The sequence below is a fragment of the Vespa crabro genome, chromosome 2 (genome assembly GCF_910589235.1).
Source record: "Vespa crabro chromosome 2, iyVesCrab1.2, whole genome shotgun sequence".
Taxonomy (NCBI): Eukaryota; Metazoa; Arthropoda; class Insecta; order Hymenoptera; family Vespidae; genus Vespa; species Vespa crabro.
In genome coordinates, this window is record NC_060956.1 from 9,753,190 (window position 1) to 9,825,278 (window position 72,089).

At 34.9% G+C, this 72,089-nt stretch overlaps 1 protein-coding gene and 1 long non-coding RNA gene across 3 annotated transcripts in view; one reads left to right on the forward strand and one right to left on the reverse strand.

The window, feature by feature from the left end:
- Window positions 1–9,896: 9,896 nt before the first annotated feature.
- LOC124433217 lies at window positions 9,897–11,549 on the reverse strand. Its single transcript, XR_006944448.1, has 3 exons — window positions 11,196–11,549; window positions 10,942–11,097; window positions 9,897–10,818 (listed from the first exon to the last, which is right to left on the reverse strand). It is a non-coding gene; the product is annotated as an uncharacterized LOC124433217 (long non-coding RNA).
- A 29,500-nt stretch (window positions 11,550–41,049) lies between these two features.
- The window catches only part of LOC124421909 (protein O-mannosyl-transferase TMTC2), a 239,902-nt gene continuing 208,862 nt past the window's right edge, over window positions 41,050–72,089 (forward strand). Inside the window, exons 1-2 of one of the 2 annotated variants that reach the window (XM_046957607.1) lie at window positions 41,050–41,558; window positions 41,819–42,290. In XM_046957607.1, the coding sequence (XP_046813563.1) occupies window positions 41,435–41,558; window positions 41,819–42,290 (596 nt within the window). In that variant the 5' untranslated portion in view covers window positions 41,050–41,434. The remainder of the gene's footprint in view (window positions 41,559–41,818; window positions 42,291–72,089) is intronic. The other variant, XM_046957606.1, reaches the window with a different exon arrangement.

Consider the following 72,089-nt stretch of genomic DNA (forward strand, 5'->3'; position numbering starts at 1 on the left):
GTCGTCACGTGGAACAACGACCAACAAAATAGATTTTTTCATTTTTTCTTCTTTTTAGTACGTTCATGTTCATACAAAAAATTTGTACGGAAGAGGGAGAGAGAGATAAAGAGGAAGAAAGAGAAAGAGAGAGGGCGAGAGAAAGAGAAAGAGAGAGAGAAACATCTTCTATACTCATCCTCGATTGTCGCATTTTCAGGACTTTCGAAAGAGGAACCATTTTGCTCACCTTTTCCCCATGAAATTTGCATATTTATGGAATTTAGAGAGAAAATTTATAGCCGATAGTATTTTAACAGTCGACTGTTCTCGTGGAGCTCAATCACTATCGCTTTCATTACTGTATTAATTCTCTTGTTTACGTGCCGACATTACGTACTATGGACAACTCATGTATCCGGCATTTCTCCATCTGATAACACGTAACGATCTCGTTCGTAATATTATAACTTATAAACGCTAACGCTTTTTGTAACGGACTTTTTACTTTAACGACAAAATTTTTTCTTCGATCTAATTCATTCGAATAGTGATATGACTTTGTGTCATTGTTTCAAAAAATTATAAAATATATTTGATAGATATTAATTCACGCGAGACTTTAAAGAAAATCAATCTAATTAGACGAATTGTTGAGAAATTAATTAAATGAATGAATTAAAACCAATGAATTAAGATCTTTAAAAATATTATAAAATATATATATATAAAAAATTAGTTGATCAAATGAAGAATCAAATAAAAAGTATTAAAAATTAATATTTCTATAGAACATTTATATAGATAACGATTATAAAAATAATGTTGTTTCTTTGCAAAATTGTTTAAGAAATTTACATCGTCGTATCGGAAATATTCGCTTTATTTCAATCTTTTTATTTCAAAATCGAAAGAAGAAGAAACACGCATTGGTCGGAGAAAAATGGTTCAATCTAATACTTGGAGATAGAAAAGCGTCAGTTTTAATTACATGCTTGCACCGTATATATCGGGTTATCGAGGCTATTGGGATATCGGAGGCGTATATTCGCCAGCGGGCAGGTTGGTCAGCGCGATATTGGCTATTGCCTTCGTTCTCGTTTGATGCTCTCCGAGCGTTCGTTGCATCCTCCGTTCAGCTAATCTCGAAATATTAGCCTCGCGCGGTACTCTCTCGCGACTCTTTATTCTGTATTTTCTCTATCTATCTCTTTTTCTCTATCCCTTATTTCATCCTCCTTCACGTTTTACCTTTAACCACTCCTCTTTGGTATTTTTTCATTATCCGGGGAATTTAAAGGGCCGGAAATATGGTTAAAGTGGTTTCGCGCGATATAAAGTAGCCACATATAACGCTTCTTTCTTTTTTATTTTCCATTTCCCTCTCCCTCTCTGTCTCTCTCTTTCTCTCTCTCTGTCTTTCTCTCTCTCTCTCTTTCTCCCTCTTTCTCTCTCCCTCTCTCTCCCTCTCTCTCTCTCTCTCTCTCCCCCTCTCTCTCTTTATAGATATCCTTTGAACCGAAATTCTCTTTCTCTCACGACGATCGAAGGTGACGAGAAAAGCATCGATAATCGATATGATTTTAGAAACCAAACGAAAAAGAAAGTATCGTCAAAGATCCTTTGTGATGTTACTCTATGGAAGATTTATTTTTTTTTATCGTCAACCATATTGAATTTATCGTCGTATAGAGTATTGGTTCATTTGATTCGTAAATTTAAAAATTCTTTTCTCGTCCCTTATAATATCAGATTTATTTCTTTCGTTATTTGTCCGTTTAATATTTTTCCTCTAATTTCAATTAGAATAAAAATTTCGTAAGTTGAAGCTTAACATCGAATTGAATTTGGAATAGAGACTCAAGAAACGAATGGAGAGCAGGAGGAAATCATGAATATTAAGTGTATTGGTGAAAAATTGAACAACGTGTAATTGGTTTTTATGGACAGACAATGGTAACGACGACACTGACGAGAACCGTATGCATTCTGGCAAGCAGTGGCAATGCTTCTTTCGCCCTTCTACGACAGGAGGCGTTTAACTACGGGCAAAGGATACGTCCAGTAATTGCGTTTGTGTGTAGCTAGGAAGTTTTATTTCACTGACATTTATTCGGCAACGCGGAGACAGCGGGCTACTTAGTATGAGAGAGAGACAAATGTATTTACGTCGTGAATCTGCCAGGAAGCCCGCATCCACCGTTCAAGCTTTACCCCGTTTATCCTGGGATTCGGGTAAAATTACGAGAGCCGTGCCCGAACCGAAGCGTCCTATTCCTTTTCTTTACCCTTTCTTCTCTCTCTCTCTTTCTCTCTCTCTCTTCCTCTTTCATTTTTTCTCCTCTTCGTTGATGAAAAAATTCAGACGAATCGATTAATTATCTTGACCGTGTTAGTAGCTACGAATCACATTTTTTTTAAGAAGCTTTTTTTTCGAAGAATCTACACTTTATGGATGTACGTACATATCTTAGAAGAGTTAACTGCGTTTACTAAGATTCATCTAATCACGAAAGATAGAGGATCAAAAACCGTAACGCAGTTACTCCTTTACGATAAGACTACCGATAAAGTTGGTCACGCTCGTGCTCATTACTGTTATTCATTTTTATCGACGATAAAGCGGTGAACTCATGGGTCTCGGTTAAAAACATAATGGCTTTAGAGAAAGGCAAATATCGCGTGCGCCGATCTTGTTTCTTTCCGTTCGCGGATAGACGATATTAATTTTGCTACACGCCATATAAGGTCGGAGTTACATTAACATACGTGCGTGTTCCCTCTCTCTCTATGTCTCTCTCTCTCTCTCTCTTTCTCTCTTTCTGTTTCTCTCTCTCTCTCTCTCTTTCTCTCACTCTCACTCTCACTCTCTCTCTTTCTTTCTCTCTCTCTCTCTCTCTCTCTCTCTCCTTCTCTCTTTACTTTAACTCACCGACCGGTTACGTCCATTACGCAACAAAGCTCGACGTACTGTTTCCCTATTCATAATGGCATACAATTTAGCGGAAAATTGGATTTTCACCTTAATCTCGATCCCCGCTACGCGACGTATCGTTAAAACTTGGTAATCTAAAAGCGTGGATCATGAAGAAGATAGAGAGTGAGGGGTGCAGAAAGAGAGAGAGAGAAAGAGAGAGCAAGTACCCTCTCGTTTTCTACTATAACGCGATAGCTAGCTCTGCTAGGGCGCGTAAACGAACGTATACGTGTAAACGCTGCTCCGATAATAGATTCCCGCTTTGGAGTTCGGAGTTCTACGGTGAATCTGTAACTCCGGCGATCAAACTGCTTGCAAAGTTTGTCGCTCGAATCGAATGGGAGTTTGGCTAACTCGTACGTAGAACGCCGTGGCTCTACTCTTCTCTCTTCTATCGTCGCCTATACGTGGATATATGTATCCTGTCATATATACATGTATATATATATATGTTATATGGATGTATACGTGTATATATGCGTAGGATAGGTATATCATATTCGTATATTTCCACACGTGTATTACTTTGTATCTTGCTTCGGTTTTCGATTTTGGGGAAACTTTATTCAACTTTACAGTCACAAGCTCTTCTACTTTTCTTCGTCGTAGTTGTCGTTGTCGTTGTTGTTGCCGATAGTGTACGAAAACTGCCTCGAAGATTTTCTTTATACTTTTTCATCTTTATACTTTTGACTATAAAACGAGGCAAGTCTTGTAATTTTCAACAGAAGAAACGTCTCACGTTGGAAAATTCTTTCCGTGTTATGCCATGCAAGCTTGCGTCGTGCATGAAGCATAGGCGTAAGTATTGATATTTTGTCTCAAGGTATATATATATATATATATATATATATATATATATATATGTAAACATTTCTTATAGATTGATAGGAAATATACAGGATGTATCGAAATTCCTATTACAAACTCTTACGGCTTGTAGAAAGGATTAAACTGATAAAGTTTTAAATAGAAACCTATGTCCGGAATATATTGTGCTACGAGTAAAACAAAAACAGATCAAGTGTTTAAATCTTCCAGTTATGCCGAGTCGAAGAAAATTACTGACATGAATTCCAATTCCAATTAAAAAAATGTCTTCAGTTTTTCCATACCGAAAGGATGTTTTATTCAATGTAATGTCATGTAAGGTCATGAAGCAGGTGTCATTTTTCTTTTGCAGTTCCAGTTATTTGTTCGGCATTGCGTCCTGGTCCACTACAAGAGCTGTACAACGTTGTCGAGCACCAACTTTGTTGCAAATATTGTACGTGCTTAGCATGTTTTGATACACTAAATACCTGTTTCATGACCTCGCATGACATGACATTGGATAAAACATCCTTACCATACAGGACATTATAATCTCTCTCTCTCTCTCTCCCTTTCTCTCTCTCTCTCTCTTTCTTTCTCTCTCTTTCTCTCTCAACGATAGCTAAAATTATTTTGAAGGTTCCGAAGATGATTCTTGAAAATTTATAGCCATTCCGTAAAAAGTACGCGAATATCTGTGACGCATGCCGGAAACCAATGGTGGCGTTTCTCCTCGCGTTCGTAAATCGGCCGGTGCGAATCGATAAATTTTTTGTAAGCCTCCAGAGGCTTAGAGAGGCAATAACCGATGATATAATGGTACGACTTCCTTCGGGCCGATAGCATGAGAGCTCCAGGTTAACCAAGCGTGAAAGTATTTTCGAAAATGTATCTCGAAATGTATCGAGTTCTCGTGCACGAGGGAAGAAAAAGGAGAGAGAGAGAGAGAGAGAGAGAGAGAGAGAGAGAGAGAGAGAGAGAGAGAGAGAGAGAAAGAACGCGTGTACGAATAAAAAAGAATAAGATAGAGAGAAAGATGGAGATGCTGTGTGTCACACGTCCGACGAATATTTCAACGAGTTCCAACGAAAATTTTTATCCTTTTCCAACCAATCCAACCCCAACTCCTCCGCTACATCGTAGTCTCCTGACAGCTTATGTATATAGGAAGGACGAATCGAAGCTTCCTCGTAGATTCAACACTGAAGGGCACTTATCGCTTTCTCGCACTCTCCTCCGATTGCGAGTAAATCGTCTTGCTACGAATCGACCTCGTAGCGTGACCTCCTTCGATACCTTTGTCGAGAATTTTTCGATGCTGACAGATCGGTTCGCGACAGGAACGATCGATTAAAATGGGGTAGGGAGGAGATGAGGAGGAGGCGGAAATTGGACTTTCGACTTGATAACTACTAAGCGAGGTCCATTATCATGCGTTTAAGGATTTATGTAGAACGGATTGTCGATAATCCGGAGAAGGAGAAGAAAAGGAAAAAGAAAAAAAAAAGAAAGAAAGAGAAAGAAAGAAGAAGAAAAGCAAGGGCTTTCTCGAATACAATGTAAGCAGCAGCAGCAGTAATAGCAGCAGCATCAGTAGTAGATACCAAACCAGCTTCGCTGCCTTTACTCGTTCGTTTTCTACTTTTCCATCCTGCACCTTTCTCGCTCATCTCGCTCCTTTGCAAGATTTACTTCATCCTTTCCTTCTTTTTCTTATCCCTTTTACCTTTTTCTTTCTCTTTCTCCCTTTCGCTCTTTCGACTCCAATCTCATTCTACTGGTAAAGGATTCAAAAGAGATTGAAAAAGATTTGGTCGATCTACCGCGAAGGAATCGAGAGAATGAGAGGAAGAAAAAGCATGGGAGAATGAAAAGAGAGAAAGATAGATAGATAGAGAGATAGATAGATAGATAGAGAGATAGAGATAGATAGGTAGAGAGAGAGAGAGAGAGAGAGAGAGAGAGAGGAAGAAAGAGAGAGAAAGAAGAAAGGAGTCAAATAACGGATCGAGAAGAGGACGTAAAGAACAGCCATTTTCCTTACCGATAAAATAACATTAAAACCTCGAGGAATCTAGCTAATTTTGGCACGTTACCTTCTTACAATCGCCATGATTTTCCTTCTCTTTTTTTTCTTTTAAGAAAAAAAAGGAAAATGCTCGTTCAAGACGGTGGGCTCTTTTTTCTTGGTAATGTATATTATAAAGCTGTCGCCCGTATAACAGTGGCCCGGGTGTGTCGCAGGTGCGCCTAAAAATACGTAAATATGCTTGCATTTTATAAAACGCGTAGGTATTCAGGAATGACGGGAACCGGGCCGTTGCCATTTCTCTACAGCGTTTTTCTCTACATATAGATATACCGCGAAACTCTTCCTAGTGGCAATACTTTTTCCGCTGTGTGAGCGGCGCGATTGTATCTCTCTCTTCCTCTCTTTCTATCTCTCTCTCTTTCTCTCTCTTTTCTGCCTACCCATCCCAACGGGTAGATTAGTTTTTTGTCTACGTTGCAACCAGCTCGTCGTTCGATATATATATTTTCCTATTTACGCTTTGCCCGTTCACTCCTTCCACATCGCTTACATTTATATTACATTTTTCTCCATTTTGTAATTCATTTTATCGCCGGCGGAATTTCTCTGGTTATGATCCTCGATAGGATTGGTATCGGTAGACGACAAGCTTATCGGTAGTTTCGATCATTTTATTATCGGCACGGCACTGATGACTGATATTTAAAATGCATACATGTGCATGGCACGATATGCAGAACGAATTAAAATCGTTCTATTTTTTCGTGTATTTTTTCGTGATATTTATAAAACTTATACGATAGCAATGTTATCGCATCGGGTACATTTGGATACGTATCATTGACTTATAGTATTTAACATCGTACCACCTGCATTTAATTTTTCTCGAAACTTTTTTAATCTACAGCTTTGATCTCTGACTAAAGGGAAAGACTTAGCACCTACACCTGATAATATCATCCATATGTACCAACCTATTTGTATACGCTCGGCTCGTCACGCTGGAATTTCTTTACGGAGAAAAGCGATTCGCCGAACATAGATCAATATTCGAAGGTTTCCACTTTCTCGCTTAGATGCAACGGAGTAAAGCCTTTTTCGCGATCACGTCGTGGTTATAACCTCGCGAAAAATGTCAACGTAGGTAGATAGGTATATACTACCTATGTTATATCGATCGAGGAGTATCGAAAAGTCGCCACGTTTACCACACGGTACCTCAATAAATCAGTCGAATTCCCTTCTCGATTCCCTTCTCGTACTACGAAAAGGCTTCGTGAAAATATCAAGGCGTTTTATGCGTTCGTCCTTCCTCGTCCTCGTAAAAGTTCCATGAGTTAGGATCGAGAATTACTAAATTCACTGCGAAGCGACACTGACGGAGGGTAGTAACACCGGCTACGAATTTCGATGGCTTAACCGACCGATAACGATACGATTCGTCGGGGACGACGACGACGACGAGTACGAGAACGATCGAGCTTCGATATTATGCTCGATGTGTAGTCATGAGACTCTCTCTTTCCTCTCTCTCCATCTCTCTCTCTCTCTCTCTCTCTTCTATGTCGATAGTAGGTGTCGTACGCTTTATACGTATGTGCTGTAGCCCTATCGGAGTGAGCGAGCTGTACCATCGAAGCCGGCGAGCAGATTCCAATTTAGATTCGACGTTGGTACGCTCAAGGCGTAGGAGAGCAAGTTCTCTCTCTCTCTCTCTCTCTCTCTCTCTTGTATAGAGTCGATGTTAGTTCGTACCTTCAACAACGTGGATGATGCACGCGCCGTAGAGCGACCAAGTCGTTCGTACAAAATACGCGGGCGAACAGGAAATTAAGGAGCGGGATCGAAGTCACGGAGAAAGTGACGGGCCAACAGTGAAGGTGCAACGCGTTGTCTCTGCTATGTGTATGAGATAGCTATTTTCTATGGTAGTCGTATTTGACTATATTTCGAACGTAATAGTATCTACCTTTTGCGTTATCTAGCTTCGTTTATCGATAGTATATCTATCCAACCTATCTTGTGATTGAATTACTTCGACTAAACGCCATACACATTCGATCTTTCAAACGCAAACTTAGATCGTGCATTGGGAGATCGAGTGGATGCTTTCAAATAAATTCTCAAGGAACTCTCTCTCTCTCTCTCTCTCTCTTTCTCTCTTTCTCCTTCTCTCTCTTTTCTTGTAATAAACGCGCAAAGTCGATCGATCATCGTGCTTGAAGCGATAAGAACGTGAAGGGAAAGGTGGTAAGGAGCAAGAAAGAAGAAAGAGGAAGAGACCCGTTTGAAAAATTTGGAAATCAACAAGCAACGCAAGAAGGATATGTATCATTATGATGTTGACGGTTAGAATAAAAAGAGAAAGAAAGAAAGAGAGAGAGAGAGAGAGAGAGAGAGAGAGAAAGAGAGAGAAAGAGAGTATGTGAGAAAGAGAGAAAGTAAAGTGAACGAAACGTTGAGTAGAAAAGGAGCGAGCGTTAGATGGAAGAATGGACGATAGAATGAACGGGGCGATGTAAAGGAGGAGGAGAATGGTAGAGAAGAAGGGATAGGAGAGGGGTTCGGTCAGGTATAGGGCATACCCACGATATATCGTGGCTGAGCCTTTATTAAAACTGCTTTCGGTATTATTGCTTTCCGGGAACGTCGGGCCTCGAAAATGGCATTTCCGCGAGATAGGCTGGTTTCTCAGTGTGCGTGCGTCTCTGTTGTTTTGTGTGACTGTGTGTGTGTATGTCCGAAAATGTACGTATATATCTACTGATATATACGTTCATGTATACGTATGTATACGTATGTATGTATATATATATATATATATATATATATATATATATATATATATATATATGTATTTGGCTCGGAGCAGGCAACATTGTCCCTGAGGGCACTACCACAAGCCGATGGACCAACGGTAGGTATGGCCAGCAATAAATATGCTCTTCACTTTGTACAAGTCGCTCGTCTACTCTTATATTGTCCTCGCTTCGTTATTGCATCCCGGGAAAAAAGCAATGCCGACCGGTCGGCACTTTCGACTGACGGCACTGGATGATCTTTGAAATCTGCATACGTGGCCGCACGTATTACAACACGGCATTTGACTTCTTTCACAAACAGGATGATCTCGTTTAAATGAAATTTTAGCTATATTCACATAAATTTATAGGTCATTTCGTTATAGCGTCCGATCTTTAATCTTGAACAAACATATCTACGTGAAAGGTCTTTGAAACGTATTTATTCAAAAATCATCAATGCTAAAACAAATTCTAACAAGTAATGTATAAGTTCATTATACGTTTTCATTTTTTGAAAAATTATACATATGTATATGTAATTAGATGATTTTTAATAAATCTAGGGAGATATGTTTTTCGTAAAAGTAACGAATTTAGATATAAAAATTATCATGAAGAAACATTTGTAACAATCAGTTGACTATTAGGTTGTACTATCAAAAAAAAAAAATTAAATTAATTCATTAGATTTAATGAAGAAATTATACAGACATATATTAATACTACGTAGGCTTGGCGTATTTAGTACACAGTTCTTGCCGTTAAGGACCTTTAGAGCATAGTATCCGAAGGAGTTAGCATCCTTGCCAAGACTATCGCCGCAGTTATCGCCAATACGAAGTCGTTCGGCATCAGAAGGCAAAGAGGAAGGACGATAGTAATAAAGGAGTCACGATGGTAATGGATGATATTGACAAGCACTTTCCTTCGTAGCCCGGGTCCAAACCTTCGAAACCTCACCCTCTCTTCATCGCTAGAAGGTGATGGCGCGTTCCTTCCCAAAGCACTAGTGGCGACCAAGCGCTGAATAGTTTCTCTCAGATCGTCCTGAACAATGCAAATTGATGCGGAATCGATACTAAGCTGGTAGGAGTTTCTAATAAGATTCCCTCGCTTCCTTCGTCGTGGCCTTTATATGTATATATATATATATATATATATATATATATATATATATATATATATATATATATATATACACAGTGACTTTAGAGGGGTGTTGAAAATGTATAGTTAATTCTCAGATGAAGGTACTTTTAGTTATTGCATTATCTTATACCAACTGTTCCTCATGCAATTAAATACATTCGATAGATTTCCAACGACGTTAAAGTAAATTGTTTCAAAATATTGATGTTGCCTGTTGCTTACTAATTGATGCTATAATGAAAGATATTCATTAGATCCATATTAGTTACGATTTCTCTTATATGCATAGATTGTACGTATATAAGAATCCAGAAATAATGATTTGACATGTCTATTAACATCATTTTTTATCATAATAGACATATTCATACTAGATTTTGAACATACAAAAATTCTCAGATCTTTCTCGTTTCGATATCATACATATTTGTTGTACGTTCCAAATTTTCTTTTGAGAATTTTTTATCAGCAAAAACGAGAAACGTTTTTCAATACTCTACTTTTATATATTTTTTTTTATTTTGTCTTGTCTTTTTCATTTTTGCAAAAAGTACTATGAGATAATTCGCATTCCTTGAGGATATATATAATGACTTGATCGTGAATAGAATAAAAATCGGACGACGTTCTTCTTTTGAAGGCGGAACACGGTAGTTGATAATTTTTCAGTGGGTTGCGGGATTGATCACGTCCCGGCATGTCCATCCAGTTGATTAACTGCGTATCACCCGTCCATCGTAGGACGCTCAGTACAGTAAAGTCAGGCAGGCAGGCAGACAGGCAGGTAGGCAGGCAGGCAGGCAGACAGGCAGGTCGTTCGGGCACCACGTAGCGTCCTCATTATCCGTAAATTATTTCGCTGCCGTCACGTTGGACCGACTAGGGAATTGGAATTGATTACGCTGAACGTATAGGGTGCAAATTCGTCGATCCGTAATAATGTAGGATACATCGTGTTTCGGCGGTTGCGTTTCGATACAGCACACCGTATGCATTGCCGTTTGCAATTGATTGTCCGGATTCCGACACCGAGAAGGATTCCGCTTAAACTCGAAACATTGCACCTACAGAATAAAGAGAAAAAATCACAAACTCTGACGAGTGCTCGTCAGGCCGATCGAATTATTTCGTTAAATCGACCGGGGCTAAAGTGCACCCTGTAGATACCGAGGGCGTCATCACCACACCTCTCTCTCTCTCTCTTTCTTCCTCTCTTACATGTACACACTCTCACTAGTTTGCTTGTTCTCTTTCACTTTCATTTCGTCGGACCAACCGTCTATGAAATCGTTCCTAAAACTTTGCTGTCGTTTTCTCGATCAAACCATCGAAAGTTCTAATTTCTAAAGAATAAAAGAGGAAAAAAAAACAAATAGTATTAATTCTACAAATTTAATAAAGTTTGATAAAAATTATACTATGTTTTTATGTAGTTACTTACTTGGAAATCTGATATATTCAAATAAGATAAAATTCTTTAAAACGAAATCTCTTGCTGATAGATAACACTGTGCTATTACTTTCACCGAAGGAATAAGGGGAAGAAGATTAAGTTAATCGTCGTGGATACAGAGACAATGGGAGACAGTATTCGGAGACAAGCGGACGAAATGGTGGGGGAAAAAGGAATGAGAAGGGGACAGTGAATAATGTGAACACAATTTGACTGCAACGGCATTAATTATCAAGACGTTGTGAGGATATACCTGTATATGCCTGTACGTGTACCTGTTCATCTAACACTACCTTGATAGCTTGAATTGACGATGGAGCGAGAACCATCTAATTACCCTCGAACTTCACCGAGAGAAAGAGAATACTAGATCGTCAGCATCGTGCGGATGTACCTACTAGATCCATTCTCGTCTCGTTCCCCACCCCCCCTCTCTCTCTCCCTCTTTCTCTTTTTCTCTCTCTCTCTTTCTCTATTCAGCTATATATCTTTCTTCCTCTTTATATAACCTTAGCGTAGTTTGTATTTGCGTATAGAGTCCACATCAAGATAATAGTCGGCATTATATTTTAACCGGTTGAATTGGATTGAAACGAATCGCACGCATCTACTCAAATTCGCTGGGTTCGCGCTTATGTAATTATGCCACTTCCGTTCGCGTCGTACGAAACTAACCGCGCGTACATATGCGTGCATTTATAGTAATCTACGCGAATACGTATATAGATATCTACACGTATGTAACGTGTATCCACGTACAAGTTTACGCGTATACACAATATATTTCGCGTATATCACCGTACCGTATGTTACGATTGCAAATACGTTAAACGTGCATACGTGTGTAGGTACATCGGGTTTCATTGGGCAGACTTATTTCGTGGTCGTCCTAGTCTCATTCGCACGATGATAAATGGGTTAATTAAGCGTTTCGCGTTCGGCCTGGCTCGCGCTTCACCGACGGTCTCCAATCTACCCCGGCTAGCTTTGTTTATCGTATTGTGTAATACCCTGGCTGTACCGAATCAAATTGATTTTCTTTCTTTCATTTTTTTGCTTTTTTTTATTTTTGCTTTTTTCGTCGTTTTTCTTCTCTTTCTTTCTCTTTATTGTCATTTGCTTTCACTAACACATGTGCATGTAACGTTTAAAATTGCTTTTATTAGTTTTTCTTCGTTACTTGTTCGTGTCTATGATTTTATTTTCGTATTGTCTTTTCTCCGAATGCATTTATTTGATCGAAATAGTCGAGTTCGTCATAACAAACTTAATCGTCGTCGATCATATTAAATGGTATTACACGATTTCAATGAAAATCAGATCGAAGAACTCAAAGCGAAATTTCATGACACAGTTTCTTCTCTTTCTATCTCTCTATCTATATCTCTCCGTCTATCCTTTCGTTTCTATCTTCCTTTCGGAGGTCGAATTAAGGCGTTGAGGGTAACCATAATCGCTACGTCTCGGGATCCCGTTGTCGGGTCACGTACCGAGATCCGGGTAGCTAATTAGCCTTCCGCAGCTCGAATGATCCACCCTGGTCAATCAGCGGCGGAGATTCGGTCTTGATTCGATCCTCGGAGTCTCGTTAGCACCATCGTATATATTCTCTACTCTCTGCTCTTCAGGTTTGTATTAGATTTCCGTTGGAATATCCGGAGGACTATTAGTTTGCAACTACACCGTATTTCGCATTACATCTATGTTATTTTTTAATTTACGACATTTTTCTCGCGAATATTTGCTAAGTGCATCGTCCGTGAATATATATATATATATATATATATATATATATATATAACATAATATACTGTATGCAGATATACATATGATGCGAGATACGATGTGGTATAATTTTACTTTAATATTTTAGAAAGGTTTACGCTTCAACTGGTATTATATTCGTTGAAAGAAATGTTGCAAGGAGAGATAGGTCTTTGGTGAATTTGAAAGAACCGGATAAAGTATAACGCAGTACGAAAAGAGAACATTTAAATGTAAGATCTCTAAAGGGTGTTTCTGGCATCAAAGCTACGGACATTTCCTTTTAGGAGCTACCAAAATGTGATTAAACGTAGCAATTCCAGTCATCCGTAGGTAGATACATATGTATGTACGTACCTAACCTATATGAGCTTTTCCCGCTCTTTCCCTTTGACTCGTTCGAAACACTAGATTGGTGCCTTTCTCGATCACAAAGCATTCGCCTAGCGTAGATATTTCTAACCTACATAGAATCGTTCGCGTAATTTCGATTTCAATTTTCATTTTTTAAAGATAAGCCAAATGAGACAAATCTTTCAACAATTGAATCGAGAAAAAAAAGGGTAAAAAAGAAAAAGGAAAAGAAAAAAGACAAAAACAAAACAAGATTTACAATAAAACTTTTCGAAGAGTAAATCTTTCCCGTAGAGAATGAATGATAGAAAGTGGGAGAAAGAAAGAAAGAGAGGGAGAGAGAGAAAGAGAGAGAGAGAGAGAGAGAGAGAGAGAGAGAGAGAGAGAATGAGAGTGAGAAAGAGAGGAAAAGAGAGAGGTAAAAAGAGAAGTAAAGAGAGAAGTTAAAGACAGAGAGGTAAAGATAGAGAGAAAGAGAGGAAGAGAGAGAGAGAGAGAGAGAGAGAGAGAGAGAAAGAGAGGAAACAAACATCACGTGTCTTTCTCGAGTTAACGAGCAATCCATTACTCGAATTAATATCTGAAGCAAATTGCGTTTCTCTCTACGGAAAGGTAGCTAGGGATTCCGTTAACGCGCTGATCCTGCGTCTAGTAGCAGGACCGAGCAAACGGCATGGTGGCCGTTGTCAGCGCGCTATTACTAATTCAGAAGGCAGGCGGTTGCTGTGGTGCAACGTTATACGGCAGACGACGCATTCTGCATAGCGCATTCAACGGCACAATGGGCCGTGGATGCGAGTTTTGAAATATGAATATGAATACGGGCGCAAGTGCACGCTCCGTCGAATCGAGCCAACGAAGACAGGAGGCTACCGATCGATGATTCGCTTTCTCTACCTTTTCCATCTCTCTCTCTCTCTCTTTCTCTATCTCTCTCTCTCTCTTTATCTCTCTCTCTCTCTCTCTCTCTCTCTTTTTCTCTCACTCGCTCGCTCGCTTTTACTCTATTTCCTTCTTTCTCTTTTTCACTCGTCCATCTCCACATCTCTCTCTCTCTCTCTCTCTCTCTCTCTCTCTCTCTCTCTCTTTCTCTTTCTCTTTTGCACCTATGCACAGAGTATATTCTCACCGGTATATATCTACCTCTCGCGATAAAGCCGTGGATGATTTATTGGATTGTTAAACGGGAGAGATCGCCTGTGTCCTCTCGATCCTCTCTATAAGAGTGAGCGAGATAGTGAGAGGAAGGGAGTGAGAGAGAGAAAACGGAAGGACGAGCATTTCTCCACGTTCTCAACGTGACTTGGCCTACGAAGCTGCAACGTTCACAAATCATTCATCGATACCGTTCTAGAATGGCGAGGATTTATTTATCGAGAGTGTTAATAAACCTTAAAATTTGTGATGATTCTAGCGCTTTTGAACTTAGCCAGGTCAGTTGGGACTGACCCTAAGCCAGAGTGCCATCGAATTTTCCCTAAGCACGATAATCCCTGACTGATAAATCTTCGTCCAGCGTGACTAAAACTGCACGACGCTAATCCGTGTGGAATCGCGTTGCTTAAATAATTGTGTCGCGCTATCCTTTGTCTCGTCGGTAAGTATATTTGCTTCGAATGATTATGCATAGAATACCTGAGCAAGCGTATAACGATAATACACTTAGCATACATTTCTCCGTGTAATTTTGGAGTCTAGTATCTTTCTTGTTTTAAAATTGTGTCAACCTTTTTAACGTTTGTTTCGACTGAAAACCTAATTAAAGAATTAATTGATTCTTTATTATATTATCTAAAGGTATATTTAATATCGTTACACTGAGTTACTCGAAAAATGGAATGATATAGCCAATAAAAATGTCCATTGTTTAACGTACAGTGAAACACACAAAACGAATAGGTATCGAAGTAAACAACAAGCAGTGAACGCCTTTGATTTATCTTTACTGCCATCTCCTATCGACCCTGGCTACGAGTGGAACTCTCGACTTTTTCCAAGATTTATCGAAGAAAATCGTCCGAGAGGGTGGAAAATTCGTTGTTGGCCAGCGCATACGGGAACGATCTCGCGGTTAATTTCACATATATATACTCATACGCATATATGTATTTGTAAAGCGTGGGGAGATCGGTACGCCGATTTGGTGGGACGTGCTGGAAGCTCGGAGCACATATTTACCCTTTAACATGAATCCTTCCCTTGGTCCCTCTTTCCTGCAATCTTTTCCCTCTTCCTCCTCTCTCTCTCTCTCTCTCTCTCTCTCTCTCTCTCTCTCTCTTATATAGAGAACACTCGTGGCGAGAAAGAGCTGGATGAAGGAGACGAGAGACCCTCGGCAAGATGCTGCCGCCGGCAATAACTGGTAACGTATTACCACTTCTGGTCGGTTGAGCGCATTTAGATCGCCTATTTGGCAAGGTACCCGAATAACTTTGCGTTTTACTCCGGCACGAGCACGAATCAAGCGCGAAAGCCGCGCCAACCGGCGAATTACGATGAAGCGAGAAGCCGATATCGCTGTCGATAGTCGCGAAAAGTTTGGAAGGAGAGCTTCTTGTTTGAGAAAAAACCTTTCAACGTAAACCCATTCTTTCGATTGCTTTACTCACCGAAAATGGCCATTTACAGTTTTTACTCATTATCTAATTTAGCTCCTTCCTCACCTTTTTGTTCGCTCAATACATTTGTTTTTAATGACATTGCTATGCAAATGTTTATGATAGAAAATTTTTAAGAATTTGATAAAGCAAATGAATCATTTTATATTATTTTAAAGATACATCTGTTACATTATCTTTCAAGGACATTCTAAGAGAACTAGAAATCTCTTACAAACCAATCACTTTCCACATTTTTGCATAAGGTAGCAGGTATCATCTCGCAATCGGTTAAAATTTAACTTGATTCAATATTAGGATATGGCATATTAATTGAGAAATTTTGATCTAGCTAAGTAATAGTATAAATAAATTAATGCTTTCATTAAATGCTTAAATTAATGTTTTGCATATCGCAAACATAATTGCTGTCATAATTGGCGTATAGTGAGAATTTCCCCGTTTCATTCAATCAAATTTCCATTACTATGTGTCATGTTATTTCCTCAATTTTATTCTACCGTCATACAAGTATCGGTGTACAGTAATTTCTACTTTTATCGAAGATATCGATGAATCAATAATATCAATTTTCTCATCATTAAGATTATTTATAAATAATGAATATTGAAAATAATTTGTATTAAAAATGAGTAACGTTTTTAATTTAGTAATGGACATTAAATATTATATTAAATAGTATTATAAGTAATGGAATGATATAAGTATAATATTTAATATCCATTACTGAATTGAGGAATGAATCGATATATATATCATTGCCTTACCACATATTCATTACATACAAATATTATTGATCTTTTTCGTAATAAAATAAGACTGGAGGAATAGCATAAGATACAGAAAATGAAATTCAGTCGCATAGAGAGGAAACTTTTATCGTGATGAATTAATGTTAAATTCGTTTCTTTTAATAAAGAAAAAGAAGAAGAAAAGAAAAGAATAGTAAATTAAAAAATAAATAATTTTTAAATGTTAATAACTTCGAAAAAGAAAAAAAAATAAATGTTGTCGTTTAGTTGAGTTGAGTGTTTTTGAATGGAGATTTTTCGAAGGATCGAAAAATATTTGTAGCAGAATTATATGTCAAAATAAATTCAACAATGATGGTGTACACTATTCGACTAACGAAAGAAACACTTTAGTTAGAGTTTCAATAAGTGTCGCACTTACGAATTGTTCAGAAATCTTCAGAATTTACAAGTGAGATTTAATTGCTGATATAAATGTGATTGATTATCAGAATGAGACTGCACTGAGACTGTGATTGTACGCGAAATAATGTATTTTTCGACCGAAAAATTTTTGAGACTGATCTCTCATATCTCAATCCGATATGGCCATCGAATAATTTTTAAAAATGAAGAAAAGAAAAAGAGAAGAAGTGTAAGAAGAGTTTCCATAAAAATTGAAGAAAGAGAAGAAGTGATCTTTCATTTGTCCTTTAAATATCTTGGACATATGGTCCCAAATGTAGCTAATAAAATAAAGTACATATTCAAATCATTTTAGATCCCGAGGATTCATTGTCAGGTTTCGATTTACTTCGTGAATTATTTATTTGATAAAAATATTCGAATGAGCGAACAAAATTAAATGGTTTCCACCTTAAGTACGGAACAGAATACTTGTCACATGTTTCGGTACGGAACACATCGAGCTCTTTATGTCTTTTACTAAATGAAAATTCCATTAATCCTACATCCGCACTGCATACGACACGATCGTTATTAACATGTATTAATATTTCTTATTGTAGAATAGAGCTGGTGGGAATAAAATAAAATAATACGGAAAATGAAATTCAACCGAATATGGAAGAAATCAATTGTCGTAAAAGTATTATAGAAATGAATTCTACGTTTTTCTTTGCATATAAATGTATATCATTATTCACAGTAGTTCAATTTTAATCGAACGAGAAGAAGACTCAATAGTTGATAACTGATAGTTGTATATAGTTACGAAGATTCTCAACGATAACCTTCTGCGTGAAACTTAACCGTTCGTCCGTGAATTATTCGTTAGGTAGGTCGTGGAAGCGGCCACGCGAAACGCAATTACGAATTACGCGAAAACGGCTATTGCGATCAAGCTGATATGAGACGAATCAGGCCACGGATCCGATAGGGTTCTCTCTCTCACTATCTCACTATCTCTCTACTCTCTCTCTCTCTCTCTCTCTCTCTCTCTCTCTCTCTCTCTCTCTCTCTCTCTCTCTCATTCTCTTCGTCGATGCAACGCGGTGCATCGCGCCGATAAGCTCCAACAGAGATTCGCGTAAGCCGCGATAATGGCGACGGAGCCTTTGAAAAAATACTGCCAGCACCATGCTTTTGATCCCTCTTTCCGAGATATCGCGAACGAGCGATCGCAGGTGAAATGCCATCCGTACGGACGATAAAGTTCTTGCATGAAACCGTTCGAGAGAATGATTTTGAGATCGAATAAATCCTCTAGCATTTTCATTTTTAGACATTACCACAATTTATGGATATCTAAAACTATCTGAGATATTTAATTTTTTTTTGGATTTTTCATATTAACGTTTCAATGTAAATATATGCGATTGTTTGTTTCCACTTTACTGTTTAAATGGTTTCACAGATTGACTTATTTTTTAGAATTTATACGAAAATTAAAATTATTCGCAAGTGAGGATCCACGAATAATTCTGGCACAATTCGATTTCCGGTTTTAAAATGATGAGAATTTCATGAATTCGAAGATTCATTAAAAAATAGCACATACCAATGGAAAGAATATTAAATTCGCGAGAATATTGAAAATATTCCTTAGGAATATTCAATGTTAAATATTATCTTAAATTGAAGCAATCAAAGATTTTAAAAACGGATAAAAGTTTCAATTGACTGTGGACTTTACGAAAGATCTCTATTTTTGTCTTTAATTTTTCTATCAATAATGTATTTCTATATATGCAGATTTATACATATACGTGTGCGTACAAGCACGTTTCGATTCTGGAGTTTAAATGGTTGAGCGAATTGATTTGAAATTTATACCAAAAATCAAGTTACGCTTCGAAAACCGACGAATAATTTCGTGATCGATTTGACTTCCGTTTTCAAAATAGTACAAAATTTTACGAACTGTGCAGTGTAGTTGATTTTTCTTTGTAAAATGTTCTTTTCTTTTCTATTTTTGCTTTTCCTTTTTTTTGTGTTTCTTTTTTTTCGTCTCTTTTTTTACCACTGCGAATGATCGTGAACGAAATTTACAAAAACCAAATATGTACAGCGATTTATTTTTAAAACGTTTTCACGCTACCCGAAATATCGCATAACATAACGTCTCGTCTGAATTTTACACACAATTTTGCAGTATGAACCCAGGAAAAGCGTGGACGATGCAATGCCGAATTAATAGAAAGTTATTTTATTTAAACATACTCTTGCATAATACAAAATATTGTGGTCGATGGTGCGCGTTAGTAACGGCTTGGAAAATCACTCTTCTCTCGTGTAACGTCCATTCTGGATGACTTCGATGTATAAGTAATAAAATACACAAAGAAAGAAAGAGTAAATATCGAATAATGAACGATAAAAATTTTCAACTCATACCGAAAAAATAATGAATTCGAAAAGACGAAAAGATAAAAATCAACATTGCATTGCATCTGAAATTCATTAAAAAAATTCAGAGAGTAAATTGAAAAGAATACAATCGATGATGATTATACAGTGATTAATAATTTCATCCTTTAGCGTATTACATCTCGTAACAATGGAAATGAGAAAAAGAAAGCAAAGAAAAATCATGATAATCAAAGGATTCCTTTCGAGAGAAGAGTCTCATAATGAGTGCTCACGTACTAATACCGATTTTCCTCATTATGAAACGCGAATGTCCTCGCTTTCGGGAAGCCAGACTCGAGCTTTTCCCATTGATAACATCGGCAAATCCTCTGGTAGTGTAACGAGCGAACGCTCGCGTCGAACGTTACGTGGGATATTTAGAAATGAATTATTTCGGCATCATGATATTGCGTTCCCTCGTTACACGTGTACCGATCAAATCAGGACAGAGTATTCATTATAATATTAATTGACGAGCGCAATACCAAATCCCCAGTTCTCTCTCTCTCTCCCTCTCTCTTTCTGCATACTGGCTGCTGCTTTTGATCGCTTTCAACGATATGAACTATGAGACTCGCGAGTTCGTCGAATCACATTATATTTCCATTTTCCGTCTATGTGCCGGTACGATGAAGGTACATACAATGTGTCGCAGAAATATTCAGACGCTTTTTGATACCAAGAAATTTTCATTAGACTAAATAATATTATTCCGTATTCGTGTTCTATAATGAAGTATGTTAAAACTAAAAAAAAAAGAAAAAAGAAAAGTTAAAATTCATGTCATCGTATAAACTAAAGTGAATGTTGAATATTTGATTTTAAAATTTTTTGAATAAATATCTACTGGATATACATACGTATATTCACATATATGTATATATATATATATATATATATATATATATATATATATATATATATTCAAGTTATAAAACATTTATAAAAAAAACTTTGTTTATCTAATTCTTGATATACTTAATATGGTATAAATGTTTTTACTTATATTTAAAATGAAATAATTATTTAATTTTGAAAATGTCCGAATATTGTATTTTTCCGACTCATTGTCGCGTTAGTGTTACAATTGTTCTGAGTTGGCGCAGACGGTATCATCACCGATGATATGCCGATTCCGGTGGGGTTACTCTGTTGGTGGTGTGTGGTGGGCATTCCCAAAGGGACCGGGAAAAATCCCATTTCAATATTTCACGGCTTACGCCCTATCGCTCCTTGCCTGGTGCGTATCGTTAATACAAAACATGGCCTGTTGGTGCGTCGCGATGCGATTTAGATTTTCACTTCCCTCTCTTTTTCTCTATACCTATCTCTATCTCTATCTCTTTCTCGATAAACTACGTGGATTCCATTTTCAAATGATGCGTCAACAGTAATATAAATTACTTTATGTTGTTTCGCTAGTATGTTTGAGTTTTAATTATTTTACATTTTTTTTTGTCTTCATCATCATTTACCTTATGAGGTAGTAAAAGAGTATTAGACGTCGAAATCGTCAAAGTTTTGATTAGGTAATTAAACGTGACTATGTAAGGTTTTTGTCCCGTTTTAATCGATGTTAAGTATTCAAGTTTTTTTTAACAATCATGAAAGTGTTCATACATTTTTCTTTTATATTTCCTTCTATATTTTAGAAATTTTCGATAATTATCTACATGTTTCATATATTTTCTTCATTATTAACCAATTAATTCGTTAAAACCTAGTATACGATGTCCATTTTGTTTGTCTCTTGTCGTGAACTATTTTTTGACGATCTTGCGAAATACGCTTTACCTCGCTAATATTCAGATAATGTTTTAAGCTATAGGTGAACATTAATAAAAATTTTTGATTTATACTTACCACTATAAGCAATTCGAATTTACTTACATAATCATATAAAGAATAAATTTATAAATAATAAAATAATTCGATTTCGATTTTATTGGTTATAAATAAAACATGAATCGTTTAAATTTATAATATTTTTTGATTGGTAATGCAATAATGGATAGTATCCATAGTTTAAAATAAATTCCTTTATGTAACATATGTGACAAAAAGTACAATCGTATTGGGTATTTTAAATAATACGAAAGATATTTTAAATAGATATTTTAAAGATATATTAAATAATGAAAAAATTAAATTTAAAAGTAATTTCAATAATGAAAAAATCAACGATTTAAAGAAATGCGTTATACATAACTATAAACTATAGTGTGCATTTAACATTATCTTAACTCTCAGAAGATAGCATAGACTACATAATAATAAAATTCTTGTTATCCGTAAATGATTATAGGAAAAGAAGACCCATTATAAGGCCCGAATGCGTTAAACTGTATTATAACATTTGTTTTTGTATATCGTATTGTAAATCTAATATAATCAAACGTTTCGTTCTTTTTTTCTTGGTTATATTTACCAGGAGATACAGGATACAGATATGATACCCATTTTGGTCTTTGTGAATCATACATAAGATAGGAGATAAAATTACACTGAGGGATATTTAAATCAACAGAATTATCAGATTGTCATACCTCATGGGTAAAGTCTATAAACTCAACGTCACCAAGTATAATTACCTTTAAGCTGGTATCCTTATAACGTGGTAATAACATCTTTGTATTTCCATTTAACTAACGTAAGAGATATTCACCCTTGTTCCATATTAAAAGCATATTAATTTTTTACAGACATACACACATATATATATGTATATTATATAGATATAAAACTTTTACAATATCGTGACGGACAAGATTCTCGTTATTTAAGATAACAGTGGAAACTTCGAATGAACGTGTAACGAATTCGAATACACAAAAGAATGAGTTTCTGAAAACTCGCAAGGAATCTGCGTAGAAATATATATATATATACACATATATAGATATACATGCATACATACATATATATATATACATATATATATATATATATATATATATATATATATATATATATGTATATAAAAGAGCTGCGATTTTTCACGCACCGGCTGGCCTGAATGTCGTCGTCGCCGTCGTCGTCGTCGCCATCGTTGTTCGTTTCCCACCGAACGTAGCAAATGGCTCGTGTACTACCAAGGATGCAGGGGGTTAAAAGAGTAGAAGAGAAAGAGAAAGAGAGAGAGAGAGAGAAAGAGATAAAAAGAGAGAGAGAGAGAGGAGAAAAGGGTGGAAGGTCGAGACGCGTCACGTACGTGCTACGTGCGTTGGATACGTTAGTCGTAAACGGTCGAAGAATTGCATTCGGGACAAACCTGGTATAGCTCGCGATCTTCCTCTTTCTCTCTCTCTCTCTCTCTCTCTCTCTCTCTACCCTTCTCTCTCTCTCTCTTTCTTTCTCTTTATCCGTCAAGACGAGAAATAGCACGGATGGACCGTTACTTAAAGCGTACTCCACTCCGAAACCTTCTTTACTCTTTTGCTAAGGTCAAAGAATGCCTTTCTATACGGTGGCTCAAACTAAATCCCGACGATACCTCTTCCATCGACTTCATCCGGCAGCTTTTATGATCGACGGACCAGTTTACTATCGTCTATCTTCTTCCTTTATTCATCAAAGATATACGATCACGTATAGTCGTACCTATGTAGGTATACCTATATGAGCTGTTAAAAAAAAAGTTTGAGAGAGGATTTGGTAGATATATCGTACTCAGTAAATTGCTTAAGAAATATTTACACGGGATAATAACTGGGATTTTTATTATTGAAGTATCTCGGTACATTTATTTGGTAAGTGGTTCACAAGGATTCATAAAATTGTTCGTTTTCGTATTTCTTTCGAGACTTCAAGCTTTAATAATCTGTATACATTTAATAATCTGTGATTTTATAAATTAGGTGAATATTAAATGTTACATCTCTCTATTTCATAGTAAAGGTGAACCTTTGTATATATCATATTGTGTATATTGCAAATTTTTGTTAGGAAGAGAACAAAGGAAAAGCAAACAAAAAATTGAAAAAGTATAGAATGTCGAAGGACGACTGTCGAGGTAGGACAGGAGGTAGGATGATGTATCGTGACAGCTCGAATATTGCACCCGGTATTATCCAAGCACGACAGGCTCATTTGTGCCGAGTGGATCCCTTCCCCTTGGCACTCGATCCCCAGATCGGTATGTATGAACACTAATGGGCCGGAGGATCTCCCAGTCTCTGACATATACTCATTGGCAGCAATAGGTCGTTGTATAGGGATGGACGCGCACGCAATACCGTGCTCTGCTTGGCAAGGAACGTCAAAGGGATGAGAGGAAATGTAGTCGCGAGTTTCTATTCTTATTTGTATCATGCATGGACATGGACAGATTCCTCGTTATTATATACAGTTCAACGATTTTAAATTTAGCTTTCTTTTTTTTCATGATCTTTTGTTCGTGAATCTTTCACAGGTAACAAATGATCGTTAAAAATCTTTTTGTCATATTTCGAATCTTTTATTATTCGAAAGGATATAATCTATGACGTCAACGCTAAAAAAGAGATCTTGCTTAAATTGATATATCCATTCTATAACTTTTTGTTAGATAAAAATAGAAAATAAAGATATAAGATACCTTTTACAATTCTGTTTTTATTGGAAAGTTTGTTTTTAGTTTTACAAATGCCAGAAAAGAAACGTTGAAAATGTTTTAAATAGAATTTAAAATTGAATGCCGATGACTGTCATGGTATTCAACGTGTTTAAAATTTGTGGCAACTTCAACTACGATTCGATTTCAACGAGTACAATAATCTCGAAAAATTCTTTTGTCTCGTACAGGAAGAACTTTTTTACAATGAAATGTCGTCCATGTGATAGATAGCGCGAGAGAAAGGTGTAGGAGGTTTCGCGTGGCAGATGGAGAGAGAGAGAGAGAGATAGAGATAGAGGTAGATTGACAGATTGTTCGATAGATAGATACGTCAGGGCGAAATCGAGCAGGTGTCGCTTTCGAGACAACCGAGTACACTTTATTCGAATGTCCGTGCATCGACCGGGAACAGATGCACGGGAGGTAAATGTACTCTCGTTCGAACGCGTAACTGCGTTAGTATCTTATTCATCGCGTTATTTCGCTCGGATATCTTTTGAAAATTTATCGGGAGACTAGTATGACCAACGGTAACAATTCTGATGTAAAATCGATCTTAATCCTTTTGAAAGATCATATTGTTTTTCCTTTTTTTTTCATGTAAACAATACGATATTTTAACGATTTTGAAACTTATAGTTGATTATTGTTGCATTGTGAGAACGTAACTATGAGTTCATTTTCAGATACACATCTTGTATAGGACTAGCGATGATAATCGATTTGCACGGAGGATTTGTCCCGTTTCTTCCTTGTCGTCAAAGTTATAGAGACCCACCAGTTGTGATGAATAAGGGCGGCGGGTAGGCTAGGATACCGTTGAAGGCCATCAGCAAAATACCGCTCGTCGCGTTCCCGCAAATTAATGGGAGAACGCGCGTTCTTTTAAATGATCCCATGAAGCTCGTGAGGTAGATGCGCGATAATAAATATTGCGCGAATTGAAGTTATCACAGTATTTTTGTTGAAATAAGATACAATTATTGATGTATTTTTGTAATAATGTATAGTTAGTTGTGATGTTGCATTTTAGATTGTGCTGTATACCTCCGATTAAGGCATAACCAATGATATTGATAAAATTTGGCTGTATTACTGGTGAGTGCGAATGCTTTGATGCGACTGTCTGTAGATTTCTCTCGAACTATCCACGAAGACATTAAGAAAAGGGAAATGAAAAGGGAAGAGTTTAAGTAAAAAATGCCAGAAAGGGAAAGCAATATTCTTATTGATCGTGGGCGTGTCAGGATAGTTCGTTGGAATGTTTAAACAATTCCATGTGTGCTCCTTTGTTCTGGTGATGGTGTAAACTAGAGGATGTCAATGGATATTTCAAGATTAGGCGCCAGATAAACCTTGGTTCGGCGCGTCTAGGCGTCTACCTATTTATTTATTGCCCGGCTTGATATATTATTGAAAATTAGGTACTTGACCAAAAATGCCTAAGCTCAGACAAAGGTGGCAATGTGTTTTTTATCTATGTGTTTTCTTAGCGAGTATTCAACGAATTCTCAAGGACAGATATTTCTAATAGTGATGCATGATCCTTAAGAGAAAATACTGTGAACAATTGAGGAACGTACATGTGCATCAATAATAACGTTAAATCGATTACGATCATATAGTATCGGTCATATAGTATCGTTCATATAGTATCTCATTTGATGTATCTAATTTCGCTCATACATTTTTTAAAAATTTCTTCGAAAAAATACGTCGATGGTTGAATATATTTTTTATTTCGATCCCCATGAAAGATCGTTCTCTTACTTTCGTGCAAATATGATATGATACTTCATCAATGTTGAAATTTATGCATGATGATGTTGGATCAATTTCGATGTCAAAAAAAAGAAGAACAAAAAATGAAAAAAAATGAGAAGAGTATAACCGGTTAACGAGTACAACCCTCAAGAGAGCGTAAGTTGAACCGACTTGTGGAATTGTAACCGAATAGCGGATTGAAATGACATCCGCCACTTAGGAGAAACTCGACAAGATCTTAAGAGCCTTGGGGCCACGATGACTCGATGTCCTATGTAAGCTTATAGAGGCAACCGCGTTGGTAGATGTTATGGCTTGACCGACGGTCGTGCAACGTCTATCTATGTAAGTATGTACGCATGTATATACGTATGTATGTAGGTATGTACGCGTAGTAACCTACTGAGAAATGACTTTATTACGGAATATCATGTCACTGGTATGAAATCCCATTGCCCTTTCTCCTCCAGACATTCGATCAAAAAAAAAAAAAAAAAAAAGAAAAAAGAAATGGAGAAAGACGATGGACTACTACTCATAGTGGATCTTGATACTAATCACATTTTTCCTATGATTTTCGAGTTAATAAAACTGAAAAGTGTTTTCTTTTTTCCTTTTTAAATAAAATATCAACAGATACTTCATTGTGACAATCGTAAATATTTTATAAGAAGATGCAAGATTTATGAAAATAGATTAAGATTTAGAAAATAATTTTTTTTTACGTTCATAATCATCTGAATTAAATTGATTTAATCATCCTTTGATAGGTACGTTCTTCATACGTAACTTCAATTGCGCGTGACGATTTCATAATTTTCGTAATCGTTCGAGTGCCATTTAAAATGCATATTGATGATAATACAGCACGTGTCTAATTAAGTATTAAAACGTAATAACGTCGTTGGAACGAGCCTACGTGACATGAAATTTGTGTACTCGTCTAGAAAATCTGATTTAGAGTTTTATCGGATAACGTTGCTAAGGTTTTTGAACGGCTCGCTTGAATAATTCTTTTTCATTAAATATTACTTTTGACGTTTGTAAAAAGACGTATAGAATATTTTCAATTAGCCATTTCCTATTTAATTTAATACCAATTCTATCTTCTTTCTTTTAACGTATGCATATATAGTATTAACGAATGTCGTCAAAGAGGGTTCAAAGGCTAAAAACATATCTAGGATTATCTCGATCATTTGTTCTATTAAAACGGCAACGGTATTTGCAATGTCAGGGGGTGAAGATACGATAATGAAAGGAACGAGTATCGATTCTAGTACCATAACGAACCGGCTCGGGAGATACGTGCTTGCGTTATAAATGTTCGCGAACGAGTAGCGACAAACACGTTCGCCGAACTTTCATCTTACGTAATCGCACGTCCGTGGTTCTACGGAATTAGCGATGTTTACTGCTCGTTAGTAAAAAAAAAAGAAAGAAAAAAAATCAAAAAAGAAAACAAAAAGAGAAAACGAAAAAAAAGGAAATAGCCATAAAATGTTTGAGGTGATGTTGAAAAATTTTTTCGAATATATATATATATATGTATATATGTACAGATTGTATAGATATGTATTTAGTAAATTTTTTAACAAGTAGCATAAACGTTTACGTTGCAGCAAACCAACGTAATATACTTTTTCAAGATATATTTACATTATACATACAAATTAATTGATCGAACAAGAAGTTTTATATTTAATCGCTACGAACCATTACATTTGGATCTTTCTATTATTCTTTCTTCTTCTTTTTCGTATATTTTCAACCTACCAATCATCTAGTGACTGTCCCATCAATTCCTCTATTCTTCTCTTCTATAGAGTCTCCCACAGTGATCCTCGCAATTTAATTCCGACGGGCCGACTACCGAGCCAAAGAACCGAATCATATTTCGTAAAAGTTCGTCTCTCTCTCTCTCTCTCTCTCTCTTTTTCTCTCAATAGAAACGAGTAGAGCGACGATTAGGCGTTTCCCACGTCGATTAGAGGAGTTCACTGTAGAGTTCGAATTTCTTGTCAAAGTGCCGGTCATTGTCAGTGAAACCTCGGTATCATACACGTCGAGAGCTTTTTGTGGGGCTCTCCTCGCAAGTAGGTACTTACCAACCAGGAGGAGTGATGTACTTTTTTCAGATACGAAGTATGAGAGAGAAAGAGAGAGAGAGAGAGAAAGATAAAAAGGATGAAACGGAGAAGGAAAGGTGAAGACAGAACGACAGATGGCGCTCAACAAGTCAAGCCAATGCCCCAGGCTGCTCTCTGTTTCTATCTCTGTTACCCTTCTACATAGTTTGGAACCCTGTTCTTGCGTTCTTGTTCTTCGTTACCCTCACCGTCACCCTCACTTTTATCTTCTCTCTCTCTCTCTCACTCTCCCTCTCTTATTCCTTTCATCGTATTAACCCTCCATCTCGAAGCACGTAATAACTCGGTACTTAGCAGCCAGTGTAATTTACCATCTTCATTGCATAATTCGTTGCCTTCTCAATTAATCGTTCCGTCAGAATGGTACAAACGAGATCCAATGTTCTGGGACGCTTTCCATGCACTACCGTGTCCTTCCAGCATTGTTTGTTGAGTTTAATTAGCACGCTGGCGTGCGACACATACATATATAGCTATGCGACATGCAAATAGACGTTCTCGAATTCTCCCGTGTTTCTCTCATCTTTGTACTTACGTCTAATTATAAATCCTTCGTTATTGTCGTCCTAACGAATATCGTTGTTCTATTCTCTCTCTCTCTCTTTTTTTTATTGTTCCTACTTCATTCATTATTCAATTTAATCGATGTTATTTATTTGATCGGATAATTATCCTCGTCGTTTTATTTCGTTTTTTTATTGTTTAAGAATGATCCTTTAGGAATTGAAAGTTAAATTATTACAAGAAAGAGCTATGTCGGATTAGATAATAATGTTGGATGAATGTATAGAGAAAACGGTTTAAACGAGCACCTTGTTCTTCCTCCTCCTCCACCTCTTCTTCTTCCTTCTTCAACCGATCACAAACCTGTGTATATTGTCCTTTTGACTCATTATCCGTTGGTCGACGAACAATACTCGTGGACGATGGAAACCAAGCTGTCTGTCCTTTCCTTCATATTGGTTCTGCTTGGCTCTATTATCTCTCTCTTTCTCTTTCTCTCTCTCTTTCTCTCTCTCTCCTTCTCTCCCTCTTACTTTCTCACTCCCTCTCGTTTTCCATCGTTTATGCACATACACACACACACACACACACACATACCGACATGGATCAGCTATGGATATTTGTATATAGGTTTCTACGTCTGTGTAGATGCGTATGTGTATACGCAAAGTCCACGGTTTCCCCTTTTGAGTACCACTTTGCCGTTGGAGTTTCGACGGCCCAGCTGTTGTAAAGCCACGAATCGAGAACGAGTGGAAAGAGGTCTCGTGGTGCCTTATAGAATTTTCGGCGATTACTGGAATCGCTTTAGAATGGCTCTATATTGCTCGTTAGAAGTGGGCTGGCCGGAGGTGGCTTAAAGATGGCTATGAGCACCGAGCCGGTTATATCCTGCGGGAGTTTTCGGCATTGTCTTTTCATTGTGCTAAAGAAAATTCACGAACAATGCAAAATCGTTCTGATAAGTTTTTCTTTTTCCTTTTTTTTTTAGAAAGGAATTGATCTTTTCAAATTTCTTTTCTATACAAATTTTCGATCGGAGTATTTGTAATGTTTATTTATTATCAGTGATGGGGTATACGATAGCAGAATTTATTACCTATGCATATATGTTTTCTATTACAATCAATAATTTATTTTATCAATACTCCATTACATTCAATGCTGTCATTATAAAAAAACTGTATTTTCTTATTTAAAGAAAAACAAAGTTGACCTTGAAATGATCTTTAAACGTTCCACTTCATAAAAAGAAGTAAATATCATAATACTTTCCTTCTTGATAGCAGATAACTTTTGTCTGAACAATTTTTTTTTTCAAAAATACTGTACTTAAAATTTTTAACGTTACATTTTGAAAACCCCGATATACTGAATGATATTTTCTCGAAACTTATATCTAATCTGTTAAAAAAATAACAACACATATTATGTTTTCTCTATAAAAATAGTTTTAAAAACATTTTTAGTTATTTTGGAATAATATTTATCAAATAACTAGTATGTACTGTGTACAACGAAGATACGTTCATATCGAGAGATCAGATATAAATGTATATTAGTACTGACAATCTAATCGTTTTCGTGCATCGAGAGCACGTAACGCACATTGTAGCTACACAGCGCTCACGATGATTGCGCGTGGGGCGCCGCGCGAGAAATAAATCTGGCTCGTTAAATTAATTAAATTTCGACAGGAAATTAATTAAGCCTTTAACCGTAATGAGGGTGATATCGTCGACCGCACCCCCATGTGTGCTGCTCCACGTCGAATGCTGGATAAACATACCAATTTTCGAGCTTGTCATTTTCACAGCGTGAAAATTTGAATTAACCGTTAAAGAAGAAACTACTGTCATTGAATAACTGATGTCAAAATTGATACCCTTTTACGTGGATTTCACGAATTAATATGATTCGAAATGAGTTTGTTACTATCGCATTAGATTTGATGAGGAGTTGAATTCGGACATATTTACATATCTGCGTATGTATTGTTATATACGTGTATACGTATGTGTTAACATCAAGTCTTTCTAAGAGATAATGCACGTATCAAGGTTAACAAGACTAGACGGCTTAGCTTAATCCTCTATAACTCCATGTAACTGTGAAATCACGTACTTATGCATTTGTATTTGTTAAATCTCATTTTATTTTTTTGGACACAGACTGGCTTAACATTTTATTAATATAATATTTTTTCACAATCAAGAAGTTTAATTTATGACTATTTGCAGTATATATTTTTCGAATCGGAGTATTTATTGTTTAACTATGTTTAAAATAATAATTAATTGTTTATTTTGTTTCTTTTTCTTTTTTTTATTATTTCAATAAAGCAAGAAAAGAACCGTTTATAATAATTATAAAGCTTCTGTTTTTTATTATTTATGCAATACTTTCGTTATTATTTTTATATAATGCAGCTTTGTAACTCTTTGTTAGATTGACTCGGATGTAAAGTAAAAAATATTACTTGTTTGACAGACGTAAAAACATTCGTAAATATAAATAAAAGTTCTGGCCATGGAGTGAGAAAGTATAAACTTTCTGGCAAGAGGACTTATTTTGACCGCTCAATATTTACCTTAGAACCATTTCAAGAGTCGATTTTTTCCCACCATATGTATGTTTCCAGTGTATGTTCGTATAAAGAAAAGATCAAATATTTAAGTAAAAATTCTTGAAAAATACTCTCTCTCTCTCTCGACATATATACATGTTTTGTCTCGGTGACACATTATAAGTAATTATCTATTTTTGAATCGATTTTATTTATCTTACATAGTTTAATATATTACTGCGAATCCCAAAAGTCTTTAAAATCACACAGCTCTAGGTTCTACATTGGAGTCGGTAATTATAAAAGTAGTTTAATCCGTTTATTTTTTTTTTTTCATTTCGAAACATTACGTAGTATGTTTTATAGAAAATAAGTATTTCATAAAAATATTATTTACATATAGTCTTCTTCCTTCGATTCGTAAAACCTATTTAAGTAATATCACTGGCATAACTTCATAGAAAAATAATTAATAACGAGGTTATTGCAAAATGAAATTATAAATCAAATTTATTTGAAAGCCGCAAGCAACGAGCTTGGAGACCTGTTGACCCGTTCATAAACTACCCTCACAATCCTTATCGCATTTCAGAGTCTCTAAGATCATTAGTATCATGGTAAACTGGGTCGCCAAGGATGACGAGGACAACGAACGAGGAGGGAAGAACGACATCGATGGAGGTATTCTCATTGCCTCGCGTCCATTCGTCACTCGTTCGATGCGTCGAACGTGCGAACGCAAATTGGAAACGTGAGGTGAAAATACAGGCTCGAGTTGGCTCATTTGCGAGAAGGCGAGTGATCGTGTTGGTGGTGGTGATGGTGGCATAGAGAAAGGGAGAGAGAGAGAGAAAGGGAGAAAGAGAGAAAGAGAGAGAGGGATAAAGAGAGAAAGAAGGAACAAGAGGGAGAGAGAGAGAGAGAGAGAGAGAGAAAGGGATAGGAAAAGAAAGAAGGAAGAAGAGAAGAAAAAGAATAAGAGTGAAGAAGAGAAGAAAAGGGATGGCAAGCGCGATTTGCTTGGAACTTCGGTCCTCGTTTGCCTCGTATTGCGTTCGAATCGTTTGTAGTGTCGAGTCACGATCGGTAGTGAGATAGGACGAGTACGAGAGAGAAAGAGAGAAAGTGATAGAATAAGAGAGTAAAGAACGAAAAAGGCACCCTTCCCATCGACGTTCCCGAGCGACGTGGGTTATCGACGTTCTACCGATCGCGATGAGTTTGCGAAAATCCTGGATATGCAGCAGCGTCGAAGCGAACGGAAGAGTGGCACGCCTCGCGGCGTGGCCACGTATATCGGTTTGCTTTCAGAAAGGTGCGGACGGATAATGTGGTCGCTTCTATCGTTTCCTATCATCAATGACGACTATCACGAAATGGAGAGCGATCTTTCTTCTCTCTTAGATCGATTCAAATGGCTTCAGCATTTCTTCCTTTTCAATTTATCCTCATACTTCTGTTATTTCTTCATCTGTTTTTGTTTTAGAAAATTTATTTTAACCACTCGGAAACATTGATATATAGAAATCGTTTATTATAAAATATTTGAAAAGAACAAAAGATTTTGTTATTATCGAGATCGTAGTTCTACGCACTACGAAAATTGCGGGTCAATTAAAATTTTCGAGGATACGCTATTTACATCGCTTTATAAAACCAACGGAGATAAAAGTCATCCGCAAAAGCGCTTGACTCGTTACTTGATACGTGTTGTTCCTTCGACAAGAACCATTCGGAAACGTTCATCACGAAAGGTACAAATCGAATCTCGTTGTCGATTCGACTCGTATCGACGTGAATCGTTTCTCTTCAGAGAAGAGCAGAGAGAGAGAGAGAGAGAAAGAGAGAGAGAGGAAGAGAGAGGCAGACAGACAGACAGAGAGTGAGAAAGAGAGAAAGAGAGAGAGAGAGAGAGAGAGAGAGAGAAAAGGATAGGTCGCGAGAGGCGTTCTTGCGGAACGTGCACGCGCGTGTTATCGCGTTGGTAACACGCGGAGAGAGTTTTGAAAGAGGGAGTGAGAGATCCATAGATGCACGTGGATTTTCAGCTGCGTGGAGTGTTGCACCTACTCTTGATACCAGTTGTTAACAACATTCACCTTGTATCTACAACGGCGTAGGTACACACTAGCGCGCACGTTCGAGCAACAACACGCTCGAATAATGACGGTAGAATTTTCCGTAAACGTTACCGCCCGCGGCGGGGATATCGGAAAAATCTCTTCACATAGCGAACGAGAGAGAGAAAGAGAGAGAGGTAGAGATAGAGATAGAGATAGAGATAGAGAGAGAGAGGGTGAGAGAGAGTGAGAGAGTGATAAAGGGGGATGGAGAGAGGGTAGGTGGGTGGACGTCAACAGGAATTTTCGAGCTCGTCATCGTTAAAAACGTACTCTCTCGATCGATAATCGTCCTCGAGCATGACGAGGATGCGTCGGTATCGTCGACGATTTTTCTCGTTTTGACCGACCGATCCGCCGATTAAAATTTATTCCTGAGTCTATAACTACGTCAACGATGTATCTACGGATCTATATAGGTAGAAGGTATGTTGGTTGTATTTCGAGCATAGACGCGCACGCACAAACAGATTTGATTCAATCGCGTTACCACCGTTCGTTGACAATAAAAATTTGGTTTGATGGATCATTTGATATTGCTTTTCTACTTCTTGATATTTGATAATTTCTATTTTTTTTCTTTTGTTGTTTTTTTATAATCTCAGAAGCCATCACTTAATCTTTCTCGTTTTCGAGATGAATGTACGAAAGGGTTTACAGTCGAAATTGAATTTTATACATTTCTCTTTATCGATGAATGGCGAAAAAATCAAAAATTTCCCCTGTATGTTTGGACGAGTTTATTGATTCTTTAAGGTAGCGTTGCGCATAAAATGGCGAGCTTCGTAACGCGTTCCGTTTGTTGCGCTTTTCTTGTTAATTCTTGATTAATCGCTCGCGTACCTGCCCCCATCGTATGTACATACTACGCGGTAGCGTTTAAAATGGCTAGTATGAATAATAGAAAGACTCATGCACGACTCCCTGCTCGTTTCCTCGAGAAATGTTTACGAGAGCGTAGATACGTATCCTTTAATAAAATATCATAATAAATAATAAGTTCGTTGGTCGCCTCAATAATACTAAAAGTTCGAAAACGGAAGCATTATCTCCGCGGATGATAATAAATAAAAGAGGAGAAAACTCTTAAGCGAACTCTTTCATTTGTGAAAGTATAATAAATAAAATATATCTAAAGTGAATGTGAAATTTATTATAGCTTTCTATAAATGTTGTATGTCTTTTTATAAAGTGATACATCTCTCTCTCTCTCTCTCTCTCTTTCTCTCTTATAATTTATATATATATTTTTTAATTATAAAATGCATTAAAAGAAGGATAAAATAAATAATATTTCACAGGAAAATATAAATTATTCTATATACATATAATATATACTATATATACATACAATATATATATACATATATACATATAATATATACTATATATACCTACAATATATATATACATATATATATATAAGATCGATACGTTTAAATTATAAGAATTCTTTAATAAAATATTATAATAAATGAAATTCATTGGTCATCTCAATAATAATAAAAGTTTAAAGGCGGGAACATTATCTCATAAATGGTAATAAATAAAAGAGAAGAAAATTCTTAAGCGAATTCTTTCATTCCTAAAAGTGTAATAAATAAAATATATCTAGAATGAATGTAACATTTTCTATAAATGTAAAATTTACTATAAATGTAGTATTCTATAAATGTTGTATATTTTTTTATAAAATGATACATCTCTCTCTCTCTCTCTCTCTCTCTCTCTTTTATAATTTGTACTTATTTAAATTATAAAACGCATTAAAAAGAAGGATAAAATAAATAATAAATAGTTTACAGGATGATATAAATTATTAATATTATAATATATATACATCTGACAAGATCGATGAGTGTAAAGCATTCGTAAACGTAGAAACTTTCATAATAAACATTTCATAATTGAAGCAAATAAATTATGGTAATATTTTGTCTGATATCCTTTGGATTATAAAATGGATTTCAATTCCCTTTGCATTAAATTTACTACATTATCAATCACGTCAGTTGTAACATTTTGCCATTCTTTCCGTAGGACAATTTTTAATTGATGTTTATTGGAAATGTGTCAGATCTGAACTTTTTTCTTTTCAATGAATTCCATAAAGTTTTAATTAGATTTATGTCAGGTAATTCTGAAGTAGTTCAGAGATGTTATTGTATATCATAGAATAACCGTTTTTTAGTATTATGGCAACTTCACAAGTAAAAATATCAACAAAGAAACAGTATATATCCTTTTCAGAGGATATTTAATCTTCCCGAAACAAACTGTTATTTATTTTATACTTTGTTTTAATTCATTTAATAGCCCAAATATGAAAGATTTATTTAGTTTAACTTTTCAAAAAATATATAATTTAACAAAGACCTATTATATATATATATATATATATATATATATATATATATATATAACAGAAAAGTTTTACACTAATTATCCATATTTAAAATGTAGAAGTTATCTATATCCTGGGACTCGCAATAATGTTAAAAGTATTCGAAGATATATTTATTAAAAATAAAAGAAATATATCTATATAGTTTTACGCTAAGGACACATTCTGTCGATGCAACACGGGACACTTTTTCATAACTTGTCGTTTGTTCACAAAGCACGTGTTTCGAGCGAAAGCAATTTTGTCAAACTTTAAAATGAAATATTTTTATTGTCTTCACTTGCGAATTTTTGACAAAATTAATCGCTAAAAAAGAAATGGATTCGTGTTGGTTAGTATAATGTTTCATCGTATCACGATCTCGAAAAACGTGTTTAAAACGTGTTCTAAAGTTTACGAAATCCATGCTAACGCTTTTGTCTTCGTACTCTTCGCGCGTCCGCGCGTTAAATGCACCGACGGCGACGACGAATTAAGCAATTACGCTTGCAAATTTTACGAGTGAATTGCAAATACGTCGGTAGCGCTCTCGTTAAAAGATTCTTGGACGTCTAAAAAATGAATTGAACGTTTCTGAACATAAGAAAACATTGTTATTTTGAAATTATCAGAGGAATTAAGGTAAAATGGTTATCAATATATATCGTATTATTTATTTAAAGATATTTCCACTTCACTGAATTATTAGAATTTATATGACGTAATTTCCCGATTATTGCAAAATGATATCCAAACAAGCGAAGTTTCATTTCGAATTTATTTTGACATTTAATTTGTTTATTAAAGCTCTTTTTTCGTAGAAGCTCTTTATTACGCGTCGTCATAATTTCGTTGATTACTTATTTATTTTTAATATATTTTTGATTTAAAATTTATTACAAGATGATAACGATAACGAAATATTTTTATCGCTTTCTCACACGAATTTTGTATGAAGATTAATCGGGTAAAACGGATTCGTTCATTCGGCTATATAGCAGTACGAGATAAATAAATAAAACGATCGTAAAGAATTATAGTCCATGGATTATCACAATTGTACATATGTATGTAAGTATAGACATAAGTCGTCTCCCCTAACAGGATGCCATTGAAAACGATTCTTCGTATTTCGATGATAACTTAGTCAGCTTATGTAAGGGTAGGCTAGTAAATCGGTTAGCACGATAATTCACATAGGAGTCGAGTTATAAGGTGACCAACCGTGGAGAAGGTTCGCGTGGCTGGTGGTCATCGCGTTTCTCTTTTCCCTTCTTCCTTCACCCTTTGGAACGTTTCAGTCGGACGTTCCACTCGGAGCCATCCGTCGTCCCTTTGCCCTTCGTTGGTACGCATTAGTCCATTATCTTAATCTGGGAGCGCGCATGGGACAAATAACAGGGTAGCTCACACCCTGCGTATTAGCTGCTCTCTCGTTTCTACTCTCTCTAGAAATTTCTGTGCGTGTGCGTGTTACCCATCACGTGAATGAATAACGGACATACCATGTAGGTCCTAGGAAGTGAAGAGAACTGAAGGTGGATGCCGGAGGTCAATGAGTTCATGCTAGATCGTGGTGGCATGGCGTATGTACATGTTGCCTTTTCCCCTCTTTCTCCCTCTCTCTGTCTCTCTTTTACTCTCTCCCTCTACGCAGCGGGACGCCAATTCTCCTTCGCCTCGGACTCGTATATAATCGTCCGACGCCCCCTTTCGTGAGCGGAATTGTTTAACCGCAACTTCGTTGTCCCGTCGCGCGATCCTCGTGCCACTTTTAGAATGTCCTACATGCCTTACCTTTCTGTGTGTGTTTGTGTGTGTGTGTGTGTGTCTGTGTGTGAATATGTGCGTACGTGTGCGTATGCATATACGTGCTAGGGTGCTGTAGAAGGTGTGGTGAGTTAAGTGGACGGACGTTGATTGGAAGATCCTTTTTTTCTTCCCTTCATTTTTCTTCTCTCTCTCTCTCTCTCTCTCTCTCTCTCTTTCTTTTTCTATTGCTCTTTCTTTCCTCTACTTCCTTCCTTATAGTCATCCTTGATCGAGGGTAGGCCGGAATCAAGAAATCGCTACTCTTTAACTTTTTTCGTTGATCAACCTGTCATCTTTCTTTTCCTTTTACTCCATCATTCGTAAGTGTTTTTTGCGATAACGTTTTAATAGCGTAATATATAGTATGTATACATACATATACATACATATATATAATTGAAAATATTATAGAATACGTAGGAAATATACGAATATTAAAACAAAGTGAGTAAACATTCGTACATTAACATTTGTCTCGTTATTAACACTCGTTTAATACTTTGTTTTTGTTTTGTTTTAAAAGAATAATTTAATTGTTTTTATTTAAAAGAATAATATTTTGTTATGTACTTACGTATGTTAAAAATGTATTAAACAGTAATATATTAAAAATCTATTTATTTTCAATTATAATACTTATTTGTAAATTATAATACTTAATTATAAATTTTATACATTTCTTATACCATTCGTTGATCGTGTATAATATAATATTATAGCAACAGCGAGCATGATAATAGTTAAACGTCAATCATCGAACACTTCTGTAAGATGCACTGGCAAATTATAATTTCTCTCGAAAATGGATACGTTAATTTAAGTGATGTGATACTGAGCGTTCCTATATACATACATATGTATTTACGTATATACATTCGTAATACACGTTGTATTCTTGCCGGATATTACAATTGACGGGGGTACGGTTGCGTGATCCTGATACGTTAGATACTAGCATTAATTTCGGTACGATGAGAATGACTGACGTAATTCGCATGATGAATTTGTGTATTGTCAGCGAGCGCAGGTGTTTCTGATTAGTTACATGTAAGTACGTTAATTAATCGTAGTTACTTTGACGATCATTATAGTAGATTAACGAGAGCAATCGAATCGTTTGTTATTGGTGGAAAGATATATCACGTGAGGACGTACATACGCTTGTACGTGTAAGTGTGTATATGTGTAAGTGTTTATGCATTTATTAGCTAAATGTTGTTTGCTACTATCGCGTAGATATCTAATGAATTTACCCCCTCTCCCTCTTGCCGTCTGTTCTCCGTCTATCTATTTATCTGTCTATATTCTTTTTTTTAACAATCATATTTTATTTTGTTATCCTATACTTTTCATTCCTTTGCTGCTAATGAATGTTAGATTCAACAAAGCGAGAATATTCACTCCTTATTCTCATACGAGTGCGGTGAAATTTTCCGAGAATGAGTTCGTATCCAAAGTTGGTAATTGGTGAGTTTCTAATTGGTCATTATTTCAAACTTTCTTTATGTAGAAATATAATATAAAACTGTAATTTTAGCTTTTAAACAAAGGCTTTCCCAGGACGAACTCGGAAATATTTAGATGCTGTCTTTCTTTATCTATCTCTTCCTAAAATCGGCTTATAATAGCATTTGGAAATTATGAGGTGAGACGAGGATTAGAAGATAATTACGACGATTAATCGAATCACACTGACAAATTCTCAATTCGTTTGTTTCTTTATCGACTGTTTTCGTAACATTAAATTCTTTCATTTTTTAGACCAACATGATTAATCTTTGATCTTTGTCATTTTTGAAAAATCAATACGGATGGACAAATATATTGCTTTGAAGAAAAAGAATTGTTTGAGTTTTTTTTTCTTTTTAAAAGAACGATAGAATTAAAATTATATCATAGAAAGACAAACAAGACACTTTTCTTTACTTTTTTTTTTGTAATTGAAAATATACAAGATGAAAATGTAAGTATAATTTCTAACAATATTATATTTAAATTAAATTACCAAAAATTTAAAATAAATATTTGACTGTTACATATAAAAATACTTTCGCTAACGTCTGCACGGAAGTTGTGATTAACTTCCATTAACTCGTCGTTCTCCCTTCTCTCACGTTTTATTTGCTATATCAACTAGTGTATTTAGATGCACTAATTACATTCTGTTTAAATAGATAACTACTTAACCTGCACTGATGGGCATAAGATAGATAAATATCTCGTTATCAACAGCTATCAATTATTTTCCACCAATAAACTCTATTATCTTAGCATAGTAAATAGAAGTTACAAGTCTTGTTATATCTTTTTATTACTTATATTTATTAATATCGTGATAAATAGAGAAAAAGAATTGTTCATTACAGACCAAACTTTGTTTTTGTTCAATTTACTAGAGATTTTTATTAATATTCAATATCGTGTCATTAATATTATTAATATCATATATAATATTAATAATCGAACGTAAAAAGTAAAAATAACGTATATGTTTCCTAATGTATAGTAAATAGATGATGTTAATCTTTTAAAACAGAATTGATATCTCACAAATACATATATAAATCTGATAGCTAACGTGCTAAAAGTAGGTCGTTGTGGTGTAAATTTGCATTTGAGAAACATATTTTTTGTAAAAAAAATAGTAGGTGCCAGTGATCTGTTAAAACTTTCAACTAAACTTAAAAAGAAAAGAATAAAGATGAAAGACAAAGTGTGACACACCATTTTCTGAAAGGTATACCATTGGCAAGGGGTTGTTTTTATTATATACTTTTTATAGCTTATTGTTAGTATACTTTTTACAACTTATTGTTAGTTGTAAACTAACATGTAAAAATATAATAGAAACAACCCCTTGTAATATCTTTATTATCTTGTTGATATTTATCAAAAATAAGTTATGACAAAATAGAATAGCATGTAAAAAATAAATTTCTTGTAAAAGATAATAGATATCAGATATAATGATTTGTGTCTCCTAACTAGAATTATAAAAAATAAAAGAATAAAAATAAGATAGAAAAAGGGAAATGGCATTTTCCTAAAGACGATTGCCATTGATCAAATATTGTTACTCCTTGATAGCGGTGAAACGCTACAATATCTTTCTGTTATTGATATTTATTAAAAATAAGATACGAATAAAATAGATTTGCATTTGGGAAATAGATCTTTAGTAAAAAAGAAAGAAAAAACTCGTGAGTATATATGATCTTTAATTAAAATAAAAGAAAAAAGAAAAGAGAAAAAGAAAAAAGAACAGGGAAAAAGAAGAGAGAAAAAGAGAGATGCGTCCGATTTTTCGAGAGGTCTGTCATCGTTCAGTGATGGTCTCTCTCCGGTATATTCGGCCGGAGTCGTGACGTGTCGCTCATTGTCGTGCTTGCGACGGTCGTGATCTAGGTATGTATATACATACATGGGAAACGGCAAAGGAAGGAAGGAAGCAAGGACGGATGGATGGAAAGGAGTGGTGGAAGAGAAGAGAAGAGGAGAATGAGGAAGAGGAGGATGAGGAGGTGGATGACGAGGAGGAGGAGAGTATACCAAAGTGGGAGGAGGAGAGAGCGCAAGCGCTCGTCCGATCGATGCCCGTCTCTTCCGCGTATAAAGCTCTCGTCCTCGGGGGGCGCGCGACAGTTGCCGTTCCGCATCCGGAACATGCGCCGCGTCGTGGATCAACCGCGTCCACCATTACTTTCGTTTCTCTCATCAATCAAGCGATCGACGAAACGTTCTCATTTCTAGGCTAAAAAATCTTTCCAAGCGAGTTCGTGACAGTGGTCCAGCTGTTCGATTATAGAAAAACCTTTGCAAGTTCTTTTTTAATTTGTTCAAAGAAAATATAGAAGATTCGATTGTATTTTTGACGAGAAAAACCAAAGAACGAACAAAATACTTTACTTTCTAGCAAACTGTAGAAAAAAAATTATTTTATATATATATATATATGTGTGTGTGTATATATATGTATATATATGGTTCTTCTTTTTGATGTTGGAAGTACCCACTTCTTTTTCGATGTTCTTTACTATAAACGTCATAAACGTCGATAAGAGAGAAGAGGAATCAACGAAGCAGATTTTTTACAGAAGAGCCAGCCGATATAATTTTATCGGTAATTAATTGCGTCTTTAATCTAGATTAGGTGTTTTGGTGCATCACAGTGACTCTTCACAGTGATAAAAAATCGTTATTTCATCCATCATTGGAAACGTTTCCAATTCGAGTGATTGGACCGATCAAGAAGGTACGCTGGAGAAAGTGTACGCGGAACAAGGAAATTCCGTACATCGTTATAAAAAAATTTCTTCTACTTAAATCCTATAAGAAGAGAAAAAGGTTTTTGATCTCGCGAATTTGATCGTTATTCGTCAGGCAACACCGACATTCGTCCCGATCGAGCGACGTCTCTCCGGACATTCTCGGAGTGCCGGTCTTCGGTGGAACGTTCGCTGGACGTCTCGAGCAGCTTAATAAGGGTAGAATCAAGAAGGAGGAGGGGTGGAGGTGGTGCAGGTGGTGCTGGTGGTGGTGTTGGTGGTGGTGGAGGAGGAGGAAGAGGAGGAGGAGGAGGCAGCGGAGGTAGCGGAGGAAGAGTGGGAGGGGGAGCAGGAGCAGGAGGTAGAAACGGTAGGAAGCGGAAGAGAAGAGGAGGAGGAGGAGGAGCTGGAAGAGGAGGAAGGCCCGTGGACGTGCAACAAGTTAAGAAACCGCCGTCGACGTCGCTGCAGCCGGCACCGTCGTCCTCGGCACGATGTGACATGGATATCCTAGCCGTAGCCTGCGCCCTCGTCGCGACGGCCCTCTACTGCAACACCCTGCAAGCGGGTTTCGTCTACGATGATCGGTGAGTGCCTCTTGCTTTGAATCAATCCACCCGTGCAACCCTTTCGCAGAGCGAAACGTGGCACTCGTCGTCTCTCCACAGCTCGCCTCGAGCCACTTACTACTTCGATGTGCATATTGGTGAGGGTAACGGGGCCGGAAGCGGGAGAAATATGAATGATTATCTAGACGTACTTTATCGCGTCTTAATCGTGGGAATATTATCAAACGCATCTTAACTTTAAAACTTCTTTATCGCCATTGTTATCTTTTATTTATATGTATATTATCTTTTTTCTAATCGTTTTCTTTATCATCCACTCCAATTACTTCTCTAATTATACTCTTGAAACTAGTTTTCATAGGTAATATTATTTCGAGCTATTTATCGAGCTTTTTCGAGAATCTAACGAGACGATATATCTTTTTCATTGGTGGTACTGGGAAAGAGGCGAGACAAAATTTCGGTAGGGGAAGGTATCGGGAGTGGAATGAGTGTTTGCCGGTTGAAAAGCCCGCGCGTGACTTGTGCTTTAAAAGCTTTTACGAACGCATGGACGGCGATTTATGTTACGTAATAACATGGACCAAGCCCGACCGATTCAGCTGACAGATTTACGAAGTAATTTAGATAATCGTCGATGTGTTACGGTGTAACAAGCTAAAGGCGACTTCGCGTTTATCGTATGCACCTCGACGATAAGAATTATGGTTTATCGGCAAAAACCATCAAGAGGTGTTTATCACGTCTCTTTGTCTCAATCTTTATTTTGGTCTGATTGCGAACAAATATTTATTTTTTTCTTTTTTTTTTTAGTATTTTTTTTTTCAAGGAGAAAAAATAGACACATCCATCGATCGATCGAGATGGAAAGCCATCGGATGATGCAAATCTCCAAAAGTGTTAACTACGAGTAAACGTTCTAACCCGATTTTACAGGGCAACCAGAGTAAATCGGATTTAGCTCGATTTAGACGGATTTAATTAGGCCAGGTATTATGATTAATGCCAATCGGATAACGTTTGGTCTAGAATGTTTTTCAATCGTTTTATCCATTGTTGCATTTTCACTTTTGAATTCGTTTATCTTGCAACGAGGACCGATCGTGAAAATTTTTATGTATTATATATAACCATTCGTCTATGTTTGGTTAAATATTATGTCCTAACAAATATTATATCGTTATATAAATTCTCAAGATTTTCGTACGTCGACCTTAACCTATTGCGCGTAAAGCGAAAGCGTCAAAACGTGTTGCGGATCCGAGATAACTTGAAGCTTCTCCTATGAAAAGTAAACACACGTTCACGAAGAGTACACAGGAATAATCGCAAATAAATTGCCATGCTATCGTTTGTTGTTCGAATTGATCTGAAAGGATGTATGAAATTTTCACTTCGTCGAGAGAAAATTTAATTTTTTATTTCTTTCTTTCTTATATTTTCTTTTTTTGCTCTTTTTTTTATTTTCTCTCCCGTGGGATAGTTTCGTCTTGTCAGAAATACCAAAGAAATTCGAGAATATAATATAGAAATAGATAGTGTCGTTTGAAGCATCGTTTCGTTGAAGAATTCACAAGTTCTATCGTATAGATAGAGATATGTAGAAAGAGAGAGAGAGAGAGAGAGAGAGAGAGAGAGAGAGAGAGAGAGAGAGAGAGAGAGAGAGAGAGAGTGAGAGAGTGAGAGAGTGAGAGAGAAATAGAGAATGGTGGGAATCGTATTGGTATAGGGCGCCATATAATCCAAAGTTACTCCCACGATGAGCGTCCTTAATCCAAAGCTCTCGAATTCTATGATACCAAATCCTGTAATTGAGTATTCTCTAATCTCTCGAGTATCGTATTCGGGGTTCCAATCGAGGCTCGACGACTAGCCCAACGTCCTTCCAAGGATTCGTCGTTATCGTCACTGAATGTAGTAACGAGAGAATCAATGTCCTACGACGAGATACGTTTTGAATTCTATCTTACTCTCCAATCGAATTATTTGATTTTTAATTGGTTACAAACGTTTCGATTTAAGCGTTTCAAAATGAATATCATTGTCCCTCTTTATAACAAGAATGACATTAAACGAATATGTAAATCAGAAGAGGCTTGATATTTAATTTGAAATAAAAATTCTAATGTTACTGATCTATTAAGAAATTAATGCATCTTTTTTCGAAACATTTTATAAATATGTCGATACGTCTTACGTTTCACGATATATTCAGTGTAAGATATGTGTAATATGTGTATACACACACACACACATATATGTATTTATATAAATCGAGATAACTATATATTATAAGATATATATTATAGATACTTTAATAATTCCAAAGTGAATTTTACAAATCCAATATAAATGAAGATAAAGAATGCATCCTGATTTTACGGTAATGTAGAAGACGACTATTGGTTTCGATAATTAAATATTTATTTATTAAATGAATTATTGAATTTCTTTGGTGAGTTCGGTCTTTCTCTTTTTTTTATCTCTCTTTCTCTTTCTTTATCTCTCTTTCTCTTTCCCTCTCTTTCTCTCATACATGCGATGGATAAACCAGTCACATATCGTCGACGTTCCCAACGGAGCCTTAAAACCAACGTAATAACTAAAAACGGTAGAGGGCATTAAGCCGAGATAATTTTTCATCCGTATCCGGCCCATTAGCGGAGCACCTCGTTCGATGCACCAAGACTTGGAACCGTCCAATGCGCCCGTGGCGACCATAATCAAGTCGGGTCCAGTTATTAACGAGAAAACTCAACTACGTCTTTTTGTTTCTCCGTCTCTGCTTTTATCTTCCTATTACACGTATAGACACACATATGCACATATACACTTTCATCGATATCCAGCCCTTATAAATCATTTCTACCAATTTACCTAGTCTGCTTTGAAAACATTTAACTAAGAACTACTATAAAATCATTAAAAAAAATTTCTATTCCCGTTCTTTCGATGATAAGGATTAAAGTAAAAAACGGTTCATACATGATTCGATAATAAATATAGACAAAAAGAGTGTGAAGCAGATTTGTAGATAATAAGCAGATGATAATAGTAGTAATGTAGCAGGTAGAGAAAGAGAGAAGATTGAAAGAAAGAGAGAGAGAGAGAGAGAGAGAGAGAGAGAGAGAGAGAAAGAGAAAGAGAGAAAGAGAGAGAGAACAGCAAGTGGTTTATCCGGATCGTAGGTTTTACTTGGGAGTTTACTCTGTTGAGACTTTATTGCGGAGGCACGTTGGTACGTGCTAAAACTCATAGGATAATAAAGGGGCTGTATTTTAGTCCAGCATGTCGACCGCAATACCTAGGAAAAGAATACGGGACATATTTATCTGCTAAGGGCCTTTTTTTCTATTATACTTTCTCTCTCTCCCTCCCTCTCTCTCTCTCTCTCTTTCTCTCTCTTTCTTTCTCTCTCTTTGTGCTTGGGAGAAAAAGAACAATGCTGTTGAACAAAGAAGTGAAAAAACAAAAAGAAATTGGATGAGAAAGAAGATGGTAAACAGGATTAAAAAAAAAGAGAGAGGGAGAGCGATATATACGTATATATGTTACACATTATAATGTTATTATAATATATATTTATTATGTATATATATATATATATATATATATATATATATATATATACAATACAATATATAAATATATAATATATACATATATAGTGTATTGTACATATATATATATACATACATATATATGTATATGTATAGGTAGGAAGAAAATAGATAGATGGAGAAGGAAGAAAAAGGAAAGTCGTGAAATGGTGGAAAGTTGGAATACTCTCTGTCTCTTGGAGCGACCTAATCTCGTAAACGAATACAAGTACGACATATCCTCGTATACTCTCGTCCATGTATATATATGCATATATATATATATATATATATATATATATATATGTTGTATATACCTACGTATGCTTCTATGAAAGTGTACGTTGTCTTCTTCGTTGCACAGTCTCGCGTTGCACGGTGTACCGATGCAGTTACCGGGCGTTCATGTACGAGACGAGTTCGGAATAAGAAAAGTTGTAGGGCGAGGCTTAGCTTGTTCTCTTACTGTCGCTGAATAATACTACTGCGGCAGAAACGCGTTTTCCGCGGCACGAAATGTAAAGCATGGCATTACTATTTCAGCAAAGGCCGCGTTCTCTCTGCCTCTCTCTCTCTCTCTCTCTCTCTCTCTCTCTCTCTCTTTCTCTCTCTTTTTCTCTCGTCTCGCGACCGCTTTGCTTGAAACGTATGTAAATAATTTGTGTTTGCAAATGCTGAAGGGTTTCAGGAAAATTTATGAGGAACGATGGCGACGTGGACGCAAGTTCGTCGACTACTTTCTCTATTTCTCTCTTTCTCTCTCTTTTTTTTTATCCGTTCTAGATCAAATGAATTATACGATCCGATTTGATCAAATTTTTTTTTTCGATTCATTTGAAATGAACATCATGATGCCTTATCTTGCGAAAATAATTGGTCTATTAAAAATTGTCTTTAGAGAATAGCAAGGACATGCTTTTGGGTGATTTATTCGGCAAGAGAATTTGCGTTGTGTGTGTGTGTGTATGTGAGAGAGAAAGGGAGAAAAAGAGGGGGAGGGATAGAAAAAGAGATGCGATTGTTTATGTAGAGTAAGAGAAAGAGAAAGAGAGAGAGAGAGAGAGAGAGAGAGAGAGAGAGAGTGAGTGAGAGAGAAAAATCTTGAGTAAGGACAATTAGTCGGATCTCGATCGAGTCGCATTGCGGCATAAAATGCGGGCCGCATTCTCTCTTCCATTCCGGCAGCGTGAAATGGATCTTGGGGCCGCGTGCGGAAATCCGCTCGTTGCTGTGTGCCTATCTCTATCACTTGTTCTCTCTCATACTTCCACGTTGTCGGTCGCAGCGCTTGACAATGCTTCTCCGGGGACAAGTTTAGAACGAAGGGGAGAATCGGTCCGACTGTGGCATAATAAATCTATCCTCTCGTCAGTCATGGATCCGTGTCTCGTACGATAGAAGTCCTGCGTTTCCACGTTTTGGTCTTATAAAAAAAAAAAAAAAAAAAAGAAAAAATAGAGAAAGAGAAGTAAAGATAAATGAGTTGTTACGGACGAATTCCTCGGAAGTAACAAATTTCTTTAAAATTTTTTTCATACAAATTAAGTATTACTCGTATCGTATATAATAATTTATATATAATATTTTATGTATTAATATATTAATTTATTGTATTCGATTAGCCAATAAATAATACCGGAATTTTTAGTGTTTTATGTCTTAATAAATAACATTTTTTATTCAATATTTTTAAATGAAAATTCATAATATTATTTATCATTCACCTATTACTTATTCAAAATAAAAAATTCCTTATATTATTTATTGGCCAAATTAATAATTTAATGTTGTTAGCGTGGTAGTCAAGATTTAACCGTGGAAGAATAGAAAAAATTTGAAAAAAGGAAATTTCGAAAAATAAAAGGTACAGTCATTAAATCATAGTCTTGGACTTTGTCTAGTTACAATACAATTGAATAATAATGGTAATAAAATAATATAATATAATAATAGTAAAAACATAATAATAAAAATAATATGTTAATAATAATATGTTATATAATGATAATATATTAACTATGATAATTATAATATAATGACAATATGTGTATGTGTGTTATGAGGGAAGATGAGGATATAACACCGGTAAATAAATAGACGAAAGAAAAGAGAGAAACAGAGATAAAAAGAATTATGAAGAACAATTAGAAGAACAAATTAAAATTGGTAGGTGTTAATGCATATCATTTGCTTCACTCCCAAAATTATTACATTTTCAGGGTATATATTATATACTATCTATTATTATTATATAATATTTAATATTTATGTACACACATATACATATATTGGTTTATTTCTTCGTATAAAAAACGTGTACGTATAAAAGCGACTTCAACGCATACAATGATGACGACCTGTGACTATGGCCGATGCAACGGCTGCGTATGAATTCTGCAGCATCTGGCCTCGCATGCATTTATCCTACGATCGAACGAAAGACGCTTTATCACGCTCTGGAAAATGCATGGAAATGCGTGAGAGAAAATACAGAGAAAGAATAGTTCGGAGTGTATAATTAGAAATATTTTGTCTATGTAATATTTGGACTCATTGCATTCGTTGCTATTCGAAGATAATCTTTTTATCCTATATTTTTTTCTTTCTATGTTCGAAAACATAATATTTTATAATACAGCATAATGCGATTTCATTCGAAGAACAGAATGTAACACATAGTTATACAAATTTTCTTTTATGTTAATTCGCGAGACAATCATTCAAACGTCGCGTTATTTCGTAATCACGTATTTGTAAGGAAATATTTAGCGTAGAAAGATGAGAAAATCGTAGAAGGTTTTTATATAATTCGCTGTTCAAGTGAAGAACGAGATAAAACAAGAAGTCTTTTTCATTTGTATTTTCTCTTTCATATTTGCATATTATTCATAGAGTGCGAGAGGGGAGAAGAGACGGGAGAGAGAGAGAGAGAGAGAAAAAGACGGAGAGAAAGAGACCGAGAGAGATTGACATTGCAACACCGGTCACATAGTAGTAGTAGTAGCAGCAACAATGGTTGCATCGAAACTTCCAATCTATAGGTACCTACTACATTGTTATAGACAAGTAGTTACTCAGCAGACGGAAAGTTCAATAGCTTTAATCAGTAAAAGTTAGATTTCACCGAAAGTTCAGTCATACATCTAATTGATTACGCGTTGTGATCATACACACATTGGAATAACTTTGGCTTTCGATGGCTTATAGATTGTGCGATTGAATTTACTCGTGTTTAGACGGAAGTAAACTTTCAATTTGTGTTGCGATTTCACGAGTTTACATTTTACTATTCCTACCTTTATCCTTTCATTATCTTTTGATACTCTCTTAGAATTTTATTTTCTTTACGATAAAAAATACTTATTGCATGAAATAAATTCTTATATATTTACCTGACACATACTAAACCTATGTATTTAGAATATATTAGAAGTTTACACTTTACCTTCCATATATTCCATTCTATATATTCGTTATCTTCTGATTACATTTGCGTTTTGATAGAACATATCAAAAGCTATGTACATGTGTACGCATACATACATATTTAAATCCATACACATACACTTGCACATACATATGTGTTTAGAGCATGTTAGAAGTTTTCTCTCTATCTCTCTCTCTCTCTCTCTCTCTCTCCTCTCTCTTTTCTTTTCTTTTTGTTCAGTCCGCGAGATTGTCACCCACATAGAATTGAAACAAATCAACGAGAACTACAATGTATGTATATACATTGTCCATGTTTTTATGCTCGTTTACTTTTCTTTGTATAACGTTCTCTTTTTCCTTTAGCATCACAATAGAAAGGTGAAATAGTGATATCAAAGTCCCCTTTTTATCCGTCACTTTGATAAATTAAAGGTAGAAAATCTATCGAACATTAAGGTCATTTACTGGAGAACAGTAAGAAACTGTCCTCTTTCTACAAGAGAATTTTTTTTCTATCATCATTTTTTTTGTTTGACTTCGTATCGATAAATAAATCTGACAGATTAACAAAATTAAGAATCTGAATTATCAAATTATTTTAATAAAGCATTACGTAAACATAATGATCATTGTACTTAAAATCATTTCGTAATATTTTGAGAATAAGAACTTAAGTAAAATTATACGTCAGAACATTTTAAGATAAATTTTATCCATTTTAAGTCATATACCGTCTTTTTTCATCTCGTTTAACCTCATTTCTCTCTCCTTTTCTCTCTCTCTCTCTCTCTGTCTCTTTCTTTATTTATCTAAGATTTCTCCTGAATTGTTAAGACGATCTCTAGTCCTCCTTCCATCCTCAGGAAACTGTTACGTCGGAGCCGTGAAACTGCGAGACGCTATGTCGAGCGTTAATAGTTGCCGGAGATGATGTGTGTGTGTGTGTGTGTGTGAGAGAGAGAGAGAGAGGAGCGAGAGACGAGAAGAGGGGAAAGGACGAACGAAAGGTAGGCTGACGGCAAGATAGAAGGGGAGTCAAGCGAAATAGCAAATCCACAAACAAACAGTGGCTGGAAGGAGCAGAGCGCGTGCTCGAGAAAAGAGAGAGAGAAAGAGAGAGAAAGAGAGAGAGAGAGAGAGAGAGAGAGAGAGAGAGAGAGTCAGAGACAGAGATAGAGAGTCTTTACGAATTGAGCGAGCTTAGCAGTGGATTATCTTTGCTGTATATAGCTTAACACATAGTTCGCCCGTATGCTCGATAATAAAGAGCCATGTGAATTGTGTTCTAATGATTCATTTGTACTTCTTCCTTGATGTTACTGATATTCAAAGGAAAAGAATGATAGAAGGAAAGAAGGAGAGAAAGAGAGAGAGAGAGAGAGAGAGAGAGAGAGAGAGAGAGAGAGACAAAGAGAAAAAAATGTATGCGTCTAATCTCTAACATGCCGAGTTTCCGTTCTCCTGACAACGGGGCGCATTGGGTGTTCTCATCGTATGCACGCATAACTATGTTAGCACATCAAGTAGCAAGGAAAGTTACCAACGTTGAAAGTGAAGTGTTTAACGGATCACAAGGTAAACTTAGAGGAGAAGCAGCATTTATCTCGAGTATGCCGGTATTATAATAATTTATGTTAATCTTAACTTTATATGTATATGCTTACTTTGTTTCGACTTCTATAGGTATCAAATCAAGTTTAAAAGTTTCCGAAGATCCTGTTTGGCTGTCTTGAAACAAACTTCCTTTACGTGAACGGTGACTTCACGTAAAATGATGATCGACGGTTTGGTGCAAACAAGAAACTGTCTTTCTAACTCTCTCTGTCTTTGTCTTTTTCTTTCTCTCTCTTTATCTCTTTCTTTCTCTTTCTCTCTCTCTCTCTCTCTCTCTCTCGTTCTCTCTTTGTCTTCGTCTCTCTTTTTCTATCTCCCTGTCTTTGTCTCTCTCCCTCTCTCTTTCTCTCTCTAATATGAGGAAGTTCGCCAGAGTCGAGATTGATTCCAGTTTACCTACGCTTTAGTAAATTGTAGTTCGGTCGAGAACGAGGAGAATTTGTGGTTAGGAGTTTAACAGTGTATTAAAAATCGTTGCTGTTTACTTAATCTGTCGCCGAGGCCACAACGAGAGTTTCCACACTGCTCTTTATTCTCGTGTGCGTCTATTCAACATACTATGTAATATACTACCAAGCTTTGTTGGATAGTAAAACGAAACTTTTTACTCTTCCGATAGGTATACATATATATATATATATATATACATATACATATATATATATATATATATATATATATATATATATATATATGGTGTGTGCTGCTCGTGAGCGCGATAGTAATACATGTTGTTTTTTTTTCTTTTTTCTGTTTCTTTTCTCTTATGTTGCATGATCGATTAAAAAATGAGCTCGAGTTACTAGAACGAATTTAATTATTCCCGCATCTTATTAGTTATTAGGTTTGTTAAAGTAAAAAAAACGATGTCTAAAAAATGTATCCTCGAGTGAATGACTTTGCTCGTTCGTCGATGGAAAATGTTTACTCTTAGACACCTTATTATTCCTAAGAGAGTAAAAATATATTAATCGGCTTTTTCTCGCTATTAGAGCGTACTTTCCTTTCGCCATTATCCGCTCTGGTTGTTATAGATACGACGAAGACACGAAGGTGTGAAGACTCTTCCATTTATTCATCGTGAGTAGATAAATGTGTAAGAGGAGGAAAGATGTGAGTAACAGCCATGACCCTTTTACTTATTTGAATCGTGATTTAAAAAATTAATCTGAAAATTTTCTGTTGTTCCGTCGAAAGATTCTTGTTAGAATTTCTGTCGATCATATTGGACTAATCCTTTTTCTGTCGATCATATTGGACTAGCGAGACTGTTAAAGAAAAAAAGAACAAAATGATTTTAATTGCGATTAAATTCAAAATAAATATAAGAATGCCTGTACGAGATAGAAATATGTAAAATATCGAGAGTTACAGAGAAGAAGTCGGTGAATTTTTGTTCGTTCATATTGAGTATTGTTAAGAGAAGAAAAGAGAAGTGAAGAAAAAAGAAAAAGAGAAAGAGAGAGAGAGAGAGAGAGAGAGTGAGAAAGAGAGATAAAACGACGTTGAAAATTGACGATAGAAAAGCGCGACGATAGCGTTGTTCGTTTGTGAAGCGAGAGAAGAGGAAGAGAATCCATAAATAGAAAAGCACGTGGAACGCATTCCGCACTTCGATCGGATTAATCGGCAAAAAAGCCTATTGTTCCGTCATCGAACTGAAGGCTGACTGACCAACCAACCAACTAGCCACCCACCCACCCTTTTACCTTCGTACTATACGAAGTAATCGAACAAACGAGTTTACAGTGAAACAAACGTCGCGTCGTCCCATACTTCTCTTTTTTCCATGGGTTTTCTATACCTTTTTCATGTTTTCTTTTATGGATTACCTACTAACAGAGTTATGTATTTGTTTTACGATAACAGCAAAATGTCGACAAAGACGATACTACGTACTCGTATGTATCTATATACGTAATAGTGGTTATATAGACTGGTTAATTTCCTGTCAGTCATATCGAATATTTCCATTCGTACATTCGTCCTTGCAAACTGCATATTAAAGTGACTGATCGTTTCGAACTCGGTCGTACGATTGAATATAATTGCATTACTCTGGATATTCGCTCGTCAGTTATAGACAGAGTGGAAAAGAGAGGAAGAAAGGAACAAAGTTATATATGTAAGCAGAGTATAAAGTATCAACTGACTTTTGCTGATCAAAAGATTACGTTTTCTTTATATAGAAATATTATATCGGGTTTTGTGAAATTACAAAAAAAAGTTTTTCTCTTTTTCTTATTTCCTATAAATCAGAGATAAATATATTTGTTGATAAAAATCAATTAGAATACCATATATCTAATTATATCGAAGATAGATTCGATTTATTTTACGATAATTCGTTTACGATAATTCGTTTGCGAATAATTTGTTTTACATGGTTTGACAACAAAATTTTCTCTTCAGTGCTACATTAGATTTATCGTATGTTTTGATTTCTAATTCTCTTTAAGATGAATTTTCCTATCTTGCATGTCTTCATACTGATCTTTGATATTTCGTAAAATGCAATAATATCAAAATATTCCCGATCGATGATCATAGTGCTGATTTCTACAGAAGAAACATATGTGTATGCTACGAAAAAAAAAAAAAGAAAAACAATTCAACGGAATCGCTTTCATGACACATTAGATTGTCGCATTTGTTTAGTATTCTTATATTTGTTCTTGTTATTCGAGATCGGAATGTTAGTCTAATTGGCAAAAAATCTATCAGCGTTTGTGTACATTTAAGAAACAAAAGAAAAAAAGTTCAAGCGATTTCTCTAATCCAGTTAGTCATTAATCTCTCAACGTTACTTGGAGTACAAATTCGATTTCGTGTGGTTATATAAAAAATGGATTTAATTGTAATTCGGTCAATCGTTGTAAAAGAAAATACACGCACACATATACATACATGAGCGAACGCGTGCGCACACACAAAAAAAAAGAAAATAGTTTATAAAGAAATCAAAGCGTCAAGCAAATATTTACTATTCCTTACGATCATGTTCTCTCGTCACGGCAAGTCGAATCCTATGTAAGGGAAAATCAAATAGTCGTTCACCGTTAGTTCCAGCGAACCACAAAACTAGTCGATATCGTTCGTTCTTACGTATCTACCTATGTGCGTATTTGAATTGTACGATTTGGTCCGTATGCGCTAGTAGTTGAAAGTCGATGTATGTATGTGGTGGCCCAGCCTCGAAGTCGACGTACATACTTGAAATCGTACGGCATTGTCCGCTCACATTTTCTACGAAATAAGTCCAACATCAATGTGGAAATGGGACGCCCAGTAATGGAAGTCCTTTTCTACCTTCTACCTCTCTCTCCCTCTCTCTCTCTCTCTCTCTCTTTCTCTCTCTCTCTCTCTTTCATTCTCTCTCTCTCTCTCTCTCTCTCTTTCATTCTCTCTCTCTTTTTCTCTTTCTCTCTCTCTCTCTTTTTCTCTTTCTCTCTATCTTCTTTTTTTCTCTTCTCTCTTTCCATGACCGAGACGCTCGGTAGATGCGAAATCGATGCCAGTGCTAGTACCGGAACGTGCCTGTGCAAAAAACGAATCCGAGCCACGTTATAACCCCCTGGCACTCGGAATCGTCCAAGTGAGACTGCAGCTGGGTGGAACATTACGCGTGATGTAGCGGTTATTCCACCCTGTGCTCGTGCGAACGATCGTCTACAGTCTCGTCTATATCTTCTACTTTTCTTTCTATAATCTTTTTCTTTTCTTTCTCTCTGCGTGCGAACGTGTAGATCGTTCCGAGTGTTCCAACGTCTATATTAAAAATGAAATCAATAGATCAAAGCTGTTAATAAAATGGAATATATCAATGAAATGTATTAAAAAATTTTTATACGATTTTTCTCGATTCGATATACAAAAGTCTTATCATTTATTACGTATACTACAATATATAAATAAAATTTATTTCATGTGCACGTTCTTTGATTAGACTCGTATTTGTTGACACAGACTTAGATATTCATGTTTTCTCCTAACGGCCATAAGCCATTATTGAAATGCATCTACCATTAGGAATTTGTTGGATACTTGCTAAGAAAACGCATAGATAAAAAACACATTGTCACCTTTGTCCGAGCTTAGGCATTTTTAGTCACGTACTTAGTCTTCAATAATGTGTCGAGCTTAACAATAAATAAACTATGAAAATAAGCTTCTAGGCGCAACGAGCGAAGGGTTTGTCTAGCACCTACTCTTCAAATATCAATTCAACTTTCATAAGTCCATACGATCACCAGGACAAATGGCCATACATGAGATTGTTTAAATATTTCGAACGAACTATCCTGACATGCCTACGGCCAATAAGAATATAGCTTTTTCTTTTCTGGTACTTTTTACTTAAATTCTTCCCTTCCATTTCCCTTTCCTAATTCATTAATATCTTTCTGAATAATTTGAAAGAAATCTATACTCAGTCGCATCCAAGCATTCGTACTCACCATTAAGACAACCTAGTCTTATCTATATCACTGGCTATGCCTCAAACGGATGTATCCAGCACAATTTAAATCGTAACAGTCAATATACAGCTTTCTGACTCAAATCATCAAGACCTTCGAGTCTTATTAAACATTACTGGCTATCTCTCCTTCAGAGATACCCAGCACAACTAACTAAATGTTACTTCAAAAGAACATCTCAACAACTGTATCTCATTTCTACAAAATATATCGTTATAATTTCAATTCGCGAAATACTTATTATCGCGCACCTATCTGATGAGCTTCACGGGATCCTTCAAAGAAATCGTGTTTCCCTATTAATTTGTGGGAACGTAACGAGCGATATTTTGTTGACTTCAACGATTTCCGAGCCTTGTGCCGCTGCTTTTATTCATTGCGATCAATGAGTCTACGACTTTAACAACTAGGAAAAGACGGGGAACATATCTCTCGAAAATCGACCATCATCGCTGGTTCGGTGCAAGAACCGCATTTACACGCTCGTAATTACGTCCTTACGACGCAACAGTATTGATTTTTAGCATGCTGCGTAAAACGTGAAAAAACTTATTGTTATTATATGAAACGTAAATTACTTATGATTAAATATATCGGTGGATCGATAATTGGGCCCAGTTTTTATCTAATAATTATATTCTACTGCGTATATAGATGTGTATGTGTGTGTGTGTGTGATAAGATGAACAAGTTTCCCTTTTATCATCGAATAAAATCAGCCCAGATGATCCTAAGGTCATTACTCTTATCCGCGTTGATCGTTCCAATAGCAGAACTAGGTAGACCCTCTCTTGGCTCATCTTCCCTCTTGACGACTCTTAGCGAACCCGTATATGAGCAGATTGCTCGAAGAAATTCCTATTTGTTCTTTTTCTTTTTTTTATTTTTTCGTTTTATGTCTTACGAAAGTAGAAAAAAGAGATGGATGAAGAACGTGGAGAAGGATCCTTCGCGTAAAATCGCGTTTTCCGAATCGTTACATCAAATGGAAGATAGAAAAGAAGAAGAGAAGAAGAAAAGGAAAGAAAAGAAAAGAAAAAACAAAAGAAAAGAAAGAAAAGAGGAAAGAGAGGAGAAAAAGAGGTGGCGGAGAAAAGTGCGGGACCTACTGCAATCGTCTTTAAAACTGAGAAAGAGGGGTGTGGAGAAGGATCGAAGATAGATAACGCGATTTCGTCTTTCGACGTTTTCTCGAGATTCTCTTTAGAACAGTGAAAACTACTACCGGCATGCTTTTGACAAAGTTTCCTATCAGAAAGCTTAAAAGCGTCCGCGGATTTACCGGAGCAATGATTCTCCTTCCCTCTCTTTCCTTCCCTCCATTTCTGTCTCACTCGCTATCTCTCATTTCGAATTGGTTCAGTGGTCCACCGCCAGCATCCACCAAGAACATGCCACCACGCTCGAAGCAATTTCATTCGCATAGTTCGTCGATTCGACGCGATCGACTTAACTCATTATTACCTGTCGTGAAACGTTTAAATCTCGATCGTGGTTCCTGGTAGTCGCCATAATGGAATCGCGATATAGTCGCATGACGGCACTGCATTTACGCGCGATGTAAACTCGCATAATGCTGTCACTCATATCGGTAATGTAGCACTGTTTCACGTTCCGATAGGGCACGAAGATAATTGTTTCGGGACGGGCAATTGTGTGGCTTTGATATTTCCTCGTTGGTTCTATTAATCGTTAGGAAGTCCAATTGCCTTATTACTTTGAACTCATGAAATGTTAAATATACTTTATATTTCATTTTTCTCCTCTATAAAATCATGTTTTAATTTATATCCAAAGATTAATATTGCTTAAGTACAAGCTATACTTATAATTAATATAGTATAGTTATATTAGATCTGCTGAAAAGTTATTTTCGTTTTATATATATTCGAATGTTTTACACTTTAACCATTATATTATTTATTTATTAATGATTCTCAGATATGTAATTAATATGAAAGATATTGCAACGATCAACTAGAAATATTCATTTGCTAATCTGAAAAATTCTGATCGGAAAAGAATGATGAATCTTTTTTTTCACTGATTTAGTAATATTATGTACCTTCTCTCTCATTATTCTCTTTTCAAACAAATTTAAGTGATTAGAACGCGTAATATAATATTGTGATAAGCTGGCACCGTCTAGCCGTCTCGCCGTCTCCCAACGAAATCGGATTACGGATCTCTGGATGTCTCCCATATCATTTCGCATAATTTTATACTTCTTTCGTAATCCTTCTAGTTACAGTAACCCACCTTCTCATATTACGTTGCGTTATAAAGACAGTACCAAAAGATCCGCTCTAGTTTTCATAAAAGGCGAACCTTTCTTTCCGGTATATTCTATCTACCACTTTACTTATTTATTTTATTTTTTTTATATAGTTTTCATTTAATCATTAGTCCTTTCCTTTCATTTTTTTTTCTATAAATGTAACTCTCTTTTCTCTTTTATTCTTTCCCATCTTTTTATTCACACCTTCATCATTAATTTTTTCTTGTTCTTTTCTTCTTGCTATTCCAAATGCTTGTTCTTGGACTTTCTAATGATGTGTTAGCGAAAGAAAGAAAGAAAGATAAAGAGAGAGAGAGAGAGAGAGAGAGAGAGAGAGAGATAGAGAGAGAGAGAGAGAGAGAGAGAGAGAGAGAGAGAGAGAGACAGAGTCCATTAAATTCGAAACGTCCTTCATCCTACGTGAAAAAGCGAGAAACATTTCGTACATACGGAAACTCGTACGGCATAGAGCATGACGGGTGGGAAATTACATGGAATTAACACAGAGGATTGTTTGTAATAAAGATTAATAGCAGGCTTTGTAGCGAATGCGTTTGATACCGCCCGCACCGATGCTCAACTCCTCCTCCCCTCCTTCCAACACTTGTCCCCCCTTATTCTCGCTCCATCTCTCTCCTTTTGTCCTTCTCTTTCTCTCCCTCTCTTTCTCTCTCTTTTCCTCTCCCTCTCTATACAAGGCTGAATGTTGTGTAATCAACGAAACGAACAGAGACCGTCTGACAGGGAGGAGGACCTACTGCTCCGCTAGCGTGTAATTCGTAATTCTGCACAGTGCATTATTTTCCGCTTTGTCGCTTCCCCTCTTCCCACATTCATGCATTGTCGTTCATACTTCTCCCTTTTCTTTCGCTTTTTTACCTTTTTTCTATTCTCTATTTCTTTCTCCCTATATTCTTATTCTTTCTCTCTATATCTCTCTTTCTATATCTTTTATCTCTCTCTTCATGTCGTTTTTATTACAAGACATAAAAGGATTACAGGATTTTTATTACATGCTTAAGAGCATATTTTAAAAAAAATATCTCATGTGCGTGTCTTCTAGATTTTTCAACTTTAAGGGAAGTAATATTATTTGAAAAATATAATAAAGGAGTATGGTTTGATAAAAGAATTAGTTTTTTTTGTTTTATAACATCGTGATAACAGTAAAAATTTTTGTTTATTAGTCAGGATTTCAGGAAATTATGAAATGTCTGTTGTTTAATTAGGGTCATTCCGAATGAAATAATGACTCTGTGCGTGAAACGACTTAATCCTATATTTTGTAAATATAATCCGATTTTCAGATATTTTTTTTGATAAGATTGAAAATTATTAACGAAACTCATAAACAATACTCTTCGTTTGTTTTCAATTGAGAAATTAAGTAAGTTATAGACATTAAATATTTTCAACAGATTTCTGTTTGTTCTTTAAATCATAATTTACTAAAAATTTTATCAAAAATAATGACTTTTTCTGAATACAGTGTGTTAATACAGCATTCAAAGGTTATGATTTATAATCGTATGATGAGATATTGTTGTAACATTATTGAAAAAATAGACGTATAAACATCTTTTTATGGAAGATTCGTCTTCGGATGAAAATTTTTCAGATTTTGTAATCCAAGAATCTGAAAAAAGTTTGGAAGAAGAAGATAATGCTGAATGGTTGTAGAAAGCAATACAGTTATATATCGAAACAAGAAACTGGATTTGATGTGTGAGATACGATAAGTGATTTCACAAAGGATGTTCAGCATCTTTGGATTTATGTTATTTCTGTAGAAAAGTTCTATGCAAGCAAAAGATATACTTTTTCTTTCTGTTATGTTCAAAAACTTTTTTTTTATTTGAGACATGACACCCTGAATCATGGGTCATTTTAATCGATTAGTACGGATGAGATGGGAAAGAAACTCTTTTTTTTTTTACAAAGATCTACATTTATTTTTTAATATAATAATTTTTCAAGTATCTACCTTTATAAATGTATTCTTATTTCTTTTGGATATCGATTAAAATTACAATGAACTGAACCTTTAAAATAAGACAAGCCATCACATCCCAAATTACCTCCTGAACAATTAAAGGAAATAACAAAACCTAAAATTACATATAATATTATAACACATTCAAAAAAATTAATTTTTATACAATAAATAAAAAGCAATAGATCATTAATTAATCTTTTTCCTCAATTATAATGTATCTATGATGTGAAGATCTAATTACAAATATAGCAACTATTATATAATTTCACTCACTATGTTCAGCAAATTGGCAATTTTCTTATATATTATAGATATTAAATTTTATATCATTATATAAATATAATATTGCTTATTATAATAACAATATTAAGGCAAACAACGTAGGTAATTAATTAAATCTTCTTGGTAAATTGAAACATAAAATTTTAATAAAAGATAAAAAAAGGGTTTCAAATAATTGAAATACAACATATTGATTATTTATATTTATTTAATGAACGACTTATTTTGACGGAATAAAGCTCTACAAACTCAAACGAATCTAAAAATATTTGGTAATTAAATAAATAGGTTCTGTATATGAAAATGAATAAGTTCTAACATTTTATATGTATATCTAATTTAAGATCAGTTTAATGATTGTATTTTCTCATAAGACATTTTCTCATAAGAAATATATACACTTGACAATTTTTGTTCAAAACCTATTCGAAGCAAATTACTATTTTAAAATCATAAACGATGACGAAAAGTTATTAATAATTAATACTTCTTTAAAATTATTGTTATATTAAAAATTATTAACATTTATTATTAATTTTTAATATTTGTTTTATCATTAATCGGTTTTTATTATATTTTACTATTCAATATTCTATTTTTACTAAACGTTGTTATATATTACTAACATTAACGTATATCCGTCGACCGATACAAATTCAATTTATTTCATTTGAAATTTCTCCAACGTCAAATTTTCTTTCATTAACACAGCATATAAATATATTCGTACCAGAATGCGAGCCTCGGAGTCTGAGATTACAAATGGAAAGTTGTATAATGTGTAAATAGTGTGGATGAAAAGGAAGTTTCTCAAAAACTGTGCCAGAGAAGATTGCAAATTATGCGACTGATTCAAATTCTTTCCGAGACTAGATAGGTATATAAAATCCAGAATGTAAATGAGTATACTCAAAGAATGCTAGTTACTTTATAGGAAAAATAACAGTTCGTTTTTATTTTTTACTGTATTTTTTTCTGTTTTTAAAAGAATAAGTAGGTACTATGATAAGAAACTTTTACCAAAAGTTTTATTTTTCTTATAGACTTATTTACTGAACTGACTTGATCATGTAAAATAACTCAAGCGTTCTTTCTCTCTTTTTCATTGAACTGTTCCATCATATATTTATAACTTCATATACGTATATAATCATATATTTTTACTGTGTAATATTCTAAATAAATAAATCGTCAAACATAAGTAAATATTTTCAAATACTTCTACTTTGATATCATTATGTACCTATACATATATATACACACACACACTCATATGTGTTCTTCACACACGTTCTTCATTCTAGAGATATTCCACATATGAAATGTTTTCCTAATGTCACCGTCGCTTAATATTAATAATGTAATCGTGAAAGCTTCGGTATTAGAAACGGTGTGACGTCTTTGGGTTCTGTGGCCCGTTAGAACGTCTTCGTGGAGATCACTATGATGTTAGAGGGCGAAGATAATTAAACTACGAACTTACGATGTTAGTTCGTTCATTCGTTCGTTTGTTCCTTCCTTCCTTCCTTCCTTTCTTCGTCTTCATTCTCGTTTTCCTGTTGATGTCTCGATTACTTATACTTCATGTCATGCCGAAAATGAGAATTTAAAATGTAAGTGATCTTTCAACGAATAGGAACAAAAAATTTCTTTTAACTCTCTTCATTCCAAGTGCCGTCTATAGTTAGTATCCATGTAAAAATCTGAAGATACTAACGTTAACTATAGTCAATGTTCATATAATGATCAGGTGATACTAACTACACAGTGTTTATAGTGAACGTCCTGATCGTGGTTTTAATTACGTACCAAAAATACAACTCTTTTATGATTTTTTTTTGTTTTTTCTGTTCTGCGCAGAATGTAAATATTTATATAATAAGTATTAAAATAAAAATTCCTTGTCAACATCAAAGTGTATACTTGTAGCGGATTTTTTCAGAAGAACTATATATATTTTTAGAGAGGAACTATATTTGCAGTTACGTGCATCGTAAAGAAACGGTATAATATATCCTGTCGAAATATTATTTACTCGAGAATATATGAATAGTTTGTATTAATCGATCGTAAAAATAATAACGAAATATATAAAAACATGAAAATGTATATAAATTCTTGTTATTTTATCGATCGTAACATATCCTTTTGTTGTTTTTTTTCTCTTTTTAATTTCATTAGATAATGTTATTTAATTTGTTTATAATGTTAGAATGTTTATAACTTTTATAACGTTTAGAACATTAATTTTTGATATTATATATATATATATATATATATTTTATATGCGAAAGCGTATACATATATATACTGACAATAAATGTGTATTGTAATATATCATTGGATTTAATTACTTCATAGCCGATTCCAAGTGGCTTATTTCTTTTTGTGTATGTCATATGTGTGTGTTTATGTATGTCCTTAAGGACAAAGATGAGTTAAGATTAAAACAAACAATAATTAACGATCGATAAGCGACAATTTAATAAAGAAAATCGACAATGTACTTGTAATTTCTAATCTCATAATATAATATATATTTTTGATAAAACAACGCGTACATATACATATATGTACACACACATATACATATAATACATTCTGTTCTTGAAAAAGATGGTATGTCGTATAGTATGTAAGTACGCGTATTATATCTCGTATGTCCTGTCTTTGACGATTAAGTTTCGAAAGTTTGTGAAACTCATCGACAACTCGCAGTTGTGTATTTGCAATAAATGATAAACATGAAAATAAATAAATTGCGTCGTTTCGTAAACAGTCAATCGTCGGCCAAGTATCGTAGCGATCAAATGTAAACCAAGTACTATTATTCCGTATATTGTTCAATATTTTATCGTAGCAATTGATAAATACATTGGCAGGTAATTTATTCTCTTAGAATAAATGAATTAATAAATAAATTTATAATATAATTGTACTCGTAAATATCCATATCTAAATATAATTAATAATATATTAAATGGATTAATGTAAGTTACGTTCAATGTAATAACATAATATAAGCGTGTTATTAAAATAATTACACATTTCACAGAACTTTTTTCTTGATTATTGCTTTCTTTTTCTTTGTTTTTTTTCTTTTTTTCTTTCAGAGAAATGAAAGTACGAATTTTCATATCTATATCTATTTTAATCTAATATAAAACTCGTCGAAAGTTCATTGATAGCATACACATAACTAATGTTCGGTCAAGTCGAATTATATATAGAATATCGTTGATGCAGAAAACACTTCGTAATAATTTGTCGTTTACGATCGACGCCATCATCGAATAGCAGATAGCATAAAATTACACGTTGTTACTGGTACGGCTATTTCAAGGTAACGATGCCATTATCATTAACGTTTCAACCACCTCGATCGACGTTAGCAGTTTCCCATTAAGTGTTCTGTTTTATGGATTAATTATTATCGTTTCGTATTAAAAAGAAAAACATAAAGAAAAATTAAAAACAAAAATAAAAATTTGTGCTTGTTAACGAGATGCGTTACGCGAGATATGATAATACGATGGAAAGATATCTATGTAATCAAATAATTTATTTTCGTAGGAAAAACTGTATCATTTCGACTTTCATATACGTTTGTATAAAACAATATCCGATCGGTTTTCGATAAGTTTTCAGATCGTCACCGATAATGACGATATCGATGATACGTGCAAAATGTTTTCATTTTAGTCGACGTTCTAACAACTTGGATCATAAATAAATCGATGAGACCACGAACGACATTATTATTATTAATGACTTCGTAACGATGTCAAACATGCTTAAACGGATATTAGAAGCGAACGTTGTGTAAAACTGCCGGAATAGTTTGGCAAACGCGTTAGCAGTCTCTCGTGTAAACGGTGTCATTATCATTTTACCGTACTTATCATTCGGTAATTACAAGCCGTATTCATCACGACTAGGAGATAAAGAGAAAGAAAAAGAGAGAGAGAGAGAGAGAGAGAGAGAGAGAGAAAGAGGGAGGGAGAGATAGTAGCTAGCTAGTTCAAACGTGTTGTTAGATCGGTGTGAAATGAATGGAAAGGGAAGAAAATTGTTTTTATGTGTTTTGTCCTATATATCCATGACAACGGATATAAATCTATAGAAATTTATAGTCAATTTTGTTGGTCGCTTTTTGTTTCGAATTACGACGCCAACCATTTTCCTCTTTATACTTTGTATAAACGTCCAACGTTAAACATCATGAGATATCTTCTTGGGATCACCGACGTTGGGCACGATAAATATAACGAGGAGTTTTCGCTGGTGTGTTGTCCATTAGAGACGATGCCTCCTGTTAGATGGTTTTTATGACAGTCTCTATCATATTACTTTCTTTCTTTTTTTTTTACGACAACTGTTTTATTACCTCCATACACATTACTTTTCATTATCGTAATGCTGAATCTACTATCTATGGGAAATGTATGATTTTTAATACGTATTTTGTTTCCTCTTATTCATTTTTCATTAATGAATAAACAAAACTCTTATATGTATAAGTTTTCATTTTCTAATTTTATATTAAGAAATGAAATGAAACTAGACATTATGCTCGCAAAAAAAGTCATTTTTCGGATTGTTTTTTATTAACAATGATTCGATGGTCCGAGAAACACTGGGATGACCTATTTCTACTTGGAAGCCTCGGTATGAAATGCAAACTTAAGTGGCACATCTTGATGCTGCGTGTACGAACGAAATCGTTTTCCGGTTATGCACACTTGGTGAATTCAATTTGAAGTGGTAGATTTATCACACTGAATCTACCATTTTCAAAAAACGAACGAAAATTCTTGTGTCATATGGAACAATTTTTTTCGCGCTTACTACGGTCTCATTTTATCATTAACAAGAATATTCGATCCCTCTCTTTCTCTCTCTATTTTTCTCTCTTGCTTTCATGAATAATTCTCGTATCTTTTGAAATACGATGCTTACTCATTACTTTCGATGATATTCTTACTATTATGAAAATTAAATTTAATCATTTAATTCGAATATAACTTTTTTTTAAATATAAAACATACTTAACATCAGTTATTTTCTTTAATTTATAATTAATTAATGGACGAAGATCTAATATTATTCTTGTGAATATTTCACTTGGAGATAAATTAATTAACTGGAAAATGATAAATGTAATCTCACGTTAAACGATTCAATTAAATAGTCATATTTAATTTCCATTCCTGTTCTATCGTTGAAGAAGTAGAAATTTAAATGTCGATTTTAATTTTGCTCTATTATTTCGTTCACGACGAAAAGTAAGAATTGTTACACTGTCGGAAGGTTTACTTTACTGTTAAGATGGTGAAAGCGATTTCGTAGCAACAAATTTCGTCTCTTCTACCTTCGTTTCTGCATAACACGCAACGCGTAAAAGATGACAAGGAAATTTTCGGTAAGCTTCTTTAGCAGGCGCGCCTGAGAATTACGCCATGAAAGTGAAATACAGCTGCCTGCTCGACGAAGCTTTCGGAGATTCACCTCGAAGCTTTAAGAGAGACGAAGATGACTGGAAAAAGAGAAAGAAAGAGATAATGGGGGAAAGAAAATAACGAGAGAAAGACAGAGAACTAGAAAGAGAGAGAGAGAGAGAGAGAGAGAGAGAGAGAGAGAGAGAGATTGTGAATGTAAGAGAGTAAGAAGGAGGAAGGGATTGAGAAGATTCATCATACTTTATGACGATCTTAACGTTTGCACCGTAAATTGGCTAGCTTAGGACAGTAAGACAGTTCAAAAACAGTAGCGCAAGGACCTCTCTCTTTTTTTCTATCTCTTTCTTTTTCTGTTTTACGTGACCTGCATTCCCATTTTACTGGAATACTTAATTGCCATTTTTTCTTGACGAATGTTGGAGAATAATATAAGATATCAGCTTCATAAAATCACACGACACATTATTTCACGACAGTCGAATTGTTAATTTAAATTTGTAAAGTTGCAATGATTTTTCTATTATTGACATGATATGACTTATTATTATTTTATAAATAGAAAATTTTTAACATGACTTTTGATAGCTTTTCTTCGATTTTTTTTTAAACCAAGAATACAAAAACATTATTTATTTAAGTAAAACAAAAAAGTTTAATCCTTTCTTGTTTTTAAAAGGTATGTAATTTTCTTAGAAATGATTCTTACAAATTTTCTATTTATTATTTTTTATATTCTTCAACCTTTCGAATAATATCTATATTTCTATCCATCGAATATCTGAGAATAAGTTCAAAAGGGAATAAAAAATATATTCATTTAATGTAAATTAAAGAAATGGTAAAGTGTACGTATTAGCATTCTATGTACAAAAAGCGTTTGCAACACTTTAAAACGCGTCAGGGGCACGTTACAGGGATAACTCAATCTAGGAGATGCAGCTTCGTCTCGACTGAGCTTGTAACGATCTAAAGTCCCGGCTTAGATGAGCTAATTCTTTTTTTATGACCGTTTTATCTCGCTCAACTCGCTTTTATTTCGTAGCTAGGAGAAGTCATAGTCCATCTCTTTCCCTTTTTACGCGTAATTGTAATATCACAAGGAGAGAGGGGTTAATACCTTAGCTCGCCTGTTTTCTTATGGAATGTAAATCGTAAAACAGAGCGCGTGACTAATTAATTGCCCGTTTATATAATCCGTTTCCTTTGTCACAAAGAAATAGTCGGTTTCAAAAGAGAACGTGGAAAATGGTTTGCACGATGAAAATTTTAGCTAACCAGGTTCCTGATTCTTTCTCTTTCTCTCTCTCACTCTCGTTCGCAGAAATTATTCTATAAGATTTAGATATAATATTTAGCAAATCAGCTGAGAGAGAGAGAGAGAGAGTGAGAGAGAAAGAGAGAAAGAGAAAAAGAAAGAGAGAAAGAGAGAGAGAAAGAGAAAGAGAGTGTGTGTGTATGCACCTGTGTTAACATTAATCTTTGCAACGACAAGCTTTAGAGAAGGAGCGAGCTTTCACAGAAATGTATTTACACTTCTCGATTTATCGTTGCTTTTAGGGAAGGCTATTACATAAAATAAATTTTGCGGAAACGTAAATGTAAACCGGAGAAGCTGGTAGAAGGTATACTGGTTGGTGGCGATGGTGCCACCAACCGCTTTCGTAGATTCAAACGAACAAAATTCGTTCGCGAGTCGAGATATTGGCTGCTAAAGTAGAAGGTTCACCGAGATATCAGCTACTTGGTGAAAAACCGATAAAGCTTTGAGTTTTTTTCTCTATATGCTCATGTCGTTGTATCTCGTTTGTTTGTATGTATGTGCATTCGCGCTCGTGTGTATATGTGTGTGCGTGTGTGTGTGTATACTACATAAGCTTCAGCAGGAGGAGAGAATAGCATTTGCAATGTAAATTTTCGCTTTGGGCAAATAAAAGCTTTCCTCGGACCACCAACGTATTCGGGCACGACAATTTCATGGAATCAATCCCTTATTGAACAAATATATAAACATTCACGATTCGGCGCGCGCGTTCACGAGAACGCATCGAAATGATAGGAGAAGAATTTCATGGAAAAGAAGAGGGAAAGAGAATCAACACGTAACGATATCTCCATATGATTTCTTTATATATGTATGTTATGTATATATGTGCGTACGTGTGTACGTATATTTATTTGCGTGTGTGTGTTGTATATGGTACATCTAAGCACAACTTTGTTTTCCCAAACGTATATCGGCTTCCATTCTTATCGAATATTTTTCTCCACACTTTTTATAAATCCGAGGCAGGAGCAGGGAAATAGGTTATCGATATTTCCTCACCAAAAGTATCTTCCTATGAATTTTCTTTTATTAACGTACTTTTATGAAGAATTTCATCAAAAAATAAAAGTCGATGTTTCACAGGTGTGCATTGTTTGTTATTATAAATTCCAGACAGAAATTAAAGTATATATTTATTCTAAAAATCACCTTATATATAGATATCTATATATATATATATATATATATATATATATATATATATATATTTATATACATACATATATATATATATACACACATACACACACATAATGTAATATAAGCTATCAAAGAAGATTTCGAAGAGAATCTTTCGAAGAATTTTAATTTACTTATATATTATTCTAGAAAGTGTCACGCGAGATACCGGAATTCGATGCTCCTTTAGGAATATTAGAAGGTTTATCGTTCGTTAATAAAAGTGATCGCGTTATATAAGCTGACATTATATAAGCCATTAATGTTACTCATTGTTTTCGTCGTAATTACACGCGACGCATGAGGATATCGATTTCGTTTCATCGGCCATTTTACTCTTATAAAGTATAGATAGAAGTAGGTAATAAATATATTCTTAGTCTTTAGTCTCATTGATATAGATATTTTCATCTCTTATTTTTTTTGAGAGCAGTTTCTTTCAGCAGTTATTTTTTTTATAATGAACGTCGCAAGATACGATCACAAAAAAGGAATCTTTTTATTCTTATATTATTATTTTACATACATAATTTATATACATATATATCCCTATACATATCCTTATATATCAAATAAGTTATTAATATTGTTCGATTAGAATTAGAAAAACTTTCAGAGATGAATTTCAATGATAAAAAGGATCATGTTAATCGAACAATGCAAATTTAAGGTAATAATAATAGTTATTGTAGAATTTTTTACTATTTATTCTTATCACATTATCGTCATAGAGATTATCGATTACGATTAAGATATTTCCAGATAGAATATTATTATTATTATTATTAATTATTATTGCTATATTTTCTGAGACTTTAATGATAATGGCAGATCGTGTAGCTCGAGAAAGAGAAAACGTAGAAAAATGAAAAGTCCAAGGCGATATTAGTTTAATGTCCGGACCAAATGGCGTCTAGCTCGCTTCGTTCACTTCTTATTCTCTCTTCGATCACACACACACACACATACATACACACACACACATGCATACATGCATATATACATACATACATACATACATACATACATACATACACACACACATATTTTCCCTTACCTTCATTTTTTTTCTTTTACTTCTTTCGAAGTAGCTGTCGTTTGTAAGACCAAAAAGGATGCTATTATAAGGTTACTAGGCGTGTGTGGAGACAGCCGACTACGTAGGTATTAGCGAACGCCACGAAAGAATTTAATAAAGAAAAAAAGAAATAAGAGAAAAGATATGAGAGTATCTTTTTCTCGTTGGAAAATAATTCGCTAAGATTTCTTTCTACATTTTTCCGTGTACATATCTTCGCGAAATGATAAATATCTCCGCTTTACTTCTTGGATTTTTCCAAGAGAGGAAAAAAAGTAAATTAAGAAGAAAAATGTGCGTATAAAATGAAAGAAAAACATCCTGGTATTTGGAAATGTATATCACGTGAATTCAATTTCATAATATAAATATCATCGAATGTTACGATAAGGAAAATAAGTATTAGAGAATATTATAAATAGGAGTAACAATGTACTTTAAATAACTTGAGAATTATTAAAAATACTTGAGAATTGTTGTCAAAGATACTATATAGAATGAGTGATAGAGTTGTATTTAAATGGGCCAGTATTGGTGTATATTGTAAGTACGTTTTGGGGTTAGTTGGAATATTGATGTTGGTGTAAGCGTGTAAAAGCATGATTGTGTGAATGAAAGATTGTTAGAAAGTGATGAAGGACCTAGACAGTTTACTTGTATTGTAGAATTGTATAGAGTTACACAGCGTCGTATTGTGTTATAGAGTTACATAGAGTTATATAATATTATATATTATATAATAGTATAATACTATATCTAGTCATATATACAAAGTTTCAAACTTTATTTAATTAAATATATTTATTTCGTTAGAAATTACTTAACTACATCATTAATTAATCTTTAATATTCTATAGTATAGTATCGAACGTAAGAAAATATCGTTATTTAAAAAAAATAAAATAACAAAAAAGAAGGAAAGAAAAATGTATTAGTAATTACAAGGTAAATTTTGAAGGGTAAAGTTTAGAGAATTTTATGAGTAGATTTTATGAAACGGAGCACGAGGATCGACAGTGAAAAAATCTCCCATGTATTTTCGATTGCATCCAATCAGTAGGCAAAAGGGAAGGTGTAAGGGGCAGGTATGGAATTAGCGGGTAACAAAAATTCGTTAAGTCCAGAAAGTCGTTCCGCTTTCTACACAAATGAGGTGTTCTCTCGCGGGCCGAGAGATAATGGCATTACGATTCGCCCTGGACGGCAGCATTTAAATGGAGGCAAAAATCCATTTAAATGGACGCCAAGCTAGCTAGCGGCCAACTCAAACGATGTAGGCGATGTTTAGAGAGGAAAAAGGATAGTGGAGAGACCAACGTGTGTTGTGTCTGTGTATATGTGTGAGCACATTCGCTTGAGTATACGAGGCACGCCACTTGTGGGACTCTCATACAAACCCTACACTCAAACCTACATACTTCGCTAGCTACTCTATATTCCGTTCGACGAGCGTTACCGTTACTTTAGCTCGTGCGAGCTTTCGCACCTCGGCACCTGTAACATCGCCACCATCATCCCCAAGTCCCTCTTTTGCAAATCTTTACGTCTTTTGCTGGTTGTCCCATCTTTCTCGTCCTTCATCTTCGTTCAAGGAACTTCTCTCGCCTTTCAACCCGTATTCTAAAGGTACTCTTTGAGGGTTATTCGTTCGAAGAATGTTTTTAAAATGTTTGGAAATTTTTTCTTATCAAACATTCTGTCATATATCACAAATTTTTTCATTTATTACCTTCAATGAAACATTTTATGATAATATAGATGATACGATGAAGAAGCGATTAGATATTTGTCGTTAATTTTTTTTCTTAGGATTTAACAAAAAATTTTTTGTTTAATATAAAAAAAATATAGAAATAAAATATAAAAATACTGTTTTTTACAAATTGATCAAATAAAATATTTTTGATATATTATCATTGTTCCTCGTATAGTAAACTTGATAATGAGAACTAAATTCGTCAGCTTAATTTATTTTTTCGGATTTTAGGCTTAATATAATTGTTCAATTATACAATTATTTTTGATAGCTAGGAAGCTTTCGTTTAGCTCACTATAAATCTAATTTTAAGGTCGAACGTTTGTTAGATATTAAACATTTGATGCTAAAATCGCTGCGGCTAGTCCGACTTGCCGCGAGACATTTGGAAAAATCGAACATGTTATCGTGTTCCTTTTGAAAGCACAAAGTTGCGTGTATATATATATATATATATATATATATATATATATATATACATATGTGTATATATATGAACGTGTCTATATATACAATATATATATATATATATACATATGTGTATATATATGAACGTGTCTATATATACAATATATATATATATATATACATATGTGTATATATATGAACGTGTCTATATATACAATATATATATATATATATATATATATATATATATATATATATATATATATATATATATGAACATGTATGTACATATGTAGGTAAGTACGAGTAGATCGAAGTTTCATGGGAATTGTTTCGCGTTGAGAAATTCAAACTCTCGACAATTTCCTACGATTTGCTTTTCCAATGCAAATGATACGTGAGAGTTCGTGTACTTCCTAAGTTTCTATACTTCATTCTAATCTTTCTTCCTTTGCAAGATCTTCCTTTTCTGTTCCGTGAGATCGTTTCGTGCATTATTAGTGTAACAATTAGAATAACATTCTCTTAACATGCAAAATATCAAACTAAATCATTTTCTACATCGTCAAATATAACATAGATAAAAATCCTATGAGAAAGAGATTACATTCTTGAATATTTTTATATTTTTCTGCGAACTTTTTCGAAAAAAAATATTTTGTCATAACATCTTGTTATAAAAAAGAAAGAAATAACGTAATCTCTTATTTATATTATTTTTTTCGCGAGTTTATTTGAATATAAATTACTTTAAAGAAAATATCCTGTCAAAAATCATGTTGCATCATGTCTAGTCAATATTTATCGCTTATAAATGAATCGTGGCATTCAGTACTCCTGAAAATTAGGTGCAGAGGTGCTAGATAACAGGGCCTGATAATCAAAATTTATTTCAGGAATCCATTAGAGGCAACGACACTACGTGCATCCAGAATGA